Source organism: Lipophrys pholis (genome assembly GCF_963383615.2).
Source record: "Lipophrys pholis genome assembly, chromosome: 7".
Taxonomy (NCBI): Eukaryota; Metazoa; Chordata; class Actinopteri; order Blenniiformes; family Blenniidae; genus Lipophrys; species Lipophrys pholis.
In genome coordinates, this window is record NC_137638.1 from 8,069,868 (window position 1) to 8,141,795 (window position 71,928).

General features: G+C 42.8%; 2 protein-coding genes across 2 annotated transcripts in view; one reads left to right on the plus strand and one right to left on the minus strand.

Moving 5' to 3' along the window:
* Positions 1-279: 279 nt before the first annotated feature.
* Positions 280-29,585, plus strand: camsap1b (calmodulin regulated spectrin-associated protein 1b). The gene is made up of 18 exons (XM_080466471.1): positions 280-686; positions 1,753-1,919; positions 5,912-6,174; positions 13,391-13,552; positions 15,619-15,699; positions 19,253-19,394; positions 19,656-19,795; positions 19,919-20,015; positions 21,271-21,427; positions 21,810-21,895; positions 21,981-22,068; positions 22,549-24,880; positions 25,027-25,163; positions 25,247-25,479; positions 26,267-26,369; positions 26,525-26,634; positions 26,888-27,006; positions 27,378-29,585. Exons 2-18 carry the CDS (start codon positions 1,754-1,756, stop codon positions 27,672-27,674), a joined length of 4,713 nt encoding a protein of 1,570 aa, XP_080322597.1. The 5' UTR covers positions 280-686; position 1,753; the 3' UTR covers positions 27,675-29,585.
* A 15,690-nt stretch (positions 29,586-45,275) lies between these two features.
* The window catches only part of kcnt1b (potassium sodium-activated channel subfamily T member 1b), a gene marked incomplete at its 5' end in the record, with an annotated part of 56,324 nt that continues 29,671 nt past the window's right edge, over positions 45,276-71,928 (minus strand). Inside the window, 23 exons of the mRNA XM_080466531.1 lie at positions 45,276-45,481; positions 47,412-47,709; positions 48,400-48,420; positions 48,883-49,011; positions 49,093-49,176; positions 50,057-50,158; positions 52,448-52,559; positions 52,775-52,909; positions 54,100-54,171; positions 55,324-55,496; positions 55,571-55,676; positions 56,988-57,201; positions 60,295-60,530; positions 60,614-60,763; positions 62,961-63,069; positions 63,257-63,365; positions 63,634-63,697; positions 64,549-64,685; positions 66,356-66,520; positions 66,925-67,105; positions 68,394-68,488; positions 69,884-69,967; positions 70,192-70,266. Of these exons, the coding sequence (XP_080322657.1) occupies positions 45,312-45,481; positions 47,412-47,709; positions 48,400-48,420; positions 48,883-49,011; positions 49,093-49,176; positions 50,057-50,158; positions 52,448-52,559; positions 52,775-52,909; positions 54,100-54,171; positions 55,324-55,496; positions 55,571-55,676; positions 56,988-57,201; positions 60,295-60,530; positions 60,614-60,763; positions 62,961-63,069; positions 63,257-63,365; positions 63,634-63,697; positions 64,549-64,685; positions 66,356-66,520; positions 66,925-67,105; positions 68,394-68,488; positions 69,884-69,967; positions 70,192-70,266 (3,021 nt within the window). The 3' untranslated portion in view covers positions 45,276-45,311. The remainder of the gene's footprint in view (positions 45,482-47,411; positions 47,710-48,399; positions 48,421-48,882; positions 49,012-49,092; positions 49,177-50,056; positions 50,159-52,447; positions 52,560-52,774; positions 52,910-54,099; positions 54,172-55,323; positions 55,497-55,570; positions 55,677-56,987; positions 57,202-60,294; positions 60,531-60,613; positions 60,764-62,960; positions 63,070-63,256; positions 63,366-63,633; positions 63,698-64,548; positions 64,686-66,355; positions 66,521-66,924; positions 67,106-68,393; positions 68,489-69,883; positions 69,968-70,191; positions 70,267-71,928) is intronic.

Genomic DNA, 71,928 nt, shown 5'->3' on the forward strand with positions numbered 1-71,928 from the left:
ACACATGGCAAGTGTTCCGTAAGGGTGAAAATGTAAATGTTTGTTTTATATCCTGTACAAATTGAAATTAAGCTTATTTAAATGGGGGGGGGGGGGCATCTATAAGGTTTTAATGTCCAATAATGTACAGATCACCTTAACTTTCCTTGATTTGAAAACATTTAGGCTGCCTTTAAAACCTTAAAAAGGTAAGAAAGCCCTGTTTGAACATGAATTAGAATAGGTGAACGGGACTGAGCAGTTCCCAGAAGTAGGCTGGACGATGATCACGCATGCGCAGTGGAAGCCTCCAGGCAGGCAACCTGGGATGAGAATTACATTTCTATGGGCAGAGTGCGAGCACACCGCTGGCCTCGCAGCCTGTGTATATTTTATCTAACACGATGTATTTAATACAGAGATAGAGACTGTGTACACCGTGTTTTTCCTTCTCCGGAGTCACTCTGTGTTTTCCCCCCTCCTGCCTGGAAGTCTCTCCGCGGTGCGCTCGTCCCGCAGGCCGCGGTTGGGCTCTTGTTGCTGGGAGGAGACCTCACAGACTCGCCTCCCTGCTACTAGCATTATTAGCAGGCTAAAATGCGTCGCTGCTGCCGCTGCAGGATTTTTTACACAGCGGGCCACTGTGCGACGAGACACGTCCTTGGATAACCGTTTTCTGGAGGGACGTTAACGCCACACCTTTCAAGGTAAGGGGGCTTGCCAGCGAGCGAGCGTCATTCATGCGGCGCTAACGGTTAGCAGGCGTCAGTTAGCCTCTTAACATTTGCATGCATGTCCGTTCAGCTGAACCAACTGTTACAGAAACCACCACCACCTCATTAACGTTACCCAAACACCAGCATACTGACGTTAAAGAAAAGACTCAATCTGTTATCACAAGCTTGGCCAACAGGCAGGAATTGGGCCGCCCATGGATGAACACATTGAGAGAATAATGTTGTTATTGCAATGATAATTAAACTGTTGAGGTCAAACAGACCCCTAACTCCTCACTGTAAAGGCATATGTAAGCACAGAGAAGCACTGTCTAGTCTTCCAATTCACCATCCTGTAATTAGTGTAATTGGGTATGTTGTTTGGGTGATTGTAGGTCTCACACTCTAATAACATGTGCACATCATTCTGATAAAGAAAACAGGAGTGTACAGATATAACAGAAAAACACATTAGAATTGGCAATAGTTACACCAAGACCTGTCAGAAAACATTAAGATTACTGTACCAGTCAACTACGTTGTGTTGCATAGTCTCACTGCTTTATGAACTAGTTACCAACTCAGTCAGACTCCAGATTGCCTACACCCTGCACATACATATCAGAAATATTTTGCACATAGCTTGTGTGCTTTCCACAGTGACCAGAAAGATTCATTCTTACAATCAGTGCTTTTTTTGATCTCCACGGCTTCATTTAAGCATCAGGTGCTGCAAAGATAGCCATCTCTCTATAATCAAGTGATTAACATAATGAATGTGTCTGTCAGGATGGCTTCATATGCCTTAATTGAGCCCAGACAAGACTTGACGATTTTTCAGGGGATGAAGGTTGCAAAAACATTTTCCCTAATGAACCTCGAAATGCTCAAACCAGTGTAATTTTATTGAATTATTTATTGTCGTATCACTCACAGAGAGCATCCAGCCTCTCAGGAGGAAAGGAATTAGCAATTTGGCAAATTGTAGCTGGCTTGTACCCTGTTATTTGGCCAAATCTCTTACTCAGCACTGTAACTGTATGTTTATGTTTTGTAGGATGGACGTTGATTTGTGTTCTGGCGAGGACAGTACCAGGAGGAAAGTGGAACTAGGTGGGGTTGCAGAAGGCACGATGGACGTTGTATCTTTGGAGATGTACGACTCTGCCAGAGCAAAAATAGCTGCCAACCTACGCTGGCTGTTTGCCAAAGCCTACGGAATTGGTAAGTAATTTAGTTTGCAGCCATGATACACATGCTCTCTCTCTGTAGACTAATAGACAGCTATATGGTTCACTTGTCATAAAATTTGTATATGTAGCATTACAAAATAAAAGCCTAGTATATTTTTACTACAGCGAGAATCAGCAAAATATTTTCTCTTCCAATGTTCTTGTGGGAACCATGTGTTTACTCTTCTTGACACATTGAAGCTCAGCACATTGAGTGGGGCCTCAGCAGATATACTTTGACAGGGAAAGCTCAAGAGAAAGATATCTTTGTTGTATGTTTGTATGCACGTGCTCGGGCCGATTTTCCTGCGACACATGGGGAAACAATGTAAAGCTCCCGCCCTGATTCACCAGGTCCCTCCATTCCTATGGAACGGAAAATGAGATCGAACCCTAAATCTGTCTGAGTGACAGGCGCCGACGATCGGGCTATATTTGTTAGAGTCAACACACAGCATGGAAAATACTGATCGGCACTGCCAGATGCACACACAAATGCACGCACGCTTCCTGTTAGGATTGTAATCAGCATTTGTAATGGTCCTTTTAGACCAGATTCTCTTGGCTCGTCACATGTTTTAATAGCAAAGATTTTCAGAAATGTTTGTGAACAGTTGAGGTAAATTCAAGTAGAATTTAACACAACACAGTTTATGTTTCTCTTTTTGTCTTGCTTCTAACAGCAAACTGATAATGACATTTGGGTGTCCTGTAGGCAAGTTGACCCTATGTTTACAGATAATTTGCCATAAACCATCACAGGTTACATCGTCTATGGACTTTTCTGTGTTTATCTATTTATTAACCATGTGAAACCAACGCATCACGGGCCAGTGATGGCCTGATTTCTATCTGAGCGCCTTCACTCATTTCATGAATTTTTTACCTCTAAACCGGAGCCTGCCTCTCGACCGTCTGACATAACTCCTGCAACAATTTCAGCTGCTGATAATTAGCCACATACTAGAAAAGGAAGCCATTGTTTCTCAGAGGAGCTGCTAGTTATCTTTTTGATGTGCTACAGGTAGTCCTCTTATCGTAACAGCTGGGCTCAGTCAGCATAAGCCTTCGCTATCGGTCCCATCATTCTCTGCTTTGCATTTCTGTTGCATCAGTGTGGTTTCTGGTCCATATACAAGCTTTCTTTTGTATTCTGCGGTCTCATTTGTATCTGCGGTTGTTACAGAGATTTCCTAATACAACACAATCATTGATTCTCAACAGACGACAGAAAGATAGGATTTTTAATCGTAATCCAGGTTAGAGAAAGGATATTATAGTCCCCATTGTTATTTTTACAGTCCATTATCTACCTTTAAGCCCCTTTCTCAAAATACACCCGAGCACATACCTGTGCTTATAGCCATTTACTTTGTCATTTCACTGTCTTGTCATCATAAGCTATGGTTAATGGGTGAAACGAGCATCTTTGTACTGTCAAAAAAGATCAAAGATTCAGATCCTCCTGAAGCTTTGGTGACCCAGAGGGAAGCTGCTCTCAGGTGCAGCTGCAATTATCCTCCTCTCATGGGAACTGAATCTATTAGGCCCATTTTATTTCCATCCTATGGCTCATGTGGCAATGCTAATGCTGCACAGTTGTTTATGTGGCTCGTGAGGGGACTGACAGAAACAGGCAGCAATGTGTAAACAATTGATGTGGTGTAGTTCCATTATAAATAAGTGCATCCGTCCTGTGATGGTGGGGGTTGTCAGAGCCTGGGATGTGTCTGCGATGTGTTTGTCTGCGTGCTTCCCTTCTTCATCCGCCTTTGATCGCGCTGCCTTGTGTTTTGTGTCGATGCCCTCCTGTCCTAGTGGCCTCTGCCTGTGCTGCAGCTGCTCTCAGTCTGAGCCACAGAGCTGGTGAGAGGGAGGACCCGTCACAGTTGCAGGCACGTTGCTGGTACTTGGTCCGCCTGGCCTCAGACTGCCAGTCAGTACAGTGCAGATCATGGCTGGCTGACTCCAGATCATCACTGGCTTTGTTGCCAGGCTCCATATCCTCACGCTCCACCCTATCTCGGTCTGCTCTGGGTGGCAGGAAGGTGGAGAGGGGGGCAGTTGCCACATGACATCAGTGTCTGCAGAATTAAGTCGAACGTGAAGACTCTCCCCGGCTAGACCCCTTTTGTTTTCATACACAATCCCTCCTACTGTTCCACTGTGTTTATTTACTTGTACACAGCTCCCCGGGAACGACCCAAGCTACTGAGCGTTCTGCATAATAAGCTCATGTCTATACCACATAATTATCAGCGTCTGGTGCGATTTGGCGCGGGCCAATAGGTACTGTCTATCCATCATCTTAAATTGTCATTGAAATTCATGCTTCTTTTCCGATGACAACAATTCATTATTGATCAGCAAAGAGAAATGGCTTGTCGATCTCTTCCAACGCTGCGTCAACAAATGAGAAGACTGCCATATGTCATGTGAACTGTTCCCCGTGGAGGAGCAGAGACCAAAACAAATGTTTCATAAAACAGGGGAGGAATAAACCTGCTACCGAGGAAGCCCCACATCTGATGATGAATAAATGGCCGGTCCAATTATCATGAAAAAGTCCAGAAATAGTTTGTATCTTTGTTGAAAATAAGGAAGCTGGTCAAGAGCATCTTATTTAAAAATGATCTGCCACTGATCATTAAAAAGGCCACAAAAACAACTGAAATAAACCTTTTGCAAGGCCATTAAACATTAAAGAAGATTTAATGTTTCATTTATCTTTTGGGGGTGGGGGGTTAAAAGCAAAAGACAAAATATAGTACATATTGAAACAATCCATAACGTGTTGGATCTATTCAATTAAAATAGAATCATTTTGAGCCCAATATGATCAAAATTATTTGCCAGTTTGTTTATTGTGGGGGTTTTTGATTACATGTTGGCGGAAGATTAAAAAAACAAAAACCAAACATTTGGTTATGAATTTTTAGCAGTAGCATCTAATTCAGTAAACCAATCTCCTTGCACCAGTACTCGGTGTATTCCAATGACTTTCTGAAATCTTTTAACCTTCAACAAAGTTAGGTGGGAGTGACTGGGATCTCAAGATCTCTATCGTGGCTAGTTAGCGTTTCTATAATGTTATTGCAGGATCGATTCAGTGTATTCCCTTCTTGTTATTAAAACCATTTCATCAGCCGATTGCTCAAACAGATTTGAAAGTACATTTATTGCATAAGTAAAGCAGAGCGACTCATTCTTAAGAATAAAACTCCTTTTCTCCTGTAGTGTTCGATATCCTGGCTTCAGTCCTTCACTTTTGGCGTTGAGCTTTTGTGTGGTACATAATCATATACACACCAGGCTAGAAGAAGCCAAGCCGCCTGCCTGCCTTCCTGTTTTTGTGAACAAGAGATTGCTGACGAGTGGCTCCCTTTATCCCGTTGGTCAGTGTACACGCACACACACACACACAGAGCTTTATGCTGTATTACTCGAGCTCAGGCAGAGTTTAAAAAGAGATTTAACTGAAGGGGGTTACTTCAATCGCTGCACCGTTTAGCGGAGTGTAGGATTTTGAGCAGGTTTTGGAAGGATAATTTCAGCCCTTTTATAATCCCGACTGTGTGGTTTTCCTCGTAACATAAATTTGGTTTGTGCATGCCTCGAGACGCCTGCTTCGTCTCATGTCCATATATGGCTGCAAACACTGGTTTTGAGAATGACTTCACACCCAAAGCAACAGAATCGTTCATGTAGGGCCACATTTTTCATGTTTAGTTTTTTTTACAGCTTCAGTTTTGTTGAAGTCGTCTTGGTAGAGTGTCACCTGAGAGGCCTCAGGACTGTGACTTACTGCTACAAATGGCCATGTTTGCTTCAGTTAAGCTAAACATCACAGGGACAGCACATTCCTCTTGCTTGCTGACACTGCAGAAAACACATTGCTGGTCAAGGTGCTACACATTACATAGTGTGTCACCTGCAGATCTATATATGTATTTACGACTCACCTAAAAATCTTCCCCTTTGCAGACCATATACCAGAGGACATAAGGGACCCGTTCTACACAGACCAGTATGACCAGGAGCACATCAAGCCCCCCGTCATCCGCCTGCTGCTGTCTTGCGAGCTTTACTGCCGGGTCTGTACCCTCATCCTCAAGACGGAGCAGGCGGCCTCTCTCCAGTCCCACATGTCTGTAATCCAGACTCTGGCCAGGAAGGGGATCTACGTCGTGGAGAGTGACGACACGCCAGTCTCGGAGGAAGATCTGGCCTCGATGCCTATCAAAATGGTGAGTGAACCAAATCTTAACCACGATATGCAATATTAGTGATTTGCAACCTGTTTTGATTCGAACCCGCACAGGCTTCCTTTAAGAAAAGCTGCAATGCCAATTCTCTTTTTTAATACCTAAAACAGTACAAACACTCATTCACAAGACTGTCAACTCTGTAGGGAAACTTTTTTTGTAGCAAGCATGAAATGCCACTTTTCACTTTTCACACACGCTTTATTACTCTACCGAGTGAAACAGTCAGCAGATGAGTTGACTTATCATTTCTATTCAAATTGGATTTTCATCATCATGCTAGGTTAGTTCAGACTTGACCAGCGAGTGATTGCATCCATATTCCACCATGAGAACTGGTTTTGATTTTGTATCCTGATTTTTTTTTGATAAGCAAGCGTTTCATCGCCTGTGCAGCTTGCATAGGTATTCCACTATCTTCCCTGTATTTGTGTGAATGTGTGCTTTGAACATCCTTCGGCAGCCCGAAGTTAGACAAGGCTTTATAGATAGTGCATATGTATGTGGCTGGAGTGGTGAATATTCACTTTCATTTATAAAAGCAGCCAACTCTTCTTATTGTTGTTAGTTAAGCTGATTATTGCTGTTTTTGATTGTTGATTCTATGAATTGCTAGAAAACAAGCAAAAGTCGTAAAAATGAAAAACAAAATGGTCATAACCCATCTAATGTATCTCACACTCTCAACCAGCAGGCAAGTCCTCAACAACTTCTGGGTTGATTAACTGTCTACCTCACACTGCATGTAAACACACTTCACCTGGTCACCTTGGCTCAATTGTTTTATTGTCAAGAAGATTCTGTTCTGTTTGATTGGTTGGTTTTCCCCTCGTCATGCTTTCAGTAATCTTTTCTACTGCAGCTTTCAGAAGAGAGCAGATTTTGTCTTGACTTGTTCTGAAGAAATGGAAAAGCCTGTGCTCACTTGCAGCAGGCAGCTGAATCACGGCCATCAGTGTTAAGAGGGTTACATATTCTAATACTTCTCAGAATGGATCTTAATGTCGGTTATATTGTACTCAGCCACAATTTTATCAAACTGTTAAGAGCTTTTTTTCTGAATGTTGGCACTTGAAAATCTTTTTTTTTTTTTTTTAAGAGTCGTTGAAATGGTTTTTATCCAGCTCAGCTCAGCATTTTGTCCGTTTCTTTTTTAAAGGAAAATGGTAAATACTGAGAGAGCAGTCGTCTGCCTGTGCAGGACTAAGGGCAGTTGGCCTGCTGACACTCCCTGATGTGGTCATATGTGTGTTATGCTCATTGCATTTTCCCAGATCAGCACCTAATGAGGTTAAACATTCTCTGTGTAACCCACATCTGTATCATCTGAATGAACAGCACTATTAGTGAAGTAAAGAACAACTCCCACCCAACCAGCAGCTGTGAACTCCTGTATCTTGCTTTTCTTCTCTTTTAACCGAGCACACTTCATACCGGATAGACTGAACCAGCTCACTTGATCTCATCCATCTTCCTACCCCTTTAGTTACCATGGAAACCTGCAGTTATGCTGAGCAGGCCTCCCCTCCTCCGGCTGCCTCGTAACGGACAAGGCGCCTGCTTTTCCAGAGAGCAGGCCTGACAGAATAATCCACATAGGGCCATGTGTAAGCAGGCAGACACAAAGCCCGGTGAAGGGATGTGGAAAATCCTGAGAGGGATGTCGCTTATCTCTGATAGACTGCCGAACGCACTCCTTCCTCCCAGTTTGCTGACTTGACAATCCGTTTCCATAGCAACCTGTGTTTTCTCTCATCACTGTGTGAGTGTGAATGAAAACATCCCACACCTGCACAGTTCCTCTGCATCATGCATGATAGTTCGATGTAGCAGCTGTGGCTTTTGGATGCTTTGAGAAGGTAGCCATCCTCTCGGGCCCCCCTGAAACTTCTGTGTGTTTATGTGTGTGCACAATGTCTGTCAACATGCACACACTCACACAGACCCACAGCTCGGGGCAGCAGCAGCATCTCCCCTGCTCCCCATGGGGATGCCTGCTGTGTTCATGAAGGGCAGAGAACAAAAGACTGAACAGCACATCAGGCTGTTATGTTCCCCCTATTGTGTATGTACTGAGCTTTATCACAAATCTACTGATGCATTGTTGTCTTCTAATATTTGCATTGACTTGTTCCTGGGATTATAGTACCAGGCCTCCTACAGACTCTAGTGTCTATTTAAACCTAAACTGTATGTGTCTCCTGGTTTCTGTAATAGTATTTCAATACAAACTGCAATACTCTTCCGAACCAAAGGCAATGAAAACAGTACATTTATGTTGCGTATTATAACTATGGCAGATTCCAAAGAGCTTTACTCCCTCTTAAATTTAACAGTGCTTCTCAAACAGAGTGAACAGTTACCACATTATCGTCCGCATCAGTGGAGACACAATTGTTACACTAGATACTGAGTGGGCCTATACGACTAGGACAGACAGCTTACAAGACCTTGAATGTTTACAACACACTGTCCTTTGCACACGTGTCTGTGTGTTTGTATCAGAAAAACACACCACCAATGAGGGAGGCTGACATAGAAACTACAGTTTGCAGTGTTTCTGTGTGTCCTGCGATTGTTATCGAAGTTTTGCCGTCTGGACTTAAAGGAGACATATCATGCTTTTAAATCCTTCCTTTTTACATATAAATCATACAGTTGTGGTCTATACAACGCGGAACTGCAATGCTTGGGTCTGAATTCCTCATTATTAGAGCTCCACAGGCCCCTTTTCAACCCCTTTTCTGATGTGCTTCTGAGAGCAACTCGTTTTGGGGCGGTCTCTTCAAATGCAAATGAGACACTTCATACCCCGCCTCCTCTCCAGGTTGCAGAGGTGATACTCGGTTCAACGCCACCCTGTTCGGCCATCTTTGTAGTTTGATAGAACAGATACAATTATCTAGCGGCGCAGAAACTTTATATTCACACATTATTTACAAAATGTCAACAACGGAAGATTTGTCCATCCAGCCATACATGTTCGAGCCAGAGTCGGACCCGGCGGAGCGAGATGAAAATGACGATGATGCACCTACAGAACAACGTCTTCATATGGATGTAACGCAATGGTGTGTTACTATATTTACACTAACTTCTCCATCCATGCTCACTACTACAATACTGCCTGTATTACAATGACTATTTAACACAGAAGTTACATTATAATCTAAAACGAGCACACAGCGCTAACATATGAAGACGGTGCAACTGCTAATGCTAACAAAACAATGACAGGGACGTCTTATCATCACACTTTTAGCGTTATATACAGCTTACCGAAGTGCTCTGTTTGTCGTCTCCATAGATAGAAGGAACTGACCGCTCAATCAGACCAAGTCTTTCGGCAAATCCTTCTTTATACTGGCGGAGGTTGCTGAAGCAGTCGTCCTTAAAGTGCTTCGCGCACACAAAAATGACCTTACCCACAGATGTGGGTACATTTCTGTGAAAAATAAAACTCAACCAGGCACTTCGAAAAGGTTCTGATGCTGGGAGACGGTGTAACGAAGCTTGTGGGTTACTACATCCAACAACCGAACATTTCGACTTATCCTCTCGTAACTTCGGTTGGACTACAAAATCGCAGCGAGAAACAAAAATGGCGGATTGCTCGAAATGTCGATGTCCTAATTTGGCAGTTCCGCTGAGAATACTGTGACGTCATTGTTCAAAAAACGTAATAGAGAATAGAAAAATCGAAACCGATCGCAAAATATGACCAAAACAGAATATAAAGATATCAACGGAGCACCTGAAGAGACTACTTTGAACTTTTCTGTACTTCTAAACACTCTAAATATACAACAAAATGCATTTAAGGGCTAAAAAAGTGGATTTAGCATGATATGTCCCCTTTAAGACTTTTCAGAAAAGAAGACGGAAAAACAATGCAGTTTCCAGTCGTTCTCATGTGAACAGGGCTTGAGTGTTCTTGCTGATTGAACAGCATGGGAGCACCGATTCAGAAGTATTAAGGAACATTTCTCAGCATCTTCTAGCCATATTTGTAGAAATGCTCAGAACCCAGTACAGAAGGAATGTAGGACATTGTTCATGCTTATCGGACTTTTTTTTTTTTTTGCAGCCAGTATGTTTTTAATAAAAAGACACTGGCTGGTGAATGTGTGCCGAAATACTTTTCATCACTCCCTTTGTGTTGCAATGCAGAAATGTAGCTGCGTTACGATAGTTCTCGCTTTGGGAGCTGTGTTTCCTGCTGCAAAAGAATTTGTTGACTGATTGTGATGTCATAAGTCATGGATGTAAACAGTCTTCCCACTGTTATAGCCATGCCCTTTCTTTCAAAGCGTCTGAGAACAACGCAAAAGTCCTCTGCTGAGTCTCACAGCAGCACAATCGGCAAAGATGTGCTAAACTGAGATGTTTTCAGATAAAAATAGACTTTGACAAAAAATTCTGTGCAATCATTTAAACAATTGCAGGACTAACAAAATATCATAATTGTTTTGAACTTATATTGGTTTATGTTTATTTTTGTGTATGTTTGAATGTTCATTTCCCATCACTCTTCACAGTGTGACCCAGTGCTGCCTTGACATGTATGTGCATTATAAAACTAGCACACTGTAGTGGTATAACATATCACATACTCTAAAACAAGTTACTCTTGTCTTGGGACTAGCAAAGCAAAAAAACGCCTGGATGAGAATTCTGTGTCCTATCTGATGACTCAGTTGGTAGAGTGGGTCATCGTCTAATCTCAGTGTTGTTGGTTCTATCATAAACTCACCCTTTCTATGTGTTGAAGTGTCCTTGGGCACTCCAATATTGCTCCAAATTACATTGTAGGACTTGATGTTGGTATCTGAATGTGGTTAACAGTGTGAGTTGCTTCGAGGCTGCTGAAACGGTGAAAACATACCATATAAGCTACACTGTGTAAAATCTATTTCCTAAAGCCGTAGTGATGCTCTGATTTGCATTTAAGGTCTAAGGTTTAGTGAACCTAAGTAAAGACCTCAGCACATCAACTGTGAACAAACGGGCCCATGTGTTTTAAACAAGTTTTGCCTGGATGTGACCAAAAACTTAGCTTTTACTATATGAATGAAGTTGAACAGTCCTTATTTCTTCTTATTTTCATCCCTTCTTTGGTCAATAACTTGCCCATATATTTAATATCGCAGTGTAATTTTGTTTGGCAGTATATTTCCACTGTTTGTGTCCATCTGGATCGTGTTGTGCAGATTGCTCTGAATAGCTCATTTGTTTCGTTAACAAGCCTAATCTCTGTGCACTTCCATCAAGAATTGGATTAGACGAACAACACATTGCACAAGAGTGCTGCCTGTAACAATGGTGTTTACTGTAAAATGTTTTGTATTAGTTTGAGGTCCTGCGATTCTGTCTGTGATGATGTGGAATCAGAACAGACCTGTGCATCAAATGAGGTGTGGAAATATTGATTAAATACCAGAATTTAATTTGGCATGGCGTGGCTGATGGGAATTATGACTCTGGCTGTCAGGTTTCCATTTTTTGACTGGTAGGCACCAGGTGTCCGGCCTCTTGGAGCGGCGATGCCCCTGCTGAGCTTCCTGATTGCATTAGGATGTTGAGAGTGGGTTTAACATTGGACACCTACTGTGCTGAACAAGAGACGACAGCTTTGATTAAGCCATTGTGGTTAGTTAAAGCTCCACAATAATGCAGTAACAATAGGGTTGTCCTGGTCAAGCTCTCATTCACACAGTACCCTTACTCAGTAATTCTTAGTCTAGTTAGCCACATGCTAAATGGATGTTAAGCACAAGTGTTTAGCGAGTAGATTTTGGGACTTAATCCAACTTTTAAAGGACGAAGAGTGTTGGAGGACTAAAGCAAACGTGGCAAAGTTTCCTACGACACTTTGCTCCTGGGTACTTGTTGAGATCTGATCAGTGTCTCAGTGGATGTACAATGAGACCTGAACTTTCCGCTCAAGCATGTAAAACATATGGCTAACTGACCAAAACTGGCCTGCAAGACGGTTCAATCTGGCCCAAAGAGCAAATTGCACAGTTTATACATTACAAAGAAGACATTAACTGTAAATCTGTAAAGAAAGAAACTGCTGTTCCTAACTTGCTTTGTGTAGGTCACCTTGTAACACTGGAACATAAAACCAAAAAGCTAGCTACCTGTTTTGTTAAAGTATAGATTTCATGCTAAATCACATTAACATGAAATCAATACTATGGGGGGAGGTTGTGAAAACAAGCTGACAGTTGCAGAAATCACACAGTCTGCTGTTTCCAATATTAGTCGCACAACGGCACACTAACAGTCCCACAGAGAATTAAAAATTTTGCTTTTCGACAGCAAAATTCTGGTTGTTCTTTACAGGTTCTGGATGTGTACAGTTTCAGGATGTACTTGGGAAAAATTATTTTATTGGGCCATCCCATCTGTGGTTAAATAGTTTTTTTGTTTTTTTAAAGATTCTTTAACCGCTGATAAATCTGAACTGTGCTTATCATGCTACAGTGGTTTTGAAAAAGACTGCATGGAATAAAGAAATGCAGTTAGTCTTTTTGTTGTTGGGGCACACTGCTTTGTTTCCTCACATTGAGACAACTAGTTGTATTCTGTGCTTTGAGCCTCTGATTACTTAACGATTTAGAACCACTAATCCAATGCAAAGAGCTTACTGAAAAGCTGTGAATTATAGTACCTTTGAATTACATCTGCAGAATCCACATCTTTACATTTGAGCAGTATTTACTACACTGTTTTTTCACCTTTGAGGAAAAAATAAATAAAGCAGGCTGTGGCCACATGTATCTACTTCAGGGTGTAACTATACCTTTTGTGTATTTTCAACTGGGATCGGCTTCAGCACTCCATGATCCTAACTGGGATGAATAGTAGATGAATGGATGGCTCTTGCTTTATGGAAAAGAAAAAAAAAAATCTTTTGTGAGTCAAAAAACACATGATTACTACATTACTGTTTGACGAGTATAGGGAGCCAGAAGTTCATAGTGTAGATATACATTTGGCTACTGGAGCATAAGCATGTACATCAGATCATGTTGTGCACTAATAAGACACATAGCAGTTTTAGTTTAGTTTAGTTTAGTTTAGATTTTGTGACTCTGCCTCCAGCTCCCGTTATATTTGCAGTTTAAAGAGGGGTAAAAAAAAGATCCAATATAATTGAATTGTCCTCCTTTTGTCTTTCTGTCTGTCCCAGAGCGCCCACATACCCATGATCGATGCACTCATGATGGCCTACACGGTGGAGATGATCAGCATTGAGAAAGTGGTTGCTTCTGTCAAGCGCTTCTCTACCTTCAGTGCCTCAAAGGAGCTGCCGTTCGACCTGGAGGACGCCATGGTCTTCTGGATCAATAAGGTACAAAACCACACGTGTGTGTATATCATCTGAGAAACTCAATCAGCTGGGTTTTACTGTTTGGCTGAGTGTGATCGTGGGCTTTAAACTCGACACTCTGTGGGCTCCATAATGCGTTTCCCCGCCAACGTCTTGAGTGACAGTGGGCCTCTTGTTTTGAAGCCTGTGTGTCACTGAGACAGACCAGGAGACTGGAATGTGTGACTGGTGCTCTCACACGGGGCCCAGGCTCATGTTGCGCTCATCTCTCAGTGAGTGAAAGGCTTGAGGCAGCGAGAGTGGTGAGGCAGTGTCCCCATGAGATTTCCACATCTTCACTGTCTGCAATGCATGCTGAAAAGTCCTGTGGAATATTTCAAGAAAAGAGTGGAAACCCTGATTATAAGTTGGCTTTTTGAAGTGTAGGTGACAAATATGTGTGAAATAATGTACGAGGGCAGATAGAGAAAACAGTGCTGAGTGCAGGAAGAGTACTCGCATACCAAGGCCTTATAATGGTCTGAGTGGAGGCATGCAGGCATTTATTGACCATCTGTAATAGGAAAAAGAAAAGGAGAGATGGGACAACAGAATGGAATGGAAGAATAGGCACTGTTCATTGTTTTGTCATTTTCTCACTTCGTAGTGAGAAGGTTGTGGGTTCAAATACAGGTCAAGCCCTTTCTATGGTTCAAAAACATGCATGTGACTTGAATTTGCAAACCTAAATTGTGTGTGTGTGTGTGTGTGTGTGTGTGTGTGTGTGTGTGTGTGTGTGTGTGTGTGTGTGTGTGTGTGTGTGTGTGTGTGTGTGTGTGTGTGTGTGTGTGTGTGTGTGTGTGTGTGTGTGTGTGTGTGTGTGTGTGTGTGTGTGTGTGTGTGTGTGTGTGTGTGTGTGTGTGTGTGTGTGTGTGTGTGTGTGTGTGTGTGTGTGTGTGTGTGTGTGTGTGTGTTTTCAGTGTCTCTGAGCACCCTTGTCCTGTAAACAGACACACAAAATGCAACACAAGTTTTCAGTTTTCACTTGAAAACGTTGTGAGAAGGAAACCTAATGTCCAGTGTTCACTCTGACCAGAGAGGCTCTCACAGACTCACACTCATGGGTAATTTAGAGTCACCAGTGAATTTGAAGTAAATGTTTTGAACTGTAGAAGGAAACCAGAGTACCTTAAGAAAACCCCCTCCGGCACAGGAAGAACATCTTTCTTCTACATAGACTTGAACTTAAATCATTTTTGTTTTGAGGCTGAACCCCTTACATCATGTTATCATGAGCATATAATATAATGAAAACAATGTAATCATGACCAGAGTCTTGATTGAGTCAAATCATAACAATTGTATTACTATATGTTATTGCTCCCTTCACAATTTATACATGCAATATGACAAAGTTTGGGGACCATTCTTACCATTCTACCGCTAAGTTTAAACATATCCTGACTCAAACCACATTAACCGTAACACAAAAAGACATTATTCTTTCTCATTCTACCTCTATTGTTGACTTCATTTACACCATTCACATCCTATAACAGAGCTCGAACTTTATGCATTGCTGTGATAACGTTCAATGATGACAACATCCTGGGTGGTTGTCCTTTCCATGGGTTACTTTCTGCATTCCAGTGACTTTTATTAGATGTAAAGCCTGACATCCAGTGGTTTGTCACAATTGCTCTAAGATTCCCGATCTGATTATTCGGGTTTTAAAAATGTCTCTTCACCAGCAAATCAGTCCTGGATTACTGGAAAGAAACTCAAGGAAAATTGTTTTTCCATCATGTATGCAGGAAACCAGCTCATCCCTGTTATTTATAGTTGAGTATCTGAAAAATTCAAAGGTTCTGTGCTTTCAGTGAAAGCTTTGTGCTTGCAGATAGCCATCAGCAGAAACTCTTATAACAATTGCACAAGTCCACCAAAACGGGTGGCGGTTCCTCCCCTACTGCTTGTACGGACACATTCATACAAGCCAAATTACTATGGAAACACATTCATTAGTTCGTCTCTTGGTTTTCCATGAGTCATTTGGTTTTTCTGGAGTTCACCTTAACATGTGGAATGTTTCATTATTTTCTCTGCAGGTGAACTTGAAGATGAGGGAAATTGCAGAAAGGGATCAAAAAGTCAAGCAACACCCGCTGGAGTCCCCCAGTCATCAAAAGGTAAGACTACTCACCTTACAATGGCTTCCACTCTCTCTCTCTTTTTTTTTTTTTTAACTTGAGAGGAAGCCTGAAAGTCCTCAACGTTTTCATTAGAAGCCTTCTCGTCAAAGCTTGAACAGCAGGATCCTAATGTGTCTGTTGGATGGCATTTTGAACTTGTTCTGACCCTCCTCTCTCTCTCTCTCTCTCTCTCTCTCTCTCTCTCTCTCTCTCTCTCTCTCTGTTTGAACCTGAAGCAGAAACGATCCTGTTGTCTGTGACCTCTGACCTGTTAATCTCTCTGCTCCTTCTTCCTCACCTGTCCCTCCCTCCCCTGTTCTCTTGCCCCTGCAAACTGGATAGTCTCCCTCCAAATGGTATTGGAAGCTAGTCCCTGTAAGTTGGATGCCAGCTCCCCCATACTTGTCCCTCGCCCCACTTGCACGCATAGTTCTGTGTCGATGTGCGCGCACACTCCACCATGGCTCATTCAAGCTCATTCTGTGCTGCTTGTAGCCAGCGTATCAACAAGGGGGCAAAAGCTCCCAGCTGCTTTTTATTTTTGTTTCCTTTTTTTTTTTTTCTGCTCCTTGTGGCAAATGTGTCACACAGGTGTAAGGTTTTTCTGACCTTTTGTCAAGTGTTCAAATAGTATTCTGTTAAGTTCCGCAATATGTGCTACTTCATTTCAAGCGCAAGTAGGCCATGTGGACTCAATGTGCGCAAGTGTGTGTGTGGTATTTGCTTGCCCAGTGAGAATCAGAGCAAATTCATATACCTCCACCTCTCCCTGGCTTTGCAGACCCATCCCCAAGCCACCCTCTCCTCAACAATCTGCTTTGTCATTCAAACTCTCTCTCTCTTTACTCTCACACACTGTTTCCTTATGAAGCCACGGTCTCTGCTGATGGTATCTCTCGCTGTGTTGTGTGTGTGCGTGTGTCAGCCTGATGTTGTGCACGGCCCACTGCATGCTGGAGCCACAGGAGCTCTCCACAGCGGTACTGCAGTTTCCTCCTTGTCAGTGGAACGTTCGCCTCTTCTTCTTTGATTCCTGTTGTTAGTTTCACACGTGGCACAATATGCAGCAGTGCAGTTACTGTACGTTTAGACAATACCCCATAGAGCGATACACTGGAGTAAATATTCAGCAAAGTGTGCTGCTTGGTTGTGCTGTTGTGTGTGTGTTTAGCAAATGGCTCCATTCAACACACTTTAGAGTACAAAACAGTTATCAGGGATAGCGTTGAGTACAATCAGTGCACCACCATTGGTGCTTGTTCTGATGTCAGTTCTATTTATTGCTTACGCTTTTGTTGTAATTTTGTTTTTACACCGAGATGTGTTGGGGTTTTTTGTCAATGGGGTAGTAACTGCAGTCTTAGTAAACTGTACAAAGTTATGACCCTTGATTCCTAAAAGTTAGAGTGATGTGTAAAATGTAAGCGTGAAATGATTTGCAGCTCTCATATACTCTTATTTACCAGAATCTATGGTCATATGTTGCTTCAGATTTGGTCAACACTGATAGTAGCTTTCCAAATACGTAACGCTGCACACGCTGTTGACACTCGTCCAGTCAATACTATATGAGATGGTCCCTCTCCCCTTTAGTTCACTGGTCACTACCTCTGTAGTTTCCAAAAAGAAATTTCGATTTTAATTCATCTGCTCTCAGCACAGTTTTTTTCCATGTTGCATCATTCTCTAAGCCCTTTAGTCCAGAATTGACAGCGGCAGTGAATGATTTTTTCAAATTACTTCTATACATGAGGCAACTAAGGAACTGTGTTCATACTATGATGTGTTATTACAGCACCAGCTAGTATAGGCTTTAAGCTTTTTCCGTATTTGAGAAACATTTCTTTGAAACTTCCAGTTTTTGAATTATTGTTTTTTGTATGTATCGTTATTTTGTTGAGACTCTGCCTCTCTAATATATATATTTTTTCATATCAGTCATTACTGGTCTATCTGTATTTAGCTCTTTTTTGCAGTTTGTCATCTAGTTTCAGTCTCTCTGAGATGTATTCTCATCAAATTTAAATTGAGTAAATATTTTCCATAGACTTTTACTTTCAACATCTGCCATCATTTCTTTGTCCTGCTGTGGAAAAAAAGGAGTTTGTGAGATTTGCAAATCATTGATCCTGCTTTTTATTTTTGTACATTTACCCAGCCTTTATATACATCTGAATGTATGTCCTCAACTAAAACATATCCGATTTGATGAACTGACTTTTATAATTATTTATGCTTTTGAAGCTCAAGGCAAGTTGAACGGCTTTAAAATGCCACAAGAGTGAACGGCGTGCAGAGGTGTTCAACGCTATATGAAGTGAAGTGCTATCTTTTAGGTATCAAATGATATTTGTATTCCTGCCACTTCAGATTATATTTGCCTTTTTAGTTACTGCAATTGATCTACATGACAATGAAAAGGTGTTTACTGTATTATTGTATTGCTAGTCTAGTGTATTTGTGCTTATTGATACTACAAAAATCTCATCAGCTTTGTGACAAAATGTTCCCCCAAAAAATGCATGTGGAGTGAGTGCATTTCTGTTCTAACATTCAGAGTGTCAGGTCAGAGTTTATCCTAGTAAGCTGGTTAATGTTGCCTAGTATAACTGGATTACACCCCTGGCCACCTTCCCATTGAAGCTGGAAGAAGTCTGAGGCCCCGTTTACACGACAACGTTTCAAGTGACAACACCTTGACCGTTAAAAAAAAGAAAAAAAAAAGTGTTGTGTTTAAAGTGCAGCAGCAGACACTGACAAAGTGAAGAACGCTTTGCGTTTACACTTGTTTCCGTTGTCGTGCAAACAGGTTCTAAGCCTCTGCTTTGTGTTGTTCACATCACCACTCTAACACCTTCACCTCCACCCTCTCGCACGCCACCACGCTGTCGGGGTTCTCCCTGAACTGAGTGATCATGATGCATGAGGCTGTCGGCGATCACAGAAGTCACATGTTAGTTTTTTAGTTAATCAGCAAATAATCTAGATCCGCACACATTTCATTTGAAATTCTTGATTCGTAAATAGAAATGTAAACAGAAAGTTGTAGTGATAACTGTAATGCGACGACTTGCTAACTAAATGATTGAGTAGAATTAGCTCTGTGTCAACTGCTTTTAAACAAGCTGTTTCTTTTTATTCCAACTGTGCACACACGTTTAGAGAATTACTACTTTATAGAGAGGAGATGCACACTGATCACAGACCAGCTGTGGTTTGTTCCACCACTAATGGTCATTATGCAGCATTATCTTTTTCAAAGATGTTGATCAGTTGATGAGGAGTTTCAACTGGAACTGTCTTGTGGAACTCCCGGGGAGAACCTTGAATTCAAGCTGACATAAATTACCTGAAAGAAAACATTCACAGTTTTTATGCTCTGACTGGTTTTGGGTGTTGGTCTTTAAACAGGAGGTTTGTATGAATGATACCAGTCATTGCATTTTGGATGTTTTGTGGGACGTTGTTCTCTGGTTGTAGTGTGTGTTGTTGTTGCTGCAGCATTTCTTCTCATAACCTCTCCTGATTTTCTTCTCCCCCTGGTGGTCAGGTACGGTATCGCCGGGAGCACGCCTCAGGTCGACAGCTACCCTTCTTCCCACTGCTGGAGAACCTGATGAGAGACGTTTGTGACGGAGCGGCAATGCTCACCGTGGTTCATTACTACTGCTCAGACCTCATGAAGCTGGAGGGTATGACATGCTTCCACACTCGAGCTGTTACTCACACGTTCAGTGACACCTCATCTCCAATTATGAGCCGGCCTAAAAGAAATGTCTCTGCTGTGAGTCTCGGACTTGTTCCGCTAACGCACTGAATTTAATATCCAAGCGTGATGCTATTTTTGTCGCTCACACATGGGTTACCGTCCCAGGCTCGTCAATGTGACATTTATAGTACCAGGTCATTGAACTGTATCCTAATCTGCTCCACTCCCCTGCTTGTCTGATCAGATATTTGCCTGAAGGCTGTTCCTTCCATCGCTGACAGCCTGTACAACATCCAGCTGCTCAGAGAGTTTGCCAACGAGTATCTGAACAAGAGTTTCTATCTGACCACGGAGGACATGCTGTACTCACCTCTTGTACTTAAGGTACAAACTCTGGCAGCTATGTGTGCTGCACTGTTGAATATTAATGAAATCAAAACCACCTCATCCATCAGTGCTGTGGAATACAACTCTTCAGATGTAACTCCTGGTCTGTTCTCTCTCTAGCACAATGTGATGGTGTTTATCGCTGAGCTGTTCTGGTGGTTTGAGACGGTCAAGCCCGAGTTTGTCCAACCCAGAGATTTTCAGGAGTTTAAAGATGGTAAGTATCAGCAGAGACTCTTCTTTCAGTTTCAACTGGACACAAAAAACATGATTTACCAGTTTGTGTGTATTATCAGTGCTGCAAAATATTACACATGCATAATACTTCCATATTACTATGCTATAATACTTTTTCCTTTTTTACATTATAGTGTGATCATGTTTCACAATATCATGTGATTTAAAAAAATAAAATGTGTTCACGCTTGTTTTTGTGGAGGAGGTGTCTGCTGTTGCAGCATTATGCTGCTCTTGAACTCTTTTTCTCATGTCAGTCAAGAGGACGCACAACATGAAAACCCAGCGCCACATCTGTTTTTTATTTCTGTTACTTAAAACTCCTAAACTCCTTCACTGCAAAGCTACAAAAATAGTATCGAAATTTGTATTGAAACCTGCACATATAGGACTTAAGATAGATGAAGACTATTCAGTAGTAGCAATTCCAAATATATCTATTTGATCCAAGAGGGGAAGTGATCCTTCAATCAGTTTTTCACAGAGTTCACAGAGGGACATCCGAAAACAGGTCAAGCTGGAGCTGCTGCTCCTCTACATCGAGAAGTGCCAGCTGAGCTGGTTCGGTTATTTCATAAGAATGCCTCGTGGTGGCCTCCCATTAAAATTGTACCCTGTGTGGCCAACTGGGTCGGGGCATTGGGGTCAGCCTTGGACTCACTGGAGAGGTTATATTTATCGCTTGGACAAGGAACAGCTTTGTGCCATGCCAAGTTTGTCCAATCAAAGGGCTTGCAGACCCCCTCTCTACTTTCAGGTTTACCAAAGTATTACAGGGAAGCCAAACACTGGCTGAGTCACCCCCTCACTCAAGGGGATGCTGGACTCCAGGACAAGAGTCACTATGTGACCAGTTGGAGGTTGCGTTGGACGTGTCTGGCTCCCCAACCTTTTCTGGAAAATTTTGAAAGAAAAATAATAGATGTAGTCTTCCTGTCTTCTTGGTTTATCTGACTGATTAGCGTTTCTTCTGCTTGCCTCATTCACTCTCGTCAACGTAAATTTAAGGTGCTTTCACAAAACAATCACTTAAAACTCAGTTGGTCAATAGATGAGACTTTTAGTGACTCAGCTTTGATTTAAGATTCAACATTATATTTCTGATGAGTCACATCTATACCTCTCAGTCTGGAGTTGTATAGCAGCTTGAACACATTACTTTGCACTTATGTTTTCCTCTGTCCACTCCAGACCAGGCCTGGTTTTCATTCAACCCGTCTGCTCTTTTTCTTTAGCTCGAGCCACGGCTCACCCCAAGAGTTCTCGTCCGTCAGTGCCCATCTCCAACGCCACCAAACGCAGCTTCCTGGCCAATCCCGGTGTGGGCGATAACCAGAGCAGCCCCGAAGTCTGTAACAGGTACTTCCTGCATCCTGAAGACTCTGAGTCCCTGTAAGTCTTTCCTCACTTTCCTTCACATTCAGGTCCTCATGATCCTGTCTCCTTACTAGTTAGTGTTGGGTCCATACGGTGCTGTGGTTTCTGGTTTTCATCCACTCGTGTCCTCCACCTTTAAATCTGTTTGTTCATTTGTGCTGTTGATGTAATTCCTGTGTGGTCTTTGTGTGCATTGCTGTGTGCTTGTGTGAAATACTGGTTTTGTAGGATACAGAGAAGTACAACACATCCACCTGCCCATGTGATGTGAATTTAAATGTAAAATTGCTTGTGAGAACAATCAGATGTATCTGCAATCCGTGCTTTTACCTAATGAGCTTATGGCGACCTGACAGTTTGAATGAAGTTCTTATGTGTTTGGTTTGTTGCTTCTTAGCAAAGGAGGGCCGACCTTCAGCCCCACCCACCCGCTCCTGCCCCTGCGACAAAGACAACAAAAGCAGCAGGGAGAAGAAAGTGCAGGTGATGAAAAGTTGCCATATATGTCATTTGACGAATGAATCCGTTTCATTGTAAAACCGGCTGATGGTTTGTGTGTTTTGTGCAGGTGTGAGAAACCGTTCAAACTCTCTGACTCAGATGGACGGATCTAACCCTCGAGGATCTGTTGTAGCCTGGCCGGAGAAGAGACAGAGGTACCTGAATATATCATAACACTTGCATATATCCAAATGCTTTTCTTTAAAAACTTAATCACTAATGTATTTGTCATTTTCTTAGATTGACATAATTATATAAGGAATCTCAGTTTGAATGAAAATAGTTTATAAAAACAGACCCCCCCCCCAAAAAAACGTTTTTTACGGGTTTACAGTATTTGTTGTGTAGCTACACTTTAGCTCCAACTGGTTCTTCCTAACCAACACTTTACAATGAAAAAAAAATATTTTTTCTATTTTTTTTTTTTTTTTTATCATGGACTAAAAAACAAAATCAAAAAGCAAATAAAGTGTTTTTGCAATTTTTGTTTCACTAGAACCAAATTTAATTACGTATTTAATAGACTAATCATTGCATCTTTTTAGAAAAGTTAATGTAAGTAGAGCTGAAATAAACAAATATTATCTCTGATCATGGAAATCTGTTTCCTCACTTCAATTCACGGTTCTTTGCAGGCCCATGTCCACGCTGAGCCCCTTCATGCTGCATTTAGCTACAGACAGCGATGCAGATGTGACTTCTGGTGACAGTGTGAGTCTGGCTCGCTCAATTAGCAAAGACAGCCTAGCGTCCAACGTCCTCAACGCAACTCCCAAACACCAGACGTCTGTCCACCAGGCCTCGCATGCGGCTGTTCGCAATGGCCACAGTCTCCTGAGCAACGTCAACATTGCGGACGAGGAGGAAACTCTGGTTGCAGCTGCCAGGACTGATGTGTCCCCCAATCAGAGGGTTGATGGGGCACAAGCAGCAGCAGCAGCAGCAGCAGCAGCAGCAGCAGCAGCAGCAGCAGCAGCAGCAGCAGCAGCAGCAGCAGCAGAAGGCGTGGCTGGACCAAAACCTTCCTCTGACCCCAAACAAGCACCGGATGGTTTTTACCTTGAACCGCTGATGCCTGCTGTGCTCAAAACAGCTAAAGAGAAGTCTGTGTGCCTGAACAAGGAGGAGGAGTGTGGCGAGGGGCCGCGTTCTGCAGGAAGAGGCTCTTTACGCCGGGGAGATGGATCCACGGCAGCCGTTCGCAGGAAAACTCCCTGCACTCTCAACCAAACATTTTCTGCTGGGGAGGAGGAAGACCGGTTGGAGGACCCCCCGCAGACTCAGGCAGGGTTCAGACCACCTCTCACTAGCAGTGAGGACCTTTCATCCAGGGAAGCTGAGGTCTTCTATCTGCATTCAGACTCTGCAGATACAAAACCTGGCCAGGGCCTAGAGGCAGAGCTGGAAGACCTGGACGAAGAGGACGAGGATTTGGACGAAGCTCTAACTACTAAAGATGCAAACTGGCCCAGGAAATCCTTCAAAGGGCAAGACGAGGAAGAGGAATCGGCTAAACTCCAAGAGGATATGAATGTGAAAGAGCACGAGGACAAAGACATGAATGGTGGCAGCGGTCGCTCCAGCCCTTGCCTCAGCACGCACTCTCAGGCAAGCAGCTTGGCCAGCGGCAGCGTGCGCATGACCTCTTTCGCTGAGCGTAAAGCACAGCAGCAGCGATTCGGCAGCAACCACGACTTGCGCTCAAGTGCCTCCAGCTCCCAGCGGACCACTCCAGATGGATCGGAGTGCAGCGGGCCTCTGGGCTCGTCCTGGAGGTTCAAACGGGACCAGAGCCCCTCGTCGCCTTTGGGAGCATGCAACCGGGCGGGCGACGGGAGCGGCGGCACGAATGTACTGGCTTCTGAGATCATCCAGCTCCGCATGCAGCTGGAAGAGAAGCGACGCGCCATCGAGCACCAGAAGAAGAAGATGGAGGTGCTGTCGGCGCGGCAGAGGCAGAAGCTGGGAAAGGCAGCGTTTCTGCACATTGTGAAGAAAGGCGGAGGGAAGAGCGACACATTACCCAGCCCGCTGAAAGCTGACATCCCCAAAGACGAGCTCAACGGTGAGAAAGAGCCATCGAGCAAAGACGACATGTCCGTGGATGTGCATAAAGGGGAGAAAGATGTGGAAGGGACCGCCCTTCCTGGTGCCTTAGACACAGATAAGAAAGGGAGCAGCGGAAGCTTTTTTCTGGACGAAGAGTTGGACCTGAATGAGTGCAACCACTCCATCGAGCTGCTGAACGAAGCCATCGGCAGCATCCAGCAACAGATGATGCAGTTGTCGCTGCAGCAGGAGATGCTGATGAAACAGAATGTACAGTCCCCCTCTGGTGCTGCGCCACCGCCTCCTCACGCCACTGACAAGAACAGTGACTCGAAGGCGGGGACAAGCTTTCACTTTGTGGACCACGCGTCAGGCGCTAGCACCGCCCCCACCAAGAAGCCTCCCAAGCTGACCTCGGGCCGTACTCCCAGGTCCAAACCCTCAGAACTAAAGATGGCCCGGGAGCAGAGCCGACAGACTGCCAGGACGCTCACCCCCACCCAGAGCGCTTCAGAGACATTACCACACCCGAGGCAGACGAGCGGGGGCAGGTCCCCCCGGGCTGAGCACTCCGACAGGCCAGGGCCCAATCACGCAACAGGCCCGAGTGCCAACATCCGACTTCACGACGAAGCCAACGTGCGGCTGCCAACTCGAGTGGACCTGACGACGTTGGCCGCCTCCGAGTTGCTCTTAGATAAGTGCCTGTCCAGCACCCCGAGAGAGTCTGAGCTCAACGCCTCCGACGGCTCGGGGAAGGAGAGCATGTCATCAGAGGAGGCACAGCGCAGCAAGGCCCACCTGATCGAAGTGGATCTGTCAGAGCTGAGGGCGCCTGAGGACGAGGAGGAGGCGGGGCAGACGGCGACTGAGGAGGAAGATGGAGAGCAGAAGTCTGTCATGGGCTTCTTCTTCAAGGTAGGTCCTTCAGAGATACATTTAAACAGACCACTCATAGACCTCATTTTGAAGATGAACAGATGTCACTTTTTTTGCCCAAAGTCTTTGACATTTCCTCTCTTCCAGTTATAAACTCGATGTTTCCTCACTGTTTGACTTCACAGGATGAACAAAAAGCCGAAGACGAGCTGGCTAAGAAGAGAGCAGCATTCCTGCTGAAGCAGCAAAAGAAAGCCGAAGAGGCTCGACTTCGTAAACAGCAGCTCGAAGCCGAGTCCGAGCTCAAACGGGACGAAGCCAGGTCTGTTACCTGCACCAACGTCGGTCACACCCACGATTACTCCAAACTGTGCTCACGCTCTGCCCTCTCTGCTGTGACTCCAGACGGAAGGCCGAGGAGGACCGCTTACGTAAAGAGGAGGAGAAGACCCGGCGGGAGCTGATCAAGCAGGAGTATCTGCGGCGGAAGCAGCAGGAGATATTGGAGGAGCAGGGCCTGGTCAAGCCTAAAGCCCCTAAAGCCCCTAAAGCCCCCAAACCCAAACAGAAGCACAGACCCAAGGTGGTCTTGAGGGAGGAATCCTCCAGCGACAATTTCTCCAAGTGCTCTTCTACACGTAAGACTGTAACCTCTTACTTCAGCAACCAGCTCCAGATTATCTCTCCATCTCTGAGCACGACTCCTTTTATTTTCTATCTGAGTTGAGGTGCTGATTGGCTGACTGCCACTTATTTCTTTCACCATTTATCATTGATTTCATGTCCTAGTTATCAATGCTTCTAATACAAGTTGAATCACTTTGTACATGTTGAGTTTTCTAATAAGATTCATTGAGAAAGTATTCTACTTTTCACAGATAACTTGAATCTAGCTTTATGAGTAAATACACCATCATACGAACAGACCTGGGATTGTTTTCTGACAGTGTCAAATTTAACGGCCGAGCTGCAGCTACTAACAATCAATAGAAATGCTGCAGAAAGTGTCGATTGAAGCAACTCCAGCGCTGCATCAAAACAATAGCAGACGATCACATTGCGCCTATTCAGTGGAACTGGCCAATGACTTTTTCCATCACTAAACAATGAGTATAAATGATTTAGAGCGCAATCTAAACCTAATGGGGAGCCAGTGTAGTGAATGAAGCACGTCGGTATTCTCTCTGCTGAGTTTAGGACCTTTTGGATTCGACGTAGAGGATTTCTGTGGTCTGGATGCAATTTGGTTGAGAAATGATTATTCATTCAAATATCCTGAGACGAAAATTTTGAGAATCAGTTTGACTTTGTGGTTGAGTTACCTCTATTCACGTCACACAAGCATCCCCACTTCAGGTAAACACACAAGCAGATGAGAGTAACCTTTGCTGACCCTTTCAGGTTTTCCTCTCTGCTCCCACACAGCTGACAACCTGAGTAACACCCAGTCGGGCTCCAGCCTGTCTCTGGCCTCCGCTGCCACCAACGAGGCCGACAGCGTCAACTCAGGAGGGGCGGGCTCACAGCGGTAACGAGCTAAATGTTTATGTATCATCCTTGCTCTGACACAACTGATCCTTCGGCCGGGACACATTTGAATGTGGAATAATACCATCGCATCTTCAATACGCCCCAACCTGTTTTTTTTCTCTTTTCTTTTTTTCTTCCCCGTTTGTTCTGCAGCTGCGATTCTGTGGAGTCATTCCCAGGAAGTCGTACCAGTCGAGCTGCAGAGAGAGACTGGGACAACGGCTCCACGGCTTCTTCCATCACATCCATGGCTGAATACACGGGTAAACCCACACGCTGCTGTTGAGCTACTTTTCTTAACTTTTACTGAAAAAAACTCAACACAAATGGCTTTTTTTTTTTTTAGGTTTAATTCACAAATAATGATGACAGGATGTTTGTTAACTTTCTACTTTTAGTTGACGTGATAAACTTTGTGTCTTGACGCTCGCCACCTCTCCTACTGTGTTTGATGTATCGTCACCTGGTGATAGTTGCATAAGGGTTATTTCATCTAACTGGCTTTCCTTCCCTCAGGTCCTAAACTTTTTAAGGAGCCCAGTGCCAAGTCCAACAAGCCAATCATCCATAATGCGATCTCTCACTGCTGCCTGGCCGGCAAAGTCAACGAGCCCCAGAAGAACCAGATCCTGGAGGTCAGTGTTCAGGGTGGTGCGGTGAAAGGGTTAATGGTGGTTTTACCGCTTCATGTCAAGTCACGTCAAGTCACAGCAAGCTCCTTTATGAATCCTGCTACTCCGGCTCAACGCTGCTTTTGTGCAACTTTGGCGGGGCTTCTTTCTGTCACGGCCTTGTGAACGCACCAGAGACTTCTTTACCTTTGAACAAATACCAACTGAAATCCACGACGACCGGGAGCAAAATCGTAGTTTTTTCTTTGTTGTTGCATTTTGTTTGTTCCATTGTGTATTTGGTTGACCTAATAAACTCTTACTCACTAAATGATCTCACATGAAGAGATTTTTAACTTTCTGAATGTTTCTTCTCGCGTCTCTTGTCCTCCCAGGAGTTGGACAAGTGCGAGTCGAACCACCTCATGATCCTGTTTCGTGACGGCGGCTGTCAGTTCCGGGCGCTCTACTCGTACTTCCCAGACACCGAGGAGATCCACAAGCTGACGGGCACGGGACCCAAGAGCATCAGCAAGAAGATGATCGACAAGCTGTACAAGTACAACTCGGACCGGAAGCAGTTCACCGTCATCCCCACCAAGACTGTGTCGGTCAGCGTGGACGCCGTGACCATCCACAACCACCTGTGGCAGGCCAAGAGGGGCGCTGTGCCAAAGAAAAGTGGGAAATAGCAAAAGGCCCAGTTTTATTTCATTTTTATTTTTTTCCCTCCGGCCGATTATCATAAAGTCATCTTCTCTCCATCTCGCTTCCTGAACCGACTGCATCGATGCTCACCAACAAACTCGGCCTGGACACCTATTTGGGAGAGACCAAGTCAATGGACATGTGTAGGTGGACCAAGGCAGAATCAAAGGAAAAGGTGTGTGTGTGCGTGTGTGTGTGTGTGTGTGTGTGTGTGCATGTCACAGGTGGTGTGAAGGACGAATTTAGAGGAATGTCTGCCGAATGTGCTTCTCTTCCTGTACTCTCAGTGCGATCTGTTCAGGTTTTTGTTTTTTGTCTCTGTTTTTGTCCTCATACATGGTGGACGCTCAGTTTTACATGAGATATTTATTAGTTCAGCACTGTCGCGACGGAGAGTTCAGCTGCAGCCCCACAACTCCTCTGAACTCCCCTCCTTCCTTCAAACTCTGTGGGACAGGGAAGAAAAGGTTTCTGTTGCCCTTTTTAAAAAAATCAGACGCAAGGGATGTTTGTCCAACCCTTTAGGACTCTCGGACCACAGTCCCTTCCTTGGTGGACCGTCGAATCAGGCTGGCATTGCCGGGTTGCCTCTCCACAAACAAAACACGAAGCCCTGCTGCTCTGAACTGTCGTCTTCTTCAGTCGTCACTAGGGGGCGCTCCTGTCCTTGGCGGGGTGCTGCCTTCAGACATCCGTTGGCCTTTCACGCATCGTGGTACTGTTGTCTTATTTATTCAACCGCTTTTTAAAGTAGACACTGAACATGTAGCACTAAATACGTGTACTGCAAAGACAAAAAAACTACAAAAACAATCCATTTTAAGTTTTTTTTTTTTTTTTTTATTCATCCGAAGGTCAATGAGAAACAGCCTTTGGTAAATTTCTTCTTTTTTTTTTTAATGTTCTTTTAGAGTTTATTTACTTTTTGTTTTCAGTTTGATTAACGCGACGTGCTTTCCAGTTGAAGCTGATGTTATGTGTCTTCATCATAACAGGATTTCTCTGATGTTTAGAGCTTAGTTTGTGTTTTCTCCACCAGGCACTCTTGAATTGTCCTGTATAAAGGTGCACTCATGAACACCATGTAAACCCCCCCCCCCCCCCTCCCCGAGTGTCTCGGTCCGTCTCTATCCACTGGAGCGGCGCTGAGGAGGCGCTCTCTTGTGAGGAGCACCTCCTCAGCGCCGCCACTCTGTCGACCTTCTCCGATGACAGTATTTGGTATATTCAGAGCGTGTGTGTGTGTGTGTGTGTGCGAGCGAGCGAGCAGTGGGTGGCGGGGGGCTGTGGTTCGGTTAAACATTAAAGAACATTCCTCCGAGGTGTTGACAAACTGCCACGTTGTCACTCTCTTCTCTGTGTCTGTGTCCCACTAATAAAGTGCTTTTTTTTTTTTTTTTTTTTTTAATTTAGAAACCATTTGTTGGCCTCGAGAACAACCCGAAGTGTTGCACGAGCACTTTACTTTGTTTGTTGTGGTGTGGTGGGGGGTGGGGTGGGGGAATTAAATACAAATTGGTAACACTGCCGTCTCCGGAAAGTGTAAAGAAACAAAAAAAAAAAATCCCTAAAACCAAACGCTGATATTGCGTACTTATGATTGAAGCTGATGTCAAACTACTGTTTCCCAAAAAAACTAAACTACTTGACTTCTGTTTTGCTGCGTTTCCTTCAGAGGGTAAAGAGAAGCTGGTCGACCTTCAACTGTATGTATGAGAGTGTATTTTTTATGTTAACTAAAAGATTGTATTTGGCATTTTGGTCACCATTTTTCTTTGTTACACTGGTGTCTTTTTCATCCTTGTTGATTTTTTTTTTTTTATCTCTGATGCCATCGTATTTATTTTGAAATGGACGCACTGAAACAGAATAAATTTTCAACTGAAGTAAAAGTCACATTTCTCATTTCGATTTTCCTCACAGCTTCATTTGTCCATCACTTTTTTTTCTTTTCTTTTTTTTTAGTTTGGAATGCTGCAGATTTGATTTCCTTTAAAACACTCTTTTCAGTTTTTTCCTGATTTTATTTTATTTTTTAATTTTCTTTTTTTTCAGCCAAGCCAAGGAGGTAGAATAACGCAGCAAGTTGAAAATAGAGTACGTCTTGTTATAATAAGTTATTGACCGTTTGAGTTAAAGATTGTTGAAATATTAGAAACAATGTGGCTGCACCCCCTGGCTTTTGGAAGAAAAGGTAAATCTGTGAAATCCAATTGCATTTGAACCTCTGTTGCTCACTTGTTTCTTGTATAGAAATATAGAAATGTCCCCAGATAAGGATTTCAAATGGGAGGAAACCTTTCTTCTTTTTAAATTGCTCCTCAAACCTGTAGACATTCTAACTAAGTAAGGTTATGCTGCCACCATGTGGTGATACAACACATTTCTAGGCGCTTTCTTACAAAGAAAAACCCAACAAATCCACATGAGCAAGCATAAGTGACTGGAAAGGAGAAACTCCCTCTTAACAGGAAGAAACCTTTGCAGAATCAGAATCAGGTGGTTGGGTTGAGGGGATAGAAGGAGAGGACAGAGAGGGATTCTTCATTCAACTCAATATCACATATAATCTGCGTCACAACAAAGACAAACTTAAAACATTTGAATTGAAAGGTTAATGTGGCACTATTTTACCGGTCCGGCCCACTCGAGATGAAATTGGTCTGAATGTGACTCCGGAACTTAAATGTGTCTGGTTTCCTCAACGGGGATGTTTTTGAATGTGATGCATTAAAAGAGATTTCTTCTTCTAAAAAAGAAAAAAAAAGTGAGGTGGTCATATTGTTCTGGCTGATCGATGCGTCTCTGAGCGACTCCAGGTAATCCAGTCAACGTAAGTCTTCAAAACAAAATGAGACCTCCTCTGAGTACAAACCGTCCTCCGCTCCACCGGCCGGCTGGAACAGCGTCCCGATGCTCATCACCGTGACAGTCTCTGTTGCCGTGGCAACCACATACCTGCCCCCATCCTGTTGTGGTTCAGACGGTCACAAGACGAACTGGAGTCGTTGACCTGCACCCATCAGACTCTTCACCATGAGGGGTAAGTGTTGTGAGGAGAGAGAAAGATGTTATTTAAAAAAAAACAACCTAAGAATAATGTGACTTCTTTGGATCTCCGCAGCTGCTGCTGCTGCCGCTGCTGCTCTCGGCCTGATGCTGGGGAGTTTACGTTTGAGCCTTTCCTGCATCGAGGAGGAATCCGCCCTCGTCTGCAGCGACTTCCCAGCTTGTGAGGACTTTTTCCTCTCTTTTTATTTTCAATAAACTCAGAGGAGGGCTTGTTGACTCACACAATGAAAGACCCAACAGTTTGCCTTACAAATGAGCCTCCATGAATTACTGTGAACACTTTGGTGCCATCACTTAATCTGCTTGCAGATTAAACTTTAAGCTGTTTTTCCAAAACGTTGAAGGTCTTTAAGTTCTTTTACTTAACTTTTTTCATCGTTCTGAATCTGCTTTAACCAGCTGAGGTGGCACAAAGTAAGTACAAACATTATTGAAAACGGTTTAATTCATCAAGTTCGTAACAGAGACTGCTTCATGTTTCTCTGTCATTCAAAGAAGTAAATATAGAATGTTATTGAATATGTAAAATACATCCTGGAGGTTTGCAGCGACGCTTTAGTTTATATCCAATTGATTTGATGAAATAGTGCATGTAAACTATTTGAATAACTTTAGAAAATGCGTTAAATTCATCACTCTTATAAACTGTTATATGAAAAGCAAATTAATATTTTGACTTTGTTGCCATTTAAAAATGTCACTCAAATTACTATCTCAAGATTTGCTGAATAATTTGAAATCTTTCCTCATTATTCTTTATAACTTTAGTTGATTAGTGATGAAAAGGACCAAGTGGAGCTGTATAAACAAGAGGCCATTGCTTTATAAGACTTTGTTAAAAACGTTGTTTCCTTTAATTACATATTTAAAATGAGGTTCTGTATTTTTAAATACTCAAAGTGTGGAAATGTTGAGAAAAGTACAAAATGAACAGGATCAGATTCTTCACCGTCAATGCTCTGACCTGTAGAGACATTTCTGACCACTAGGTGGAAGCAGTGCCAAACGTTTTTTTTACACTCGCAACGTTTTCATTATGACACCAGATAAATACTGAATCAATGGAAGAAATATTTGGGGTCATGAGAAGTGGTTTAGTCGTAAAGTCTCAAACTCAAATTATCCGGGTGCCACTTTAGTGTTCAAAGAGTTTCAAAAAAAAACACAGTTATTTCTCAAAATGCGTTGTTTTATTTTCAATTACTGATTTAAAATGCAGAACAACAAGAATAGTAGCTGCAGATATTTTCCTCACTTTTAATGAACAAACAGCTCCTCTCTTATTTCCAGACAAGCAACAACACTCGAGCTCATATGTTCCTTTTATATTTAATATTAAAAATGTTGTTCAATTGTTTCAAAACTATCTTCTATTTTTTCTACTGCAGCAAGTACTTTTTTTCCCCCCTGCTTCTTGTCATGCATAATCAACTTTCATCTATAGGATTGTCTTTCATAATTTGCCCATTTGTGTGTGTACATTTATCACAGTGCAGTCTGGAAACTAGTCACAGTCACTTTGTCCACATTTTGTTGTTGCAGTCTTATTTTTCTTTGCTCAAAATGGTCCACACACTTGGATGGTCTCTGCAGTGCAGTCAACTGAGGGACCTCATATAGACGCTGTGTTCATGTCCAATCCACTGATTTTAATAAAGGCCCCAGTGAAGCTGTAGAAACATCTCAGGGACGATCAGTGGAAACAACAGATTCATGATAAATGCTGTATGTACATGTGACACACCAAACCGTAGAACAATGGAGGTGCTATAAATAGTTTTTGGGTGTATATACAGTCTACAGGTAAGTGTGTCTGGGCCGCAGGTTGGATCATGAGTTTGAGTTTCCTCGTCGTGTGATTGATGACGTTTGTCTCTGTTCAGATTTCGACGCCGGGTTTTCTTCTCTGCTGTTCATTAAAAAAGTGGAACAGGTCAATTCCACCATGTTCCGCAGTGAGAACCTGACCTCGATCACCAGGTTCAGACTGGAGAGCAGCGACGTCTCTGCGATCGCGGACGGAGCCTTCGGCTCCCTGGTCAGCCTCAGGACTCTGTCTTTAGACAACAACCTGCTGACGGAGGTCAATCCCAACTGGCTGGGAGCTCCGGGAGTCCTCACTGAGCTCAACTTCACTGGGAACCGCCTGGAAACTGTGACCAAGCAAATGCTGGTCGGGCTGGTGAAGCTCTCAAAGCTCCGGCTGAACAAGAACAGGATCAGAACCATAGACCTGGACAGTTTGGAGTCCCAGAGCGTGCTGATGGAGCTGGACCTCTCCGAGAACATGATGACCCGCCTCTCACCTCAGGTCTTCAGCTCTCTCAAGTCCACCAAGATCAGACTGGACGGGAACCCGTGGGACTGTTCATGCGGGGCGGAGCAGTTCGTCTCCCTCCTGGAAGGTTTGTGGGACGTGAGGCAGGTCAACGTGTTCACGGATCCTCCAGGAAGCTGATGGTGCTTCTGTGTTCAGCTCTACAGAGCAGAGGTCTTCTGGAGAGACCGACGGAGGTGAAGTGTGGGAGTCCTCCGTCTCTGAGGGGCCGGCCTGTCCTCAACGTGACGGTGTGTGAGTCGTCCCCTCCTCCGGGTTCTCCATCAGCGACGCAGCCCGACCGTCCCAAACACACCTCTACACCAACGACGACCTCCACAGCCACCGGTAGTGCTGCTCCCTCTGTTTCTCTTTGGTTTTTTTCTTTATCTCACATGCAAGATGTTGCTTTTGTATTATTTTTAAGTTTCCACCAGGTGGCGTCACAGCAGCACTGCAAGCTCAACGACTGAACCCACCGCAGCCTCAGCCTCCACACCTTCAGGTACCATCACTCCTCTCATTCTGCTTAAATTCCACTTTATTACTTCTTATTTAAACATCGTGTCTCCTTCAGAAATTGTGTCGCGTCCGTCACGACCACCGACAAATACGCTTTGCACCCCGGCGGCTGTCATCGGTACGTTCTCACGTTTCCTCTAACCGAGTTTTGTTTGGAGGAACCTGATTGAAGACGTGTCTGTGCAGGAGTCCTCTGTCTGCTGCTGCTGCTGCTGCTGCTGCTGTCTGTCCTCGCCGTGATGCTCAGAAAGAAACGCAGCATCAAGTCGGTCTCGCCTTCACGTCTGAGAGAAAAGGAGAAGAAACTGGAAGAAGGCGGCACGTCAACCGCGTCTCCAGGAGGCCGTGAGGACGGAGACCCAGAGGAGCCCGACGGGACCAGGACGGGGTCTTTCAGTTTAGTCCGAGCAAAGTCTGCACATGCCATCATCCTCACGTCTCCCTTTTGTCCCGCACCGAGGAATCAAGTCGCTTCTCAAATGGAGGCTGAATCAAAAGAGGGATTAAAGCTGGAGGAGAGGAATCAGACGTCGGGAATAACGATGGGAGAGAATCTGACAAACGTTGCTGACAGGAAGAGACAAGAGGACGAGAAGCTGCAGCCTCAGTGTCTTTCTCCCAACAGCGATGTAGTTCCTTATCTCAGCATCGGAACCCACCCGAGCAACCGACAGCCCAGCCAGGGTCCAGGTGGAGGAGCTCAGGGGGGAAAGGTCATGGGGAGGGTCTCCACCTGGCCTCCGACTGCAGTCCAGTGGCAGGCCAGGTGCAAACTGAAAGAGCAGGAAGACGCCACCTTCTGGACACCACATAGAATTGAGAAGTTCTCCAATGAAGAGGGGGAAATCGTGGCGCCTCCTTCTGCTCCTGATCGCTCCAAGACGCCGTCTTCCACCGAAACCCACCCCGAGTCCGACTCGACGCCAGAGGAGCAGGAGGAGAACCAGGACCAGACCACAGTGATTCCATCGGTCTCTGAGGCAGACGCCCACTCCAACTCAAGACTGGAGCAGGAGAAGAACCAGGACCAGGAAGCCATGGCACCAGAAACCAGCAGAACAACTCAAAGTCAGAATCTGCAGAAACCCGGTCCAACCACAACTAGGAATCCTGTGCAGCACAGCGGCGAGATCGACAGCAAGACCAACCGGAGGAGGAAACCGAAGCCGCCAGGCGCCTCCGGACAGCCGCCGGGGACCAAAGCTGCCGGGCCAAAGGCGCCTTCGGAGGGAGCTTCACCCGACGACGAGACGCTGCTGTCGGGCAACGAGTACGTCTGCATGGACCTGCTGCATGAAGTGGTTCAGAACAACGGGCGTTGGACCAGGGACCGCTGGAAGCAGGTCCACGCCAACAAGCAGCGGCGCTAGAGAACGAAGGATTCATGGTTTCTACTGCACCAAGTGGGGCGTGTGTGTGTGTGTGTGTGTGTGTGTGTGTGTGTGTGTGTGTGTGTGTGTGTGTGTGTGTGTGTGTGTGTGTGTGTGTGTGTGTGTGTGTGTGTGTGTGTGTGTGTGTGTGTGTGTGTGTGTGTGTGTGTGTGTGTGTGTGAGAGAAACTAGATTCAAGTGGTTTTGATGTGACGTCATCAGGCTCTGTGTGTGTTTAGAAATAACTTCAGTCCGGGGAGGCGCCTCCTCTCGTTCCTGCGCTCCTTTATTTGAGTTTTTGAAAATTCTTTCACGCCTGACATGAGTCGGCTTTAACCAAAACATGAAAAGTGGTTTTTCGTTCACGTTCTCACATAAGAAGTTCTGATTCACGTGTTCATTTCATCCTGTTTACATCTTTATTATCACATCATACTCATGCCAGTACGCGGGTTTCCTGTGTGTTTTACTGCAGATTATAAAATTGCAATAATTTAAATTTGACGATCGGACACTGTTTGATTCCCTGTCGTCCAAACTGAGTGGACTCAAGATTAAAAATGAAGTATTGTGGCAGAATAACCTGGAAAACCAGGAAATCAGACGAACCTATTTGTTTTGTTTTTTTTTAATTATTGCTGATACTTTTGAATGTGACTTTAATTGACAGGAATACTGTCACTATAATCCAAGTGTTCTTTTCTTAATTGTAAAACATTTTTAATGTTTTGATGAGTGAAATGTTAATAAAGAATATCTAAACAAATACCTTTTGCTTTCCCCTTAAACTAGATTATGATCACAGGTAGAATATTTGCGTAATTTCATATGGTAAAAGTCGCATTGAGATTATTAATGTTGGTTTATAGATTTCTATAACTGCACTTTGACCATCTGTAAATTAAAAGGTGAACCTTTTAACAAAATTGTCCCCTCTTTTTCATTCTAGTTTTCTGAGTTTTCATGATGCATCCACTCATTTGCAGCCATAAATTACGCAAGTAATTAACTTTGTTTTGTAAAGGGTCATCTCATAAGAACAGAAAAGTGAAAAAAAACCATCAATTTAAGGTAGAAATATGTGAAATAACACATTTGTAATTGGACAGTGGATGTAAATGAAGTTACTAAAGTTGCTCAAATTGGCTAAAATCCAACCACAACCAAACTGTCTCAACGAAATGTGTATAGTTCCGCTGTGTTGATTAACAGGATTCAAAATGAGGATATAAACAATAATTCATCGTTTACATCCATCCATGTTTGTTGAGGGAGATAAAAGTCGAGATGAGCGACTCCATTTCAGGCGTGAACGTCTTTCCGTCTGATGTCCTCGCACTGACGAGGGAGAAGGAAAAGAAAAGCACCTGGCCTCGTTCAGGATGTCTGGCTGCATGCAGCATTTATTTGTTCATATTTTATATGTGGAGAAGAACACTTCTCATAAGAAATAGTACAAAATGGACCAACCCCCTGTCTGACAATGACTCAGAAACAGAACAAAAAACAACCAAAAAAAAAAAGTGGAGGTAAACAGAATTAATACGTAGGCTTCAGCTAACACCGAGACGACATGCATGTTCCATTCATAGAAATACACAGTATCAAATAATGGCTCCGACCTGCAAGCGGTGGGTTATGTTTGACCGTTAGGCTGAAGTGTCCCAGACATGGATCCTTCTGGACAAGCTTTGTATATCAAAACATGCTTTTTGTTTTTGTTTTTTTTTGCTTTTTTCGGTGTGCCGTTATAAGTCGAGGATGTGTCAGGAGTGATGGATTAGTCAGAAGTGAGGACCCAGGTGGGGTGTGTGTGTGTGTGTGTGTGTGTGTGTGTGTGTGTGTGTGTGTGTGTGTGTGTGTGTGTGTGTGTGTGTGTGTGTGTGTGTGTGTGTGTGTGTGTGTGAGTGTGTGTTTGGGGGGGGGTGGCAGATCAACACACTGACTTGAGTCCTCCGTTTGTGGTCGTCCACTCCTCAGCTCTCCTGTCCTGTAAACGCGTTTCTGACGGGCCCGCGCAGCTCAGCCAAGATCAGATTTCATTCTCTCTGGAAAATACTTGGAGAATAACAGAAAGCGAGGAGAACGTTCCGTCCCGCGTCGCTTCGGACTCCTCGTCGACGCGTGACAGAGAAGGAGCACGCGGCGGAGAAGCCCCACGGACGCCAGCGAAAGCAAAGCGATGAGTTGCTGCACGCGACTGTCGTCAGGAATGCTTCGACACCGTCCTACGGGTTCAGATTAAAGGGTCATGCTGTTAATGCTCTCGACGTCCCAACAGAGCTTAGTGCAAAAATAGTTCAAGTCCTCCCCTTCTCGCTTTCCCACCCATATAAGACACCGAGACAAAACAACCAAAACAAGGATTTTTAAAAAAAAAAAAAGAATTCACAGAGAAATGAGAACCGATACCGATACCGATACACAAACCGTCGCGGATCGTGTTCACCTTCACCCCAAAAAAAAAAATAAATACATTGGCGGATGGAAAGAGACTTTCACGACTGTGCCCGTTCGTTTTTTGTGTGCAAACTTTTCTGCAACAGAGTCATGAAACTGGAAGATCACCAGAAACAGATATTAAACCTGAATTCATGAATTCAAGTTCGAGGAATGATAACACTGACCTGATCTCTCAGACTCACCGACTTCATCGTGATCATTATACACCTGCTATCAAAGAGTTGGCGAGGGGTTCCCGTAAGTATTTGATTGTATTGTGAGGAAGAGACACCACTCTCAAACATGAGGAGTAAAATATGATGCTTTAAAGGAGGCGGTGCGCGCAGCACAAACACGAGAAGCGCGGGACAGATAGAGCCCTAACTAAAAACACGCTTTGCCACTTTTTGTTTTGCAAAGTTGAATTTAACCAAACGCATCGATATGTGACGACCCTTGTAGATATTCATCCATCCATCCATTTTCTTCCGCTTATCCGGGGCCGGGTCGCGGGGGCAGCAGTCTAAGCAAGGAAGCCCAGACTTCCCTCGCCCCAGACACGTCCTCCAGCTCCTCCGGTGGGACCCCGAGGCGTTCCCAGGCCAGCCGAAAGACATAGTCTCTCCAGCGTGTCCTAGGTCTGCCCCGAGGCCTCCTACCGGAGGGACATGCCCGGAACACCTCCCGAGGGAGGCGTCCATGGGGCATCCGAAACAGATGCCCAAGCCACCTCAGCTGGCTCCTCTCGATGCGGAGGAGCAGCGGCTCTACTCCGAGCTCCTCCCTGGTGACTGAGCTCCTCACCCTATCTCTAAGGGTGCGCCCAGCCACTCTACGGAGGAAACTCATTTCAGCCGCTTGTATCCGGGATCTCGTTCTTTCGGTCATGACCCAAAGCTCATGACCATAGGTGAGGGTAGGAACGAAGATCGACTGGTAAATCGAGAGCCTCGCCTTTTGGCTTAGCTCCTTCTTCACCACGACGGACCGATACAGCGACCGCATAACTGCAGACGCTGCACCGATCCGCCTGTCGATCTCACGCTCCATCTTCCCCCCACTCGTGAACAAGACCCCGAGATACTTGAACTCCTCCACTTGGGACAAGGGCTCTCCACCGACCTGAAGGGGGCAAGCCACCTTTTTCCTTGTAGATATTTTTTCCTTAAATAAAATACTCCTGGTTAAAAGTGGTTGAGCACGCCATAAACTTCTTTAAACTTTTTTTCAGCTTATTAGAATCATAATAAAAGATGTAATCTCCATCTAGAACATCTGCTAGACGTCCAACATCAACACATATTATTAACCTACAGGAGGCAAAGTTACTGTGATTTAACCTTCTGGATTTTTCACACAAACTTAGTTTCCGGTACGAATCAGTGATGAGAGCGGTTACTATGGTTACGTGGCTTTTGTACAACCAACATCTTCTGCCTCTGATTGAGCAAAGCTTGTTTCCAACTAATCAAAATGGCCAATCAGAAGCAGAGTGGAGGTCCGCGGTCCGCGCTTGATGACGTACGTTCAGGAGGATTTTAAGAAATTTTCCTCTCAGCAAAAAGTTTGACCAATAATAAATAAGTGCGAAAATGCTCATTTATGTGTTTTAAAAGCTTCACCGACATGATAAACTCATTTTTAGCTTCATTGTTCCAGATTTATGAGAGTGGTGTTAAACCTCTTAAATCGCCACATGTTCGCTTTCTAACCTCCTCCTGAACAGTCTTCAGTAAAGTCAGAAATAAAACAAGTTTAACCAAGAAAAATAAAACTGACCCAGTAAAATGTAAAAGAACTACATTGAATTATATGAAACCGACATCACATTCATTTTTGAAATGTTAACTTAGACCTTTTTTTTTTTGGTTTTAAAAAAGGTCATTCACTCAGCTTATTTTGCTATTTTGACATTTAAAGAATATTTTTATGAGCTCAAAGTGTGAAAAACATATATAAAAAAAAAAAAAGCCCAAAATAAAAATAATTTCTATCTCTTACTAAATAGTAAAAATGTGAATCTAATCTAAAAAATTTTAAAATGTCCTCCGTCTGTGCAAAAATCCTTATTTTCTTTCTTTCATATGAAATTCATGACCGTATTTACTTGCATGCATTCTCTACTTAGAAACAGATTTTTTTTCCCCCCCCACAAGTATTGATCATATCTAAATTAAGGTGTGTGTTTACATCTGTGGACATTTAAAAAAAAAAAAGTTGATAATACAAAATTAAAATAATACAGAAGTATAAATACAGGACATGAAACAAAAGCTGCAACAAAGTAAGCAAATCTCAAGCAGAACGTATTTTCAGGAATAAAAGCTTACAGTTACTTCTAAACAAATTTTGTTTTTCAGATAGTTTCGTTTTGTTTTGGCAGTTTGGATCCTCCACAGCTGGCACGTAATGCACAAATAATTCAACCGTATTTACAAAGCAATAGAGTAAACAGAATGGCACGTACAGGTGCAGACACACTGCAGAGCCCCCCCCCCCCCATGGTGACATAAGTAAAGATTAATACGATATACAACTGGAAGTACAACAAAAGTCTGTTACCAAAAAACACAACCATATTATAGAAAGAAATGCTCAAAGTGCCAGCTCGGCGTGTCCGCTTCACACGTGACAAGTTTGTAAAAAAAAAAAAAAAGAAGAAAAAAAGTTTGTGCTCATAAAAAAAATTGAAAGTCTGAGAGAATAAATAAAAGGTAATAAATTAAGAAGTGCACGTTGTCGTGGGATCAGGTAGGTGGGAAGTATGGGAAGTGTGTGAGTTGGACTTCCTGTACCTGTACCTGTACCTGTACGTGCACACACACACACACACACACACACCCCTCCTGGCAGCGATCTGGACCTCAGGGTCCTGTGGTGTTAGTACGACGGTGGATGATGAGGCACTCTTCATGCATCCTCCTGTAGCAGCTCGGTGGGAGGGTGGGGGTGGGGGTGGGGGTGGACTTCCCCATGGGTGGCCGACTGTACAGATCCCCAGTGTTTCTGATGTGACGCACATTAGAGATGGACAGCTGTTCGAAACCCGAGTGAGACGCAATGAGCCCCGGGAGAGGTTGTGTTTTCTATCTTTTAAGGGTCAGGGTGTAGGACTTTGGGGGGGGGGGGGGGGGGGGGGGGCTGGGGGGGGGGGTTGTTTAAAGGTGAGTCTCATCTCTGGTCTCTGTGCCGAAGTCCTGCTGGATCCTGGTGCTGCGAGCCGGCCCCACCTGCGAGTCCTCCGGCATGTGAGCCAGGGGGTCTGAGCGGATTATGTACCTGCAGACACAGAATCCACCTCATCAGGAAACATGGAGGACGAGCAGACATGTGGCCTTCAATCAGCGGGAGGAAGAGTTGAGGAGTGGTTACCTCTCTTACCTCACAGGACAAAGACCTGCGTCTGATTCCAGGTCTCATTTCAAAGGAAAAAATACTCGGTTGTGTATAAAGAGTTTGGTCTGCTTTTGTATTTTGTACTTGACCTTTAGGAGCAGTCACGTGTGTTCATTAAACTGAGTTTGACCTAAGATGGCATAATCATCTAGAAATAGTAAAACAAACTGGAGTTTTGACCATAAATACATGCAATCTGAAGTGGTATCACTTTTACAGTAATACAATTTGGCTCGCCTCAATTTTCTGCATTAGAACAGACGTGACTATAAAACCACTTACGGTACATGGAGCTCTTCTTACAGCATGATACTCCGATCAACTCTAAACTCAGGTTCATGCTGCACACTGCTCGCCTCACACCAAATACAGGATTTACGTTCAATATCAAGGTGACATCTGGCGTTTGTTAATGAAGAAGTGAGTGTGTGAGGATTCGGACACGTCTGTGTCTGAAAGAAGAGGAGGCGTTTACACGATGTCGTTGAGCTCCAGCATGGTGTCGGGAGGAGGGTTGATGAGCACGTAGGACAGCGTGTTCTGGTGGTCGTTCATCTCGTCTGGAGAGAAGAGACAGAGGAGACGTTCAGAGCCGCTCGGGGTCCGCCCTCGTCCTCCCCCATTACCCCCCCCCCCCCCCCCCCCCACACACACACACCACATCCACTGCAAAGTGTGAGTCTTCCCCCTGTTTTCAAACTCTGTGAGCCACGAGCGGAACGGCGGAGCGAAGAGCTGCTACTAACAGACGGACAGACGCCGGTCACAACTGATCCCACATCACCTCAGCCAGCAGAGAGGGACATCTGGTTTACTATGAAGGTACATTCCCCAGCTGACTCGTAATTAATTTTCATCACTGATTATTAATTTCATCGTCAAAAGAACATTTCCTTCTAATCAGCTTCTGTTCTGTTCGCATGTTCAGTCAGAAGGATCAAATCTGCTTTTCTTTCTGGATCGATAACAAATATAAACATTTTTGGGTCGACGTGTTAACTGTTCAACCTATTCAAATATTTTTTATTTTTTAATTGGAATTCTCAATCCAGGAAACTTTCACAGTCTTTTCCACGAGTTCGAAAATTAAAAGACTTCAGCAGTACAGAGAACCAAAACTATCCAAAATAACAAAACTGGACAATTGTAAAAATTGATGTGTTATAACCTAAATGGATATAAAATGCAATTTTTAATAAATATATAAATAACATCCTCCCCCCCAAAAAATAAATCTGATCCTCAACTTGAGCATTTGGCTGTACTTTTTTTTTTTTTTTTTTACATTTTGTAATATTTCTCCTGTTTATGACTTTGATTTCATTTGTGGAGCAGAAAATCATAATGCAGAACTTTTACAACATCATTTACTAAAATATATAAAAATACATACACACTACCAGTCAAAAGTTTGGACAGACTGTCTCATTTAATGCTTTTTTTATATTTTCATGACTATTTACATAGTAGATTCTCATTGAAGCCATTAAACCTACGAATGAACACATATGAATTATGTATTGAACAAACAGTGTGAAATAATATTTTAGATTTTAGATTCCTCAAAGCGACACGCCATCCCATCCAGTTTCTAATTAGACCATCCCGGTCCACGCTGTGTGAGGGCAATTTGACCACGGACGACAGTGATGGAGCGCCACGCCAGATGACCTGGTCTCCACAGTCAGACGACCTAAACTCAGTCCAGATGGTTTGGGGGGTGAGATGGACGGCAGAGTGAAGGCAAAAGGAACCAACAAGATCTCTGCAACTCCTATGAAACTGTTAAAATATTAAACATGTTTTGAGTTGTTTCACACTTTTTTTGTTTACTACATAATTCCACATGTGTTCATTCGTAGTTTTGATGCCTTCAGTGAGAATCTAAAATGTAAATAACAATAAATTTAAAATTTAAAAAAAAACATCAAATGAGAATGAGTGTTTCCAGACGTTTGACTGGCAGTGTGTTTATACACATACGCTGAGTCATGACTTTATTACAAGAATGCAGAAATGAAAAACAGAAACACGAACTTCCATTTTTGAATTCTAAATAATTTCAACACTGCAATTCAGAATTAGTTTTCATTTTGAAAGAGATTTAACGAAACAATCTAGCAACTAAGTGACTCCAGCCTCACAAAGAAATGCTGCTTTATTACAGTTTGACGAGAGAAAACTCACTGTTAATCTTCATGTTGCAGATGAGTCATATCACTGTGTGTGTGTGTGTGTGTGTGTGTGTGTGTGTGTGTGTGTGTGTGTGTGTGTGTGTGTGTGTTTGTCTGCGTGCCCTCTGGCTGCGGCTCCTACTTGTGTGATGGACGGAGGAAGGGGAGAAGGGGGACGCGTGTGTCTCCATGACAACCCACCTGCTTGTGGCCCTTTAAAAAGCCGGGCGGGGTGGAAGAGAGAGAAGGGCTCACCGTTACTCACAGATAAAGGGGAGGCCCGCATGCTGCCTGCTGACTGGCACGGCACCCCCACCCCCACTACCACACCACCCTCATCCCCCATGCGCAGCATCAGAACGGAGCCAGACATGCAGACAGCGTCCGCGCGGCTACGCCACAAAAAAAATTATCCATCTCATTCCTCTTTGAGTTTCACGTCCTGCGCATTCACACACTGGACCAACACGGCTGGTAGAGGCGTCAGGCTGCCATGCCAACGGACGACACTCAGCACCCCCTCGTCCCTGCACACACACACACACACACACACACACACACACACACACACACACACACACACACACACACACACACACACACACACACACACACACACACACACACACACACGCAGACACACACACGCAGACACACACACACACGCACAGACATACACACACATACCCGCCCTGGTGAAATGTAACACACCCACAGACACAGAGGACATGCTCCGGCATCCGTCAGACTGGACCAAACGCAGAGCGACTCAAACCACCGGAGGAGCGGAGCAGAGCACATTGGGAGTGTGAGAGTGGAAGAGGTCGCCCTGTCGCACGGGATCAGGATCTTAACGGAGACGTGACAGTGAGTGGGGCTGTCCTCTCATCCACCAGCTGCTACTGTAGACTCCATGCAGATCAGACCGCAGCCACAAGTTCAGATCAAGTTGAGCGCAGGTCAGTCATGGCTTCATTGTGTCTCTGCAGTCCACGCACAAACCAAGGATCCTGTGACACAAGCTCTACCTGCATTCTGTGTCTCTAGATTCACTGGTTTAAATACATTTTATCATCACAAAAACTTTCCTACCGAGTGTTTGACTTATAAAATGTCACAAAAATAAGCCGTCATATATGATTTCCAACCTTTAAAACTAACTGAAGACATTGCTTTTCTGTTAAAAACCCGTTTTACAGGACATTGTGACCTTGAAATGATTTTATTTTCAACTGATTCATAGTCGTCCACTCTTGTTTATATCAGTCCCTCCTCCTAAATTTGCGAACTTAGCGTTAAGGGAGTTTGAAAGTATGCTTCTACATGTGAACTGATCAGATGGATTAAACGCTGGGCCCCAAATCTAATCAGAACACTGCACTGAAGTTTATTTTCTCAATAATTAATTTAGCATCACAGATGAAATCCATAATCTGGAGAAATTGCAGTGTGTCGTCGTAGAAGCCATTACTATGATGAAAGGTGCATAAACGGTTAATAATTAAACAGGCCGTCATGTAGGAAACTCCTGGAGAGCTTCATCCCTGCAGCAGGGTGAGATATTAATCTACTGGAGGCAAAACCTCTCGTCTGGTTTATATTAAATCCATTGTGCCGGAGTGCAGAGCCACAGTCTTTCTTTTAGCGGCCACGGTGGGAAGTCCTAATAAACTCGCAGATGTGCAGAAATAAGAGAGGAGACAGAGGTGAAGAAAGGCCAGAGCAGCAACTCCTCCTCCCGACTCCTTTATTGCCCAACACCTTTGAGACTCTCTAATCCTTTAAAACGTCTGTTGTACGTCTAACCTTCCATCCACAGACATAACGCGCTCCGCTCCGCTCTGAAGCCATACTCTGACGCCCTGCAGTACTCGAGCCATTTGGGACGCCACCTCACGGAAACACAATGCAGCAAGAGACCAGACAGAGTTAAAGAGAAAGAGGGAGCGAGTAAAGAGAGAGAGTTCTGCTGATCTACCGCTCACTCTGGGACACACACACACACGCACACGCACGCGCACACACACACGCAGAGGTGAACATACATCCGCACACACTCATGCAGAAGAGTTGCAGTACTGTGATCAACCAGCTAACCTGCCAGCCTGGTCCCCTCTGTATACGGGTGCTCTGAAATGTCCTGCAACTCTAAGCAACGGCAGCACGGTTAACTGGGGTTCGTTTGAAAGTCAACCAGAAGCAACCAAGACATGATGCAGAGGTTACATATTTCAAATCATCTTTTTTTCTTCTTCTATTTTTTTTTTTAATTTTTTTTAATTTTTTAATGTCCCAGTTTTCTGTGGGTACAACTCAGTGCGCTATTCATCACTGGATGCTGGCGAAAGGACAAACTCCTTTCTCCACAAGAAATATGTCACATGTTGTTAGAAAAAAGAAATAAGAAGGAGTTAAATAAAGAGCACTCAAATTACCTTGCAAATATCCTAGATTTACTCGATTCATGACATCGCTCGCAGTGAGGTTAGAAACATCCTCTACGAGCCAAAACGGGGAGGGGGGATGGGGAAGGGGAGGGGGCAGAGAAGTCAGAGAAAGGAGGAAAAAAAACAAACAAAAACAACAAGACACAGAAATCCAAAGATCAGGCAGGCAGCGAATGCATTTGCAGTTTCAGAGAGCAAAAAAAGAAAGTCAGAGCTAAAATGTGAAGGCGAAGCACAGAAGCCATGCAGAAGAAGAGCGGGTGAGCAGAATCTCTTCCAGAGCTGTTCCAGAGGAGAGCCTGAGCTGCAGGGGCTCTTCTAGAAAAACGCATTTTTAATTCAAGCGTTACGTAATGCGCTCGCCACACGTCTGGAGTGTGATTCTGCTTTTTGTTTCGTTTTTTTTTTTTGTCAGCGTGAAGCTGGAAGGAGCGGGAGAGAAGCAGAGTGATGCAGGATGCAAAGAGTGCAGGCAATTGCAGTCTGTGCTTCAAGTGCAATTGAGGCGATGCTCCAAGTGCTCCTGCATCTTCATGCACGTGTCGTGTCCACAAACACAGAGACGTGACTGTGTGGTGACAGTGGAGTGGGGGTGGAGTGTGTGTGTGGGGGTGGGGGGGTGGTGGGATGAGTGTGAAACTGATGTGTTGGAGGGGGAGGGGGGGGCACATTGAAGCTTTTGAAATGTCAATGATGAGGAGTGATGTTGATCATCTGTACATTCAAGACTCACAGCACCATGTCACTAGAGGATATGAGATGAGGTAAAATGACTGAAACACAGATTGGAGCGTTAAACGAGTCGATCAGACACACACGGCAGAAACACCTCGAACCGGTTGAGACGGGAATCAGTGAGAGAAGCAGAAGAATCGCCTTGGACTCTCAGACTTTTGTCTTTTATTTGATGAAGATAAATGATCAGAGACTTGCATGATTGTTCTCACGTTTACTTTGTGTCACACACTGACTTGTGTAACTGCTTTCAAATTCACAGCAGACATATGTTTGTTTAGCTGCCTGACTTTTTGAGGAGCTTTTCTCAGCGGCCAGATTCAAGAGAGTTTCTTTCTGACAAGTAGGGTTGAGTGCTTGTAACTTCACGCCAGCCTCATTATCTGGGCGGTTGCTGTTGTTTTTTTAGCACAAACACAAATCTGTGAAAAAGTCCTCTACTATTTTGTCTTTATACATGAAATCCCACCTTTCGCTACCTCATTTTAAGTTAAAGCTGGCTATCTGATATGTGCGTTCGATCAGCCATTCAGGCAGGATTCCATACAGGAACTCTGTATTTGCTCCTGCGTTAAGTCATTCTAACATCATTGGTATTTGGCTGTACGTCTTCCAGCAGCAATAACCAAACCAAGACTAATCAACAGTAAGTTGGGCAAACGTTTTTGCCGCATTAGAGCAATCATCCTATATATGACGCGGGCTTTAAACTGAGCTATGATGCAACATTCCTCACGATTTCCATTGGGAGAAAACTGACAAAATCACAGAGAAAACTTAAACTTCTCACAGCTGCGCTGACTGCATATTTACCACAGGTGGAACCAAAGAGACACATGCTTTATATAAGGATCCGTGTGTTTTTCTGCCATCAACTTAAGGCTGTTGGGTTTTGTGTACAAGAACCAGGAACATCAGAAAGTCCATCTGGGATCATTTGACTCATTTTCTGATTCTCCAGCTTCATTCACTGAGATGAAACTCAACCGATTGCATCTTTTCTGCTTCCCAGGCTTCAGTGATCATTGTTTTCAGCATTGCGACTCCAATCGGACGCTAATTTTCACTATCATTCATTTTCAGAGATGATAGGATGGATCGTGATAAAACTAGGAGCAGTCACATGAGATATGAGTTAAAACGATATAATGAGAATAGTAATTTGGTACAATATGTTAACTAGGGAGAGAATCACATTACTTATGAGATTGTATTGGAGCACCAGGCTATCAGCTGGTCTACTCACCGTATCCCACGGTGGGCAGGCCCAGGTGCTTCATGCGGTTCTTGACCAGCTCGGACAGCTCCTGGCGCTCGGAGCGCCGGTACAGGTTGAGTCTCTGCTGCGAGATGCGCTCGGCCCGGCTGGACGGCTTGACGTTCTTCCTGCTCAGCCGCCGCGCCCACTGCATGCTCTTCTTCCTGAGCAGGGGGTGCTCCGACTGGTCGCTGGTCGTGGAGTTCCGGTGTGCCGTCTTCTCCTTCCAGGACCCCCCACGCTCGCGGTGCTCCTCGCCCTGCTCCACGTTGATGGACACCTGTGACTGGGGCGAGGGGCGGGAGGGTAAATGCTGGAGACCCCGAGGCCCCGACTTTTAACTACCATCGGGAACCGTGTTGACCTCTTCTACTGCCTGACTGATCGCTGGTCAGAGCTGATGTTAACGTGTTGCGTTGCTATGGAGATGAAGGCCAAAACAAAAGAGAAGCAGCTTGTGGAGGGATTTTGTGTTTTTAAATCAGCCTCACTATTGGCTTTATGTTTTATCTCTCTCTTCATTTGGTCTCATTTGTACATTTTCTTCTCATCCTACTGTGTGTTCTATGTTCCCTGTAGTTGAGGAGTTTAAGAGCATTTTTCACAATTTACTTTTGTTGCATTGACAGAAAGGTACAAGGGGAAAAATATGAAGATAAAATTTAATGCAAGTGTTAAAAGTGAAGGTTGTAAACTTGGTAAAGTAAAGCCATTTTTTTAGATTTACATTTATGTAATGTGGTTTTTAACACCGCAGGCTTTTTGAGGGTGATTTTTTAAATTGTAGCCATTGGAGTTTAGTCATTTTGAATTCATTCAACTCGAGTTTTTCATGAAAGAAAACAGCCTTCCATTTAAGGTTTTTTTTTTTTAAGGTATTCCCAAAAGAATTCTGGAGGTATTTATTTTTTCAACAACAACAAAACATAGACAAAAACTGCTAACTCGGCTAAATTAAGCACACTTGGTTTCTTACCTGTGCATAACACTCTTTGCCCTGCAAAAAAAAAAGAAAAGACAAACCCACATCCAAACAAGAGATGCAATGAAAGATGGGGGCATTCAAAGCAAAAATAAAAATGAACAGGCATCAAAATATGCATAAAATAGTAAATATGTTGCATTTACTATTGTGATTCACAACAAAACAGGAAGAATTTAAAGAGAAGCAAAAGCTTTAAACAGGAGTGTGAGTTGATTTGAAGAATGTTGTCCTTGTAAACAATCAGACTGAAGTTTATGTAGCATTTGGTCAATAAAATCAACTGGAAAACCTTCATTTCCTTGAAGTATTTGGCATGCTGTGCAGTTTATTGCAGCAGGTTAACACAAAGTTCCTCCAGCCAGTCGAGGGAAAAGCTTTGAGAGAGTGAAATGAGAGCACGGGGAGAGCAAAGAAGCTGGCAGGAAGAAAATACAAGAGGAGACCAATCAGAAAGTCCGATTGAAGTGAACTTGCCTCTGAGCCGGAGAACATGTGCGACTCTGTGCGGTAGATCCCGATGGGGATCTCGGCGCTGGAGGAGCACAGCTTCTGGAAGAGTCTGCCGTACGTCCGGATCCACAGGTCCTCCTCCGTGACCTTCATCTGACCCACCCACAATCGTGTTATAGAGTCTCTGCAGGTCACTTTAGAGCGAATGTGTAAAACGGAGACGTTCGTACGTACAACACAGAGGTAGCCCGAGCCCGGCGTGGTGTCCAGGCCGAGGAGAAGCCGCGCTATGGCGATCATGTAGTCCTTGACAAACGACTGTAGACACAGAAAGTGACAGTGAAGATGCATCCTGACAAACACTCACTGTACTGGAAAGCAAAGAATCAGAAGCATCAGACCAAATAGTAAAAATATCCACAAATCAACAGGTGGTCTCCTCACTTCCCCGATGTTTACAGGAAGTCGTTAAAAGGATGGGAGGATGCTACTTAATAGGATTTATCCCCGTCCTAACTTTTATGAGATCATGAAATGTAAAATGATATTTGCAATGTAACTGGCATTTGACATTCTGTTGTATCTATAATATATTCTTTGTGGAGCACAGGGATTAATAAAGTATTTTCTACTTGTACTTGTAAATGTCGTAACTGTGTGAAGAAAAGCTGTAAAATATAGAATAATAAAGGTTACTGTTTCGAGTGTTGATGGAGGATAAAATATTTATTTCTTGGTTAGTCCATAGATTTTATACGATAGCCATAAATATGACACTGTGGCTTGACCCTATTCCGTTTTTTTTTGCTCATTTAAAGTGTACTCTCCTTTTTTTGAGCTTTGACCCCCCAGAAAATGAATACAAACAACAACACAAATCAAAAATATAATTAATTCAAGTTAATATTTTCCATGAAATTGTAAAATGTCTCAGATTCATCATCTGACATATTGTTCATGTTGCATTTGGGATTTAAATATGAGAAATCAAATCATTGCACTCTGTTTGTATTTAACTTTAAATCATCTTTCCAAGCTATTTTTTGGTGCGGATTGACACCAGAGAGTGAAAGATTCACCTGATTAACCTTTAACAACGAGCTGCAATGATGTAGAAACTGTTCACCTTCCTCATTACTCTTCAAATGGCCTTTTCTAGACACTCGTGCTTCAACCCCAGAACAGAGCGTTTCCCCACCTGGTAGAGCAGCGTGTCCAGCATGCTGATGCTGAACACTCTGCCTGCGGCGAACGGCAGCCGGAACATGAAGGCCAGGTTGGAGCCCTTATCACGCTCTATCTGCAAGAAAACAGCGAAAAGAGAATGGCCCACATCTCACTGTGTGTTTCCTCAGACGATACAGTTATAGGATTGTTCTACAAGGAGACTTGTTTGTAGGAGAGAAAAATGAAGCTGGAAGCTAAGAAGATGAAGAGGTTAAGATTCAAAATCTTAATCTTTCTTCATCACAATTCAAGCTTAGCTGCTTTTTCCCTGTTAATTCTTGCAAAGCAGACAAAATACCTTCAAATGTTTATACTATAGCACAGAGATTGAGAAGTTTTGATTTTGGACACATTGAAATGTCTTTTTTTTTCCATCTCGTCAGATCATAGAAAATGTCATTTGAATATATAATATGTGGTGGTGATGAAGAGTCAATGCAACATTCCCTCTGTTTTCACTCCATTCACAGTCCAGCTTTTGCTTTATAGTTGGTCGTCTGTTAGGTATGTCTATCAATCTCGCTACCTGGGTACAAGCTGTTCTTTCCTCTCCTGTTGAGCTGATAAACTGAATGTTTTGTGTGAGAGCAGGAAAAAAAAAAAGACCACAGCACCGTTATCTAGGCAGTCAAGATGTGAAGCACTTCTGTTTTATCTGATATAAAGGCTTTATTATAAGTACTACTGAGTGGTTGTGGAAGACTATGGAATAAAAATTGAAACCGTCAAAAAGGGAAGGACAGGGTTTCATGACCCTCATAAATTCAAGGTATAGATATATCAAAAAAATGCCTCAGTAATGAAAAACCTGGTCAGCGTTGTAGTTTTAGTGTTTACTGTTGTTTCATTCCCTCGATCTTTCCTCGCACTGTAAAGCACAGCAGGCAACCTTTGAAGGGTATCAGTGATGGTCAGAGGGCAGATTGACGAGCAGATTACCACACTGCATCCGTTAGTTAGCCAGAGATGGACTGCTCAGCAGTCGGCTTGTAATCGGTGCACCTGCAGTGTAATTTAGTTAAAAATCCTTTCAAAGTACGGCTGGTGTCACGCACGCCATCGACTGGATGAAGGCTGATTGTGACGTCATCTCACTGCACCTCCATATCATCACTTTTGATTCTGCTGCTGGTTTTTAATGGAGTGAACTTTGAATATGAAATAGTGGACTATCATATAAAGACGACCACTGATCTCCTGGTATCTCCTGTGCTTATGTCTCAGGCCATGTCGTAACCTTTAGATGTAAAGGGCGTAGTGAAACATACTTCTGAACTTTATTCCAAATACTGTTAGAGTTTCACCTCAAAGGTCTCTTCTGATTCTGTCATAAGTTGCACATGGTCTAGTCCAGTACACAGTCTTCATCCTCCATCTTCGTCTGCTCTGATTCTCTGGCTCTAACCCATTAGTCATGCGTTAAAAACTTTACCTCAGCTACCCCTGTCTCTCTCCTGACTGCATTGCAGGTCCTCTCCTCATAAAACTGTTTATGATACCAAAATAAAACGAATGGAGAAAGTACCGCTGTGTTAATATAGATTCATCACTGATCCATAAACCTCACCTGGGCCAACTCAGTCTGTCCACCTCCTTCCTCACCTGCCTCCCCCCTCTTTGTACCACCAGTCTCCTGATGACAGATCATCATGCATATTAATAATCAGGTAATACAAGGCTTGGATTATTGCTATTATTGTTGGCTAGATGGCTTCCTGCTGTTGTGTGTAAAAACTGTGCTGCACTTTAACATTCACACTACAGACTCGCTTCCAAACGAATCTAGACGTAGCAGCTTTGCTCTTGAGACTTTCAAAATAACTGTTCAAATAACTGCTGTAATTTTGGGTGGGACAAACATGATGGTCTCCAGAATTGGGGTTACATGCGACGAATAAGACTGAGAATATCTATATAAAACAGTAAAAAATTTTCAATCAAAATACAGTATTGCTAAGTTCAGATTTTGTCGCTATATTTACATTATTGTTCCTGTTACATTTAGGATATTTAATTGGTTGAAAAAAATATTAGCTTCATCTTGTCATTTCTTTTTTTTCTTTTTTTTAATGATTTTTTCCAAAAAATGAAAAAGAAGAAGAGAATAAAGGCATGCTGGGAATTGGATTGACGCCCTCGATTTGGACCTGAACTTGGTGACTTTTAGCTTCAACAAATATTCTCTTTATATCCTTCAACTAAAAAATCAGATTTTCATTTTAACATCACTATGACAGTATCTATACTTTCCACAAATCCTTTCGATTGATTCGCTTTTTTTAAGTTATGAAATCAACAAAAAAAGAAAGCATACTGTACCTTTAACAGTGCATCAACATTTACCAAGAGATGGATGGCTCACCTTCTCCAGCTTGGAGAGAGCGAGTGAGTAGCAGTCCTTGGCCCTGAACTGCATGAATCTCATGTTGGACGGATGTGTGAGCTCAGTTATGATGCTCAGACTGGGAAACAACCTGCGTGAAGGGGCCATGAAGAGAAAGAGAGTTATACTACACTATTGGGGTGGAGAGAAAGAGACCCAGTGTGGCGGTGTTTTCAGTGTCAGAGCTCAGGTTTTTCTCTTTCAAACGGACTCCAGTAACCTCAACACACACCAACATCTCTCATGCTCTCAGCAATGAAGGCCCAGCGAATGAACCCCCCCTCCCCCCCCCTCCCCTCACGTTACCTGAACATCGTCTGGACGTTGACGATGGTCTTGGCGTCTGCCATGTAGTCCTCCTCGGCGCTCATGGTGCTCTCCTTGTCCACGACCACCAGGTTGTCGGCGTAGATGATCCCACACTGGAGCAGGTTGTCTAAGCTGGTGCAGGACGGAAGCAGAAGAGTTTATCACAGAAGCTGGAAGAACATCTATCTCATATATTATATCAAACCTGTGATGTCACAGGTTCAATTCGTATTATATCTGTCCTCAATCACAGCTGAGTTTCACTGGAAATATCCACGTTTAGACGAAAGTAAAATACAAACAACAGAAAGCAAAGTGACAGGTTTTTTTGTTCAAGGCACTAAAAGTCAGAGGATCTCATGTCGTCATGCTCAGTCGCCATGGAAACACGATGCCTGAAGTAGAGCTGTGATTGGACCATAATAGTAAAAGTAAATCCGTTCTAACTACAAAGGATTAATTTGTTTTCTTCAGCACTCCCAGGTCTGAAAGCTCCTTCAGACTTGCTCTCATAAAGGCCTCACCGGCTTGGTTCCTCATTTTCAACAACAAACTTTGACCAAGACTCTGCTGGCGATGTTTAATAGCTGTGTATGTTTACAAATACAAGACAGCAAACACTTACAGTATCACATCTTCACCTAATTTGTGAAGTTTTGGAAGCAAGGCGGGAGCAGGATAATAAAAACCCTCAAAGTAACACGCTGACGGAGGAAATTAGAAGGTAAAAAGTTCAAATGTATAGAAGTCTGGCCTGTCATGCAGGAGGTTTGGTTTGATTCAAGGTGGAGTCACACTTTTTAAAACTGATGTTCAATAAGACATCCAGACAATATATTGATGCAATGTCTTGGAAGATGTACAAAACCCCTCTCATTCGGGCTTCCCTGAGGACGTCTTCTAGAAGTATAGCGATGACGTCTTGTAGACGTGTTTTGGCCCGTTTGACGTTTTGCTCAGTGGGTTATCGCCAGTACTCAGTAAATCCTACAGATGCAGGTCCTGAGAGTCAGACCTGAACTACTGGGTTAGAAGGCTTGGATATTTTCTGTACTCTGAGCTGGAAGAAGGTGCAGAAAGACTTGAAACTATCACAAGTTAAAACCTTCACTATGATTCTAAAGCACAGATGACAAGACTTTACCTGTGATTTCCCTGTTGCATAATCTTACTTTTGTTTTCCTGTAGTCTGTTTTTATGTTTCTGTCTTGGCCAGATGGCTTTTTGAAAAGAGTTTAAATAGCATATTAAAAAAAAAATGTCTTCCTGAGGTTCATTTCGGGTAGTTAAACGAGCATCTGATGTGTGATTTGGACACTTACTTATCGATGGTGCCAGCCATGAAGTAAACCATAGGAAAGCAGCAAATGGCCTCTAAGAAGTGGTTGTCTGGTCTGCAGGAAACAGGAAACACGGGGTGAGATCTCACAATAATTATATTTTCAAACCCACAGTGACACATTATCCCACTCAACCTGCTCCCACTCAAAAGGTCGGGCATATTCTTACGGATTTATTATTTATCAGGCAACAAAGGGAAAAATTTGCAATCAGGGATTTATAATATTTGGTTGTTATGGAAACTCCTGGGGGGGGGGGGGGGGGGGGGGGGGGGGGGGGGGGGGTTGTACAGTTTATCGTTTACAGTAGAGATTTGGCTGCAGTTAATGAAGCCCTCAGCGAGTTTTGAGCCGAAAGAAGAAACACACGCATGCTCACAAACAATGCAAAAATGATATTTTTCCTCCATCTCTGAACAAGGAGAAGCTTGAGTTCTGTCTGTTTTTATTAAATCTAGACTGAAAAAACAATTAACAAAAGGTAGATATTTGAAACACAAGTACATTTTCTTTTTTTAAATTTGAAGATCATAGAAATGTATAAAGAAATGCAAATGTATGCACAACACAATGGAGCACATGAACATCACTGTAGAGAAAAAATGATAAAAAAAAAAGAAAAAAGAAAAAAGAAATAATTCTTCTCATATTATTCAACCTGTAATTGTACATTTCAGGTAGTTCAGGCCAGAAATATAACCCATCTAGTCTTCAAACTGGAGTTAACTGTCTGCTGGCATTTTAAAGAAGTTAGTCAATTTCTTAAAAAAACTGGTCTAATACTCTTTGTTACTGCAGTTTGTAATAAAAGAAGATACATCTGATTTTCAGGCCGATATATTATGGAAAAGTCGCATAAGTATTGAGGGCCAGAACAAAAGTTGACTCCCACATGAGGATGCATGATAAAAGCAGCATTAATGAACATCTGTAACAATATGAAAGGTCAGACAGGCTTTTGTTTTGCCTTTACGCTTTGAGCAAAATGCAGCATATAAGTAGTTTCCTAAGTTTTAGAAAAAACGTGTGTATTTTTTTCTGAATAATTTTGCTGTACTTTATATTTGGAGCAGTTATTGGCCCATGATGAAAAGAAAATGTGAACGTTGTACATCTCTACCATTAGTCTTATTAGAAAGTCAGAGTATGTGACTGTAAGAGCAAAAAAAAAACCAGTGATTGAAATGGGAGGACAAAGAGCCTTACGGGTAGTCCAGTAGCAGCACAATGGGGTTGAGCTCCTTTCTGGGCCGATAATAAGCCCGCAGAGGTACGATGAAGTTGTAAAGGCCATTTCCCGCCGTCTCCGCGGACACTATAATGAGCTTATTCTTGAAGCCGTACGCCTTGGCGTCCTCGAAGCTGTTGTGTGTGCAGCCCTGGGAGGACACGGAGGTTTAGTTGCAAGGTTTCCTCGGTGGGTTTTTGTGCAGTTTCTGCACTCTGAACCCACCTTGTCAAGGCGGAGGCAGCAGAACGGAGCTTTCTGAGGCAGGAGGTGGCACAGAGTCGGAGAGCTGCCGATGTAGGGCGAGTTGGGAGGGTAGCCCTTCACAAAACTAACGCACAAAGACAGAAGACACTCAGAAACCAAAACAAACAGTCATTACAGAGAGAAGTGCCATTCATTGTCACCGTTCCTCAGCTTTCACCAAAGTAATTACTACTAACAGAAAATACACTCGATCTAAAGCCTTCTACTTTATCAGGATTTACTCGAATCGCAGAAACATTGCTGCTTGTTCGCATCAATACACCCCAAACCACCAAGAGTTATTATAACTAACAGAACAATGCTTCAGGTTCAACACATTATTAGATTCCGCTGCTGCTTTGGCGAAATAACCAATAATTCTTAGCCTGAAGGACTAATTACATTTCAAACTCTGATTAGTTGTGTTTTGTTTATTTGCCACAAACTGCCGCACTTTGCTTCCGTGGCTCAGTATTTGTAATCTGTCAGCGGCGATTAGCCTGATCAGTGTCATACTAACCTTTATCTTAAGAAACGATTACAGATGGCGCACCACATGTTCACCACATGATGGCACTGTGGCACCTTTTCTTGTACCTGGTCCTCCTCTCACTTGAGCTCATGATGTGAGTGTGGTATTTTCACTCTAAACATCATGAGATGAAGTAACAGCGATGCAGAAGTTTCCAACATGCTGAGATCCACTGATGTTTAAACAGACTTTAATGCTTAATTCATGTTTATTTATAATGGATTTGGTTAATTCCTGCAGTGTGCCAGACTTTTGATATGCAGATTGATCACCCTATTAATGACTTATTTTTTTCGTATGAAGGGAAAAAACATCTATATTTTCCTCCTGTTTTTCCATGAACAGAAGTTATTCTTGCACACTGACATGCTGTAGGTCAAGCAGTCTTCTACCACATCATGCAATCACACATTTCAAACCTGAATTCACACAGAGGTTCATGACATCCGGCTTGCAAAGTTTAACACGTAATAAACAGGTTAGAATCACAGGAAACGACAGAAGCCCTTAGAAGCAGCAGCAATTGCCTTGCGGTGATGGCCTGAACTCTTCTCAAAGTGATTACAAGATACAAGGACATGGAGATCACGGAGCTACACGGGGAAGGTGAACCTCAGGTCGGCTGAAGGAACAGTGTTGACCTTCCTGTCATGACAAAGCCATTCATCACTGACTCCCCGCACCTACATCATCATGACACACCGATTACACGCCTATTGCAAACTCATCAATCTCTCCTTTTTACAACCACAGAGACGTGGGGAAATCAATCTTATCCAGAGTGCAGGACTGACACCAAGAGGACATTTCACTTTCTCTCTCTGCCGTGAGACGAGACACACTGTTCACTGCAGAGCCACTCACTCCGACCCCACGGAGCCCTCCTCGTCTGATTGGTTGGTCTCGTCCTCCGACTGGTCGCTGAGGAGGTCGCAGGGAAGGATGGCGGAGGAGTCGGCGATTTCTAGGACGGGCGCGATGCTCGGCCTGCGGCTCCCGGAGCCATTTTCTGTCGGTAACGTCAGTTTGGTGGTTTCCTCTGGAGGATCGGGATGCTGCAGGTCGATGGCTACCGTGCCTTTAAATTACATGAGGTAGATACTGAGTAGATACAGCATGTAAAACACATTCATATTAAGTCTCTTATTCACAACCTTGTACAATCGTTCATTTTCCTATTAGCTTGTTTTGATCAGCAGTTTGACCTTCGAGGAGAAAATGTGTTGCTTTCTGCATCGATGACTTCATGACTTTGAACATCATGAAAACATTTGTGACAAAGTGTAAGAACACCCCGGACATACATCATATTAGCTGCTCGTAATATGACGTATGACATGCTTATGCACAGGAAATATATCAGCGGTATTCTTATAGACAGTCGGGGTGCGATTTGACAGGAGGGATTGGGGGGGGGTCGGGGTGTTGTATATTATCCTGCATAGTGTCGTTGACCAGAAACACAAATAGTCCAAATTTTTAAAAATCAAAGTAATTGATTTCTCATTGAGTGAAATGATTAGCTGAACTGTGGATTTTGATAGAAAAAAATGTAATAAAACATCACTGTCAGGTGTAGACCAATAAGCAGTGAATTACATTTTGTTTTCCTGTATCATATTTATTACATTTTGCACCTACATTGTGGAATTTACCCTTTTACCCTCTATGTGCTTATTGCTCTTTCATCTGATTTCCACGGATTATATGTGAGCCATTACACCACCGTCATTAAAAAACACCCCCTCTCCTGTTTTCATCACAAAAGGCACCTGGACAGTGTGTGTACAATGCTTCTATTACCACAATCAGACACCCCAAAGAGCTTGTTGAACCATCACATATTTGATCCTCACTGAAACAGTGCCTATTGATAAAAAACAACATCAAATAAGCAATGCACACAACTGCCATACTCTACATAGTTACAGGCTTGTTTTATGACTCGGATGCATTTTACACCTGCATGAAAAGGTGAAATAAAGATGCATCCAAAAGGAAAATTATGCCACTATTGCACGCTATCATGAAGGAAGACACACAAACGCAAATCTGAATTAGGGGATGTGAAGGAAAAATAAAATAAAATAAAAAAGAGGCACCGTCCAGTTTGCCAATGAACATACACTGTGAACATATGCTCCCAGGCAAAGTGAAATATATTTTTGGTCAGTAATATATCTTTCCTGGTGGGTCAAAGCAGGTCAAGTCTGTACTTTGTGATCAGGAGATATCCACTTTGAAACCAACGGACCTGAGAGCTCCTTACAAATCCTGTGATCACAGATTGGCCTTCTTGGAGAGTTATTTCTGTACAAGGACACTCTCTTCATTTAGGCTTTATTCTCTAGTATCAGTACTGAACCTTTGAGTATTTGTTTGAAATCTAGGTCGCGACCTTTTTATGTTTTTTGGTGACAAATAATCACTACATTATACACATTTCAGCCCTTTTTATATGCTGTTTGTGATGACGTGATTGTGACAATGTCACAGTTAAGTACTTAGTTGTGATGGTTAAGTTTCATGTAAGATCCTTATTATTGTATTATACCCATGAGTATGCTCCAAATGTGTTTCTTGTGCCGTCCGGAACGCAACACTTGTGGGGTCCAACCTTCGTCAAGACCAAAGTACAGTGAAGTATGGAGCTTCCTTTTGAAGTGAAGTAAAGATGCGAGTTTCGGGTTTGAAGCAGTTCTTCAGTTAAAGCTTTAAATAATTAAAGCTTAAACACTTAAGGTTAAACACTTCAAAAAAAAGTATCATTGAAGAAATGTGAGTGAATGTTTTTTTTAGTAATCTAATCTGGTCCAAAACCTACAAGTACTTTGTCCTTTAAAGCCTGACCTACTTTATAAGGACTAAAATACTGACCTTGCAAAGTTTAGCATGATCTTATTATCTGAAATTTTAGAATTGATTTTTAGGGCCAATAGTTAAAAGTTGCAACGCATTTATTGCAGTGGGGTTGAGGGGCTTACAAAGATATTTTAACGGGTTTACTAAATAAATATTGTTGTACAAACATGTGCAATCATGGATTCCAAACCAGAGATCACATTCCAGGGTATAAATTGTAAGGTTTGACCTACCTTGTGAGCATGGAAGATTGAAACCCAATAATCTTTACCTATTCCAGCAGTCCAGATGCGTCTGAGCAACTTAATTCTGTTCAACCCAAAAGTGTATGTAGTTTGTTGAAATCTCCTTGCAAATGCTAACACACCACTAGGGGAAAGTAAAAGATAATGAAACAAGGGAAAATGAGACAAAGGTTTGGAGTCTGCAACCTGTTGCTCTGCAGCCACATGTGGCTCTTTTACCCCTCTGTAATGGCACAAAATATTATGTTCATACAACTTTTATAATTTCTTTTTTGTACTTACATGCCAGACTTGTTTTAAAATTACATTTTCTTTGAGTGAGAAAATTCTAAATATTTTTAAAAAATCTAAAATCGCTAAAAACTGTTAACTATTGTTAAAATCCTATAATAGGCAAACCAGTTTAAATGTCTAAAACAGTTCAAACCATTTAAAAAAAGGAAGAAAACCATGTGTAAAAGCTAAAAACAGAGAAAATGGTTAAACATTTAAAAAAAAAAAAAGATTTTATAAAGATGTCAACCTGCTAAACCTTGCTGGAAAAACTGTTATCTTGTTGTATATTGTATAATGATATAAAGACCTTATATTTCTATTCAGACATTATTTCAGCGAGGTCCAAAGTTCTGATGGTCAAAACCCGTTTAAGAAAATTCCCTCAGGGTGTACTTACACAATACTGTGTGCACAATAATACATCCGATGGCATAAAACACAGTGAACTGTGAAAGTGTTTTCAAGTGTTAAAGGAAAACAAAGTATTGCGTCATGCACAAACTTACCAAATGAAGTGGCCTGATCAACTTTCACAGGTCAAACACAAACAAAAGAACAAGCACAACAAAAGAAAAGTCAGCCAACAAAGCGAAAAAAGCATGTAAGAAAAACGTCATGCAATAACGGTCAGTGAAAGCAGCCGCCATCCAGTCTGAGTGCAGCTTAGAGTTACGCAACAAAGCATCCATTTTCTCTCCTTATAGGGAAACTCTCATCCATCAAACGATAAACCTACAATCATGACCTTCCACCTCCCTCTGCATCTAATCCCCCTACTCCAGTCTTACCCATGCTGGCGATGATGCTGTGCACTGGCAGCCTGGAGGGGGCGTCGTAGAGGCCGCTGACGGACAAGCCCTTGCTGTGCTTCTCCTCTTGCTTGAAGATGAAGGCCGAGTTCTCCTCCTTGGTTATGTTGATGTAGTAGCAGGTGTCGGTGGCAGCCATGATGTGGCGGGGTCCAGGGTTCAGGAGGATGCTCTTGTTCTCCTCCCTCTTCACGCCGATCAAGCAAACACCGTACCTGGCACCGAGGCATATAGGCCATTAAAATCAACGCAATAAGATCAAATGTCACTTCATTGGATTTGAATGCAATTTACTGACTTCTTGTGGGCGTGAAAAGAAGCATAGGTGAAGCTCTTTCCATCGTACTCCCCAAAGAACTTGCTGTCACACAAGCGGATGTGGTAGACCTCGTTTCCAGAGCACCGCCCGTACATCCTCTGCCACTGCTCCGGAGACAATTGCCCCTCCCTGGAAAAGAAGAATCACAATGACTAAAGATCACATTCCCATTGGAGATGAAGAAAAAAAGACATTTGCTTTAAATTAGATTTCCTCTTATAACCATTCAGGTATAGATTCAAAAACGAAAGCTCCTTCAAAAGTCAATGACACTACTTGCATCACATCAGAGACAGAAAAATTAAACCGAGTTTGACCTTTTCTCCATCATGTCCTCCTCATTCACCTCAATTCCACCCCGGAGCTAAAATGTATTTTTACGCACGTCATAAGTTTTAATCAACGACACGTTTCCATAATAGAAATTAAAATGAATGTGGTGGATAGCAGGGAGGTTGTATCAGTCACCTTGAGCAGAAAATGAAAACCGCAGCCAGATTTATAACCTAACAATACGTGGAGTGATATTCACAGACAGAGACAAGTTTGTGCAGTGCTGAAGGTACAGTTGTACCACTGAAGCTTGCAGGAACAGTCTGTAAACTGGTAAAGATTCATGTGGAAGTCATTCGTCTCAGAAAATAATCACTTCATTTGAAGAATGAGAGGAACCCTTAAAAGGTGTCACTGCCAAGAAACTCTTTTTAACAGATGTTGAATAGAAATAGAAATTATGCGTGGAGTTAAACCGTCAGGTTGTGATCCAGGGAAACACAGACACACACAATCAAATGTGGGGATCGATCTCAAGTAAACGGAGCAAAACAAGTGAGAAAAGCCGGTTCATTTCTCCTTTAAAAGGTGCCACCAAAATTGGTAACTTAAAGAGCCTCAGTAGCGTTTTGAGGAATCGTAGAGCAACCTGGCGCTTCCTCCTCATGGCGGCCAAACACTGCTGTGAAATGAGGTCCCATTCCTCACTTTGACAATGGCGTGAACAGCACGCCCAAACTAATCCAAGGTCAGGCCATTCCAGAAAATATATATCCACATTCTGGAGGTCGTCTCTGATAAATCCCACTCTGAAGGGATGAGCCTTATCACCTTGAGAGGATGGAGATGTGTCCCAGACGGTGAAAATATGATACTGAAGTTGTAGCAGAGTCTTATCTAGAAAGCTCTTTGAGATTGTCTCATTTTTTTCCAGTGCAAGAGAGAGAAGTCAGCAAACACTGTCACACTGGCTCTGCCAGAAGATGTTACTCCATCAGAGGAACATTCTCTGTGTCTTCCCCACACGTTTCTCTTGTACTACAAGTGCTTTTGGATGATGCTGGATTTGTAATGGCAGAGGAGATCTTCCGTTTTATTTTGTGGTTTTGTTTGTTTTATCAGTGTGACCTACTTCTTTCACTCCTGTGCTCGTCTAACAAAAAACATGCTCCTTACAAATGTGTCACCATTCAAAATGGAAATAATCAGGCTTTTCAATGATATAGGGTTTAATGCCAAGATGTAAACAATGTACCGTATACTGATTGTGCATATTTAAATAGCATTCTACATGCACAAGCAAATGAATAAACCTGAATCGCATAAAACCTCTTTTTATCCAGATTTTAGCCTGATCCTTAAGAGTTCTTGCTTGGAAAAAACCCCCATCTTTTTAATCTCTTCCTTTGCTGAAAATGTAGTTTCTTTTAAGAGAACTGAACCTACAGACATGCAGCATTTAGAACTGTACCGTGGTTTAGAAAAGCGTCAATAATATGCTTGTTGGCTTTCATGTGGAGCAATGGTATTCCTAAACTAGGCGAGCTCATATCCAGCAAACTATCAATCTGCAATCTGAAATGCATGTAATGAGCAGCTTGATGCGGCTTTTCAGCAGAAGTCCATGGTGCCTTGAGCATATTAATCTTTTACATTGCCTCTGTTCCAGCAAGCCTAAGACAGGCATCTGACAGAACTAGTGTAAAGATTAACATTAATGAGCCAACATAAGTGTTCCCAGTGTTTACCCAAGGCTATTCGAGACTTTCTTTAGCATTTAATAGAGAAGTAATATAGTGGCATTGACCATTAAACCATTTGCAAGAAAGTTATTGATTGTGTTTACTAAAGAATCAATTCCTATGTTTAAAGATTATGAAGATAGTGATTATCTGACAGAGGAACAAAACGGATCCAAAATCAAAGATCTGTTATAGTCAATGAATTCTGTTATCGGTGTAAATCACGTCATGTAAATTCATGCATTAGACTTCTGGAAATTCCATGATATATGCACCAGTGAATGTTGGTAAAACAAGCGGTGTGTACTCACTGTCCTCTGGAGGTGTGAACCAGGAGAGTGACTAAAGTAGACGTGGCCGGACACACACAGTTGAGTGCCAACATGGCATACTTGAACTCCTCTTCACACACAACATGATCTAAAAAGGAGAGAATAATTCAAAAATGGGAAATGTTAAGATCCATCCTCTATACCACTTTATCGTATTCATTCTACCAGGGTAGGAGCTGAAGCCAGGGATGTTCTGAATGAGAGTTCTCACCGCAACACCACGATGGGAAATGATTGTGTTTGCGAGGGCGTTTGTTTCGTCGTGCTTCACCTACCTGCAAACTTAACGTGAAATTTGTTTTCCGGTTTGAGGATCTGCACATACAGGGGGCAGTTTGGAGCGAAGTCCTTTGCAGCCCACGCCCTCAAAATAGTCTGGTGGTCCTGCGGGGACAGAAAATGGCCTCATCTCACTCGTCCAATGACTCATTTGTAGATGCAATATGAACTTTATGGACCTCGAAGTCCGCCTCAGAGATTCGATATGCTCTCGGTACTCAACAGAGATTCACAGTATCATCTGAATATCAGCAACTCTCTCGGCTAATTTGAAAAGGAAGTAGAGTGTGACAGGGACTTGTTCTGCCGAATCCGCTAGTGATCACGAGAGACTTTATGAATAGGCAGTCAAATTAGTGTCGGAGCGACTCACAGCGGCAGTCCGGTCTACTTCGTTCCTGCTGCTCAGGATGAAACAAGCCTCGGCGTCGTCCATCCTGAGAGAGAAGAAAGACAATATCATGAAGCTTGATGGCTATGAGGAGGAAAGTTCAACCAAATGTCAAATGAACCATTTAGGCGGCACTTTAACGTTGGATGAGCATTCAGGTTACCATGACAACAGCTGAAGAGGTTACCAGCCTCATTCTTGCATGTTGCCTGAGATTGGAACGAGCAGATATCGTCCACACGTGCAGGTGAACGCGACTGTTCCCTGAATTTTATCATGCGAGTTGATTGCTAAAGGCTGACCCAACTCTTACATATCAGTGCATGATATTTCCACAGAACTTTATCGCCTGTGAAACTGCACATTACAGTTGAGCTCTTGGGAGGTGGTGAGGCTCCTTGACAAGTTTACAACTTTAATTTCCTGGTGTTTTGCATGCCAGAGCAGTAGTTCAATCCAACACACAAGTAATAACACTACAGCAATTATAAACATCTGGCCAGGGGGAAAAAAAGCAATCCTAAAACAACTGGCATCTATATGTATTGATGTGGCTCAAAAGACAAACTCAATCCGGTGCACCCTGTCATGATTTCGATTCCCGCTTATGGATGCACCCTTCGATGTGAGCAGATGACCAATGTCGAGTGAAATCCTATTACAGTGACATGCAGGCAGAGGCCAGCCAAGTGGACTTGTAATATCTCTCCCCCCAACAGACTTCACAGGCTCTGCTTTGCCAGTAAACGACTTCAATTTGCATTTAGCTGAGACTCTTGGAAAAAACAAAACAACAAAACAAAACAATTACATGCTACACTGAATTCTCAGTCAGATTACATGCACACTCTTTGATTTGTGTGAAACTGCTGCGGTTATTGTTTTTTTTTTACATACTTGGCCCTCATCAGGTCCTGATCTTTGAGAGCAGAGCCTTGCAGGTAGATGACCCTCTGGGACCACAGGGGGATCTGGAGGATGCGACGCACCTGGATGTCTATCTCGGTGGGACACAGGATCACTACGTAATAGTCCTGCAAGAGCGGAGAAACAGTCACGTCTTTGATAAAATACCCCTAAACTTGTTTCCAAATCTGAATTTTTCATGTGGAATATAAACTATTCATGCATCTCTCTTCAGCTGCGTGCACAGAGCTCGAACAGGAAACCAAACTGCTTCTCATGTTGCTCTCACAGGACGCCGTACTTAGTTTGCTAACATGGTCAAAACCTGTTACTCCTGTGTTTATAGATTACTTGACACACTGCTTTTAGTGATTTGAAAGTTCTTCAGTGAGAGGAGTTTTCTTTTATTCCTGCTCCATGTATTTATCTTGTTTTTATGCTGATCTACTGTTCCTTCTATTTATTTTATTTTTTGTTAAGTTTTCATTACAGAAAGCTGCTTAAGACACACATCTAATAATCACAACTCAAGAAATCTTAAGCCACTGAAAAACAACATAATGTAAATATTCAGCCAGTGTGATCCACTCTTGGTCTTGATTTCTGAGTTGTATTGCTCCAACATATATGAATGAAACCTTGAAGAATAATCAGGTGTGTCAATCAGAGAGGTAATAACACAGGATAGAAAACATTGATCTAAACTCAATGTAGGGGCAGAATGTACATTCATGTATCCATAGTGCACATTGTATTAATTGTCACAATCGCAGGACAACTAAATATATATAGGGGAACTTTTCTTTGTTGGTCAGGTCTTCCACCCGGAAGGCTTAACAGTTTTTGACCACTGAAGCAGGTACATGTCTGGATGTTTGGGAAAGATGAGCATGAGTTCACTCTAAGTTTAGAACTTTAGAAATGAACAATTTGTTCAATTGTAAGTTATGACACAGACTTTCATTCATCCAAAACCAACAACAATCAACGTGTCAATTAAGTATCCTGGTGAATCATCTCAGTGGATAAAAGCATTGGCTGAGCCTTTACACTCAAATAGAGAACCATCCTAAAACAACCTTTTAACAAATAAAGATGTAAAATTCAAACAAATTACAAAAAAAATATGCTTTATTTGTATTTGTGGTTTCAACCTGGTTGGGGCAGCTTTATGTTTATATGCCTGAATTACATCAGCTCCTATTTAGAACTGAACTTTAGGGGACACCCAATCTCACCAAACGTATTCAATGGTAGTTATTTTCATTTTGTTGACATGTGCAAATCAAATTTTGACAACCTAAGACAAGTCAAAGCCTTTTTGCCACTTCTATCTGGACTTTGTTAATTTTGAGACCGAGGATGAACATCGTCTATTTCAAATAAGCAATTGGTATTCACTGAAAATGTATTTGTTGGATGGCAGCATGGTCAACAATGTGCCTCGATACCGTCAGCTTTTGTTTATATGTCACATAACATGGCAGCGTTTAGGAGTCTACATCGGAAATGACATCATAACATTCAAGTCATTAATCTGTCTCATTAGTAATGAGGTGTAAAGATCAAGCCTTTGTTAGCCGAGCTAAAGCTACTGAGCCACAGCAACCAAAAAACCCAGAAGCTTAAATATATGGAAGTATATAAACTAAAATATCGAACATTTACTGTGGATTTGTTTGCGTGTTAGCTGCAAACTTATTTGACCAAACATCCGCTTTTTCCCTCGTTTCACATGATTATCATTGATTTTCTTTGAGACATTTCTCACTAACAAACTGCTCGTGTGTCACTGTACCTGCAGCCTGGGGTGAGCGTAGAACTCGTTGAGGAAGTCCATCAGCAGGTCTATCTTGAGCGAGCTGACACACAGCACCACATGCTTCTCTGTCTGCGCCCGGTGGCGGCTGTAGTTCCCGCCCAGCTTCTGGCTCTCCATCCACAGATACGCCAGCTCCTCAAACTGCCACAGCGACGGTGGCGTTGGCGTGATGTCAAAAGAAAAAAACAGTTACTAAGTAATGAGGCACGGATCGACTGGCTGGCTGGACGCAGATGGAGGAGTTTGCCAGCAGCGTGAGTTCACTTCCATTTCTCACCCAATTAGCTCTGCGGCAAACTTCGCAAGACATTTGAAGTGATGAAGGTGCTTGAGATCTTTAAATATAAATAAGACGGGGGATAGGGAAGACTGACTATGTGTGAGCCAGCATGAAGGGGCACACATTTCAAGTGAGATTTGCAAACTCAAAATAACTGAGCACCTTATTGGATTTTTATTTTGCGGTCTTTAAATATTTGATACCGCATCTCGCTCGAGCAGAAGAACATTAAGGAAGTCCTCATGGGAATCTCACAGTCCTGTACCTGTAGCGGGAGGACCACCAGGGCAACACAGATGAGGATGACCACCAGCAGCTGGGATGGCCAGATCTGTGGCGTGACGTCTCCGTAGCCCACCGTGGAGAAAGTGACGATGCAGAAATAAAAGGATTTAAAGAGGGTCAGGCGATTCCCGGCTCGCTCTAAGTGTTGGATCCCACAGGCTCTGCAGCAACAGCAAAAAAAAAAGAAAGAAATCAAACACAGACGTGTTGAAATGTTACATTTATTTTCTCAACTGAACTTGACATCAGAATTTAATTGACTCCAGACTAAAGGGCACCAACGTCAACACGACGCAGCCTCCTGCTTCAGCCATTTGAAGTGACACTATAGATTGTGACGCATTTCCCCTTCTCATTCTTTCTGCTAATTTGTTTGTGTTTTTTTCCCAATAATAAGGTGGAGATTTAACGAAACCCCGAGGCACAGAGGATAAGAATGTCAGGAAGGATAGAGTGGAGGAGGCAGGTGCTGGCCAGGGCTCAAGGTACAAAGTGACAGAATCAACTCCAGTAAGTTGATAAACGTATGCGACTAAAATGGAAATCAATAGAGATGTACGAGTTGGGGAGGTAAATACTGAAATGTTCACGTTTTCCTGATCATTTCTGCTCAAAGAATATGAAGATAATTGATGTGAAGCATCTTAGATCGTCAAATATTTATCCTGTACCCTCTGACAGGCCTTTACAGGCCTACGTCTCATGACTTTATAATATCTAGAAAAGAACATAACATAAACAGCCCTAGAAAGCAGAGAAATAATCCTGTATGTAAGTAATTATGAAGGCCCTTCAGTATGACTGAACATATATTTTTAAAAATCTACAGCCTTGAAATGTAAATTCCTTCTGTATTATTCAATCAGTATGTTTCCGTCCTTCTCAACTGCTTCCATAATCATTATTGACTCATATTGGGATTTCATTTCTAGCTTTACAGAAAAACTGCACAGCTGAAGCCTCTCTGTGAGCCAATAGCATTCAGGTAAGTATCGCTGACATGAAGACCACAGTCGATCAGGATCCAATTGTAGGTATCTTACACTGAAACTGTTCATTTGTTCAAAGCTAGTCCATCACTTACTTCTTTTGTTTTTGGTGAAAAAATAAAATAAAATCACCTTTTCTGCATCAGTGACGTGAAAATGTGCAATTACAGTTTGTGTATACATCATGCATTTGTGTCTGCGATTAGGTTTGTGCATGATTGCACATACAAATCTGTGTACAAAAGATCTGAATAAAGACACACAAAAATGACAAGTATAAACATCAACGAGCGAAAAACTATTTGGGATACAGATATGTAACTAAAGTAATTTTGCTACCACTACAGCACAATAGCAATAGGAGATGGGACTATGATTAGAGTCTTTCTCAAACGTCAAGCATGGAGTCAAACACGCCCAAAGACTAGATCATCTTCCAAAAGGAGATAGTTGGACTCACCCAGTGAAAACCAGACACAGTAAGGTGCAGATGAGGATGAACACCTGGTTGAACATGGCAGAGTGGGTCCTCTGGATGGCACGGTGGAAATCATTCTAGACACGAAAACAAAGAGTACCCGACAGGAAAATCAGCATGCACAGTTAATAACGGTTTACACTGCATTGTATTTGCAGCACATATCATTATCCTTGTTATTTTTGTGGGAAAAAACACAACCGAGACAGAAATCGCATCATAAAATGTTACATTTGCTTGATCCCGATGTACATTTCTACCAATCCTCCCTGCTTTGGCAGAACATTTCCTTCTCCTACACGAGCATACTGTCCATCTCCAAACTGAACGGCTCGCCACTCATTTTCGGTTGCACCTTGTTGGCATGTTCAGTCTGCCACCGCCTCGCTGGCCCTTCAATCTACCATCTGCCAGCCATCGGCTTGGCACGGAGCTTGTACTGGGTCATGGTCTCATCTGAATCACAGTCAGCTCACACGCACACAAAAATACTGAGAAACTCCACACCAGTTGGATATAATCTAATTACTATACATTTGAAGTGGAAGTCATTATGAGCCTATGATACATGGAGCAATATGGACACTATATGACCACAATACTGAGCGCCATCTGTTTCTGAGTCGCATTAGTTTGCAGATCTTCCTGAAGAGGATTTAGTTTGCTTCTTTTTCATGCTGTGCCTCCAAAAACTAAACTGTCTTACAATATACACTTAATGGCCACTTCATTGTGAAGTCATGCAACCATCCAACATAACGGCTCTGTTATTAATGTGCCGTTACAAAAGGTAATAATGATAGATTCACTTAATATCATCAGAATAATTGAGGAGTGAATAAGAATATTTTTTTAAGCTATGTTCACTTACAAATACATCAAACCTAAAAATAGGATCCTCGTAGGTAGAAACACTAGAACAGTTGCAATAGATCTCATTAACTTGAATGAGCAGACTTAAATAGGTTGTTGGGAACTTATAATGGGAATAATGAATTTAAAGTATTTACTAACAACCTTGTGGTGAAAATGTTTTCGGGGAAAACCAGCCTGTGAGTCCTTCGTACGGCTGCAAACTGCACGAGTGGTAAAGTAGGATACTGAAGATCATTTAATTGTATATCAGTAATTGCCCACTCTAAAAAGTACATCACCGACTTAAGTACTTTTCGTGCGACGTGAAAAAAACTTTCCTCATCAGTACCTTTCCCTCATATGGTGAAAACATCCTCCTATGTCCTCATACACATGTCATATGTGTTGACAAAAAGGGAGCATTGGCTCCCCAGAACAGAAGGAATTGTCCTGTTTATTTTCTGTTCAGGTACACCGTCTGAAGCTGCAGTGCGGCTGCCAGGGGACAAGTAATGCAACCCTAAAGCTGCAGCCGTGAAGAAAGCCCACGGCCGTCTTTGTTCCGTCTTGTACCATTCCACTGGAGTGCAGGTTATGCAGCACTTAGTTTTACTTACGATCATGTTCTCCAGGGCACCTTTGGCTAACCAGCAGTTAAGAAATACTGGGACGAATATGTTTCTTAAGGGAGGCCAGAAGATCTTTAGGAGGAGAAGGAAGATGAAAGAAAGAGCAAACAATATGTTTCAGAAACATTATCACACTTGATGAAGACAGGAAATAAATGCAAAATATTACTGGTAACAGCTCGTCAGGGATGTGCTACAGGTGTTATTAAGGCGTAAAATTTGCTGATCTGACGACCTTCCGGCTAAATGAAGACCTCTGTACTTCTGATTATTTTGCAATCATTTTAAATACTCACTGTGATTATGAATGGCACTGTATTGATCATCTCCAATATGAAGCACACCTGAAAGATCTGCTCCCAAATGTTCCCCTGGAGAGGAAAAGGAAAAGAAATCATCGAAGGAAACCGCAAGAAGAAAAACAGAATAACATGAACAACTTGCGAATTGTGTCAGTCACTATTTCAAAGCTCAGGCTTGGGCTGCACAGCCTCAAGTGAACATCCAATAAGCAAATAAAAATCGTATTATTTTAAACTTTTAAGTTAAGTTTATGTTTTTGTGCTTTGATATCAATTGTTCCAAATAACAGTGACTGGCTCATGTTAGTTTGTGTTCGATTTTTCAATCACATTTACAATCTGCAATACCGACCACCAGCGTTTCAAAGGCTATGTGGTTCTTGAAGTTTTTTTGTTTTTTGTTTTTTTTAAGTTTTTGTTTCCCTAGAGAAAACTCATGAGGGGTTGTCAATAGATTGCATTTTTAAATAATTTAATCACACTTTTTTTTTTTAATTAATCACTACACTATGAAAGGTCACATGAGCTACTGGGATTACCATCAGGAGTATATGTGTCTCGCAAATACTGCAATTTAGTTTAATGATGCATTTTCAGATTGTATTTGTTGACGAGATGCTTCCTTTTCACGTTCACCTTAATTTAGTACATATTTAAATTAAGCATTTGAACTCAACCTTCTAAATTTGTTGAGCCTTTTTAACGACTGCATTCTCATTAATTGTGAGTTTTAGGTTTATTTCACACTCTTAAAAGCATAAGAAATAAACCGTCTTCTGCTTGTTACTTGAGGAAGCTTTGTAGTGTTGACATCCTAACATAGATAACAGACCTACACTCCAGTCTTATCTATTAATAACATGCAAATTACTTTCAGCAATAAGTTCTATTTCTCTACATAATTTTAATCACAATGTATATAATTGGATCTCTAGTTTTCATCTCTACATTCTTCTCGATTTTTTTTAAAAAGCCCACTTTATAATTCTAGTCAATGCAACCAGCTTTGTTTTTCAGGGCACGAGTTATGCAAACAACTTCTCTAGTATTTTTGCAATATAATTGCACAATGGTTTAATTATTAAACATAGCTCAGAATATGAGAAAATTCAGCTTTTTATAAACACAAACAGCTAATTTTTCCACCAACAGCATATAAAAAAAACTTTATCCTCCTAAGAGAACGCACTAAAAGTAACGACACAGGAGAGATTTGCATACTAATGAAGTTTACAGGTTGCAGTTTGGTGGTGATTTCTGTTGTGAATGGAATGGGGAAAACAATAAGAATTTGTGCCAGTAAAATATTTTGCAGGGTTTCATTTTATCTTTATCGGAAATAAATATACAAGCCTCGTAAAAGTAAATCCCCAAACAACCGTCAGAGGAGAGGAAGACATAGCTGGAAGTAAACAGTTCCTGGACCAGGGAAAATGAAATCAATGCCACAACATGTCTACTAGTTTTTCAGAGCCGGAGAAGCTGCGGGAAATGGTTTAAAGGTGTTCCACAAAATAATCCAAGGTAACTGGACCGTGCGGAGCTCAAATATGAACAATGACTGAGCGTCTCGTACATGTTTACGAGACACGATGTACATTTTATAGGTTCATTCTTTAATCCTGAAACTTTGTCCTGAATACATTTTCTGAGACTTAAAAAAACTAATTATCCTACGTATCTTTTATGAAGCTTCATCAATTCTGAACTTTTCCACGTGTCTATTTAAAG

Excerpts from the sequence above, each read along its gene's own strand:
- camsap1b (XM_080466471.1), top strand. The coding sequence starts at position 1,754 with ATGGACGTTGATTTGTGTTCTGGCGAGGACAGTACCAGGAGGAAAGTG. Across the intron at positions 15,700-19,252 it reads AGTCCCCCAGTCATCAAAAG|GTACGGTATCGCCGGGAGCA; the intron begins GTAAGACTACTC and ends CCTGGTGGTCAG. Across the intron at positions 25,480-26,266 it reads CTCCAAGTGCTCTTCTACAC|CTGACAACCTGAGTAACACC; the intron begins GTAAGACTGTAA and ends GCTCCCACACAG.